Source organism: Panicum virgatum, chromosome 2K (assembly GCF_016808335.1).
Source record: "Panicum virgatum strain AP13 chromosome 2K, P.virgatum_v5, whole genome shotgun sequence".
Lineage (NCBI taxonomy): Eukaryota > Viridiplantae > Streptophyta > Magnoliopsida > Poales > Poaceae > Panicum > Panicum virgatum.
In genome coordinates this window covers 8,248,654-8,308,009 of record NC_053137.1, presented here as the reverse complement: position 1 = coordinate 8,308,009, position 59,356 = coordinate 8,248,654, and the positions used below count along the sequence as shown (strand labels likewise).

Genomic DNA, 59,356 nt, shown 5'->3' with positions numbered 1-59,356 from the left:
CCCACTTGCATCCAACCGGTTTACATCCATAAGGACGTTCAACGACCTCCCAGGTTCTATTAGACATAATAGAATCCACCTCACTCCTCACTGCTTCCTTCCAATAGTCAGCATCAGGAGATGAATATGCCTCTTCAATGGTTCTAAGTGTATCATCTATGAGGTATACAATGAAATCATCACCAAAAGACTTTACAGTCCTTTGTCTCTTGCTCTTTCTCGGAGCATCATTGTTATCCTCCTCAGGATTTTCCACAAGTGTATGTTCATTGTGTTCTATCGGCTCAGCAGAGCTATCATCTTTGATGAACTCTTGCCTAGATGAACTTGTTTCATCTCTCATGGGAAAAATATTTTCAAAAAATGTAGCAGCTATGGACTCCATTATAGTACCAACATGCATGTCAGGTACTCCAGATTTCACTATTAAAAATCTATACCCAACGCTGTGAATAGCATAACCTAGAAAGATACAATCCACAGTTTTAGGTCCAAACTTACTTTTCTTGGTTATTGGCACACTCATTTTTGCCAAACAACCCCATATACGTAAGTATGAAAGTGTTGGCCTTTTCTTCTCCCATTCTTCGAATGGTGTTATCTCTTTATTCTTTGTAGGAACACGGTTTAGGACATGACATGCAGTCAATATAGCCTCACCCCATCATTCCTTGGAAAGTCCCGTAGTATCTAACATGGCGTTAACCAAATCCGTTAGAGTGCGGTTCTTTCTTTCGGCAACCCCATTTGACAGAGGTGAATAGGGAGGCATCCTCTCATGAATAATACCATGTTCCTCATAGAATAAAGTAAATAAATTTGAGAAGTACTCGCCACCACGATCTGATCTAACTCTTTTGATCTTTCTCTCAAGTTGGTTTTCTACTTCAGCTTTATAGATTTTAAAGTAGTGTAAAGCTTCATCTTTTGACTTCAACAAATAGATGTAACAAAATCTAGTATTGTCATCAATCAAAGTCATGAAATATCTTTTACCACCTTTTGTCAACACTCCATTTATTTCGCACAAATCGGAATGAATTAATTCTAAGGGTGCCAGGCTCCTCGCCTCCGCGGCCTTATGAGGTTTGCGAGTTTGTTTTGATTCAACACATACATGACACTTAGAATTTTTGACAAAAGTAAACTTTGGAATTAAACTCAAATTAGCTAAGCGCATCATACAACCAAAATTAACGTGACAAAGCCTCGAATGCCAAACATTTGTTTCATCAACGTTAATAACATTGTATGCAACTTTATTACAAACATCTGACAAAGAAAGACGGAACAAGTCTTCGCTTTCATAACCTTTTCCAACAAAAGTACCAAATTTAGACAAGATACATTTATTGGACTCAAAAACTAATTTAAAACCATCTCTACACAGTAGAGAGCCGCTGACTAGATTCTTCTTGATGGTGGGGACATGCTGCACGTTCTTCAGCTGTGCGGTCTTCCTTGAAGTAAACTTCAGATTTACCGTACCAACACCAAGAACACGCGCATGCGATCCGTTCCCCATCAGCAAGGAGGAAGTCCCGCCATCCTGGTAAGAAGAAAACAAAGAAGCATCAGCACAAACATGAATATTAGCACCAGTGTCAACCCACCATTCGGGTGAACAAAAAACTGAAATAACTGTAGGTAATAAATTACCGTACCCCGATGTTCCTCCAGGCGAGCTAATGACCATGTTGGTGGAGTCGTTGCCTTTGCGGTTCGGACACTTTGCAACAAAGTGCTCCGTACTAGCGCACACATAGCAAGCTCCCTTCTTCTTCTTCTTGAAGGTGGTTGTCTGTTTAGTCTTTGGTTGGTTCTGTGGTGGCTTTTCCTTGTTCTTGTGGGAGTTGTTCTTCTGAACAAGATTGGTGCTAGAAGCACCAACAACTCCTTTCCCACGTATGTTCTTTGCTCTCGCCTTCTCCTCAACATCAAGAGTCCCTAAGAGTTCAGGCTTACCCTCTTTTACATGGATCACTCTCGATATTGTTAACCATAGTATAAACCGCTCTTGCCAACGTTTGTAATTTGAACCATCAAAAGGTGGTGGTTTGATTGATGCAGCAAAGCTAGATACCGAAAGCCTATTAACACAATCAGGTTTTTGGATTGTTAGATAACTAGGCAATTTTCGGCATATTTTAATTCCAAATATTACTAGCAATTTCATGGCATAAATGAGTGATAATGTGTGAATAAGATATGTGCATGTGTTCATGTTATTCTTACTAATAAGCATGAACAAAAAGTTAAATCAGAATAGGTTTAGAGTGTACCCCAAGGCGGGACCAGTGCCGGAGGCACCGGTTGCGCCGTTACCAGCTGGAATAGACATGCTATTCGACTGGCCTTGCCTGAAGTAGCCGAACGATGTCGATGCAGGAAGAGGTTCGCAGTGCAGTCCCACGAACGGTCACCAGGAAGCAGACGAAGTAGTCGTTCGTTCACACCGGGAAGCAGACGAAGTAGTCGTTCGTTCATGCCGGGAAGTAGACGATGTAGTCGATCAGGGAGCGAGCAGTCGCGTCAAGACGCTCCCCAAAAACCTGATTGCCCGCGTCCTGTGCAGGACCTTCAGCGAGCAGAGGTTCCGGAGGCCTGCTCTCGCTAGAGCTGTGCGCGCAGCACTAGCGATGGGAACGGCAGAAAGCAGCAGAGGGAGAAGGGAGAGGTCTCCTAAGCAGGAGTACCTGAATCAAGTGCAGAAGTGTGTGTTGACGAGAGAAGGAAGGGATGGTTTATATAGGCATGGAGGTGCCTCAGGTTCAACGAACCTGGACGTCGTAAAGAGATTTGATGAGCGGCAGTTACTGGTGTGATTCTCCAGTCATTACTGTCAACGTTTATTCTCTGTTTTAATGCTCTTAATAGCAAAATGTTCTTCTCATCTCAGCACGTCGCACCGCACCGCACCTGCACGTCATGTCACGTCCGGCTGCGCTGCGCTCACGCCCTCTGCGTCGGCCCGGCCCGGCGAGGCGAGCGAGCGCGCGCACGCGTGTGGTTCACCGACCTCCTCTTACCGGCTTCACAAGTAGTGTACATGAAGTCCACCCTTTAAGTCGGTTGAGATCCTCCTCAAATCCCGGTACGGAATTAAGCAATTGATTCCCTAGCATTTAATAGTGGGCTTTAAATTCTTTTATTGTATTGATTAGAATAAATGGGCCAAGCCCATAATTCAAACAGACTGATCCCACATATACATCAAACAAGAGCAGACCGGTACCGGTGTCATCAAACAAAAAGTAGACTAATACCAGCAGGGACATCAAACAAGAGCAAAGAATATGTTTATTCTTCTTCCTAACTTGTTTGAGAGAGAGCTAGACAGTCTGCTCCATTAGGCACTGATATCATGTTTTCGACAAAGCATGATACTTCAATATTGACTTCACTTTTCCAGTGTATGAGGGACCTTTGTTGTCAAATCGTACCTCCAAATAGAAGGCTACGAAATTAAACTTGAATCTAGGATGTAGAACAACAGGCACACAGATCTGTAGTTGAAGGATCCTGTAGTCTTGTTTGCATACCTACTTGCTGCTCTCTGTCTTGACTAACCCGCTCTCTTGGCACAGCCTTGTATGGTAGAGTTGATATCTGATTTCCTGCATATATATAACTAGAGATAGACAACATTTGGTGAATACTTATTCATATTCAGTGAATACTTTAGTAATGAAGTGGTGAAAAGAAAAGCTAAACATTGAGATCAATTCATTACTGGGGACTTTCATCTCAACAATAAACATTTTATGCAAGCTCCTATGCTAAGATGATGTATACAATTTTGTCATTATACAATCATCAGGGCAACCAACTCTAGCAAGAACAGACATTATATAATCTGGGGAAACATAATTTGCATAGACAATCTATAACTTATCACTACAAACTAATTCAGGTAAGAAAATAATAATATATATTGTATTGATTAATCAATTCATTATTTAAGGAACTGCTTACACTTCTTGGTGAGGTCGAGTTGGTTGAACTGGAATCTGAGTTGGGTGAACTCGCCCTCCTATTTGCGATCCCCATTGCTGATCCAATCTAGCACCACCCGATCGAACTGCATGCTCCAATTCGTCAAAGAAGGGCTCCCGGTCAGAGTCCAGCTCCCCGTCCGCCACCACCACCACCACCACCACCACCACGAAGGAGGGCCTGTCGAACAAGTCGTCTCTATCTGTCGCCTTCATCTGGCGTAGCCCGTAGGGAGACGCTGGTGCAGCCCGTTGCGAGCGGAGACGGTGGCGGCCCGACGACTGTTGTGCGGTCGGGCGTCTCCACGGCGGCGCTGGAGCAGTGGCAGCGCAAGGCATCGGTCAGGCCCATGAGCAACTTCGAGGTGAGCGCCGTGAGGAGATGATGGGATGGGATTGGGATTGCGGTGAAAGGATGGGATTGCGATGGGTGGTGGCGTCAACGGTGGTGGCAACGGCCGCCGCTAGGTTACGTGAGGCAAGATGAGAAAAGGAACAAGAGCTGCTGCGGGTTCTCTTGCGAGTCTTGCGGGTTTCACTTCTTTTCCAGGGGCTTTGGTAGGCTACCCAACAATGGGCCACCAAAGCTTTGCAGCTGGGCGCATCGACCACAACAACTATTTTAGCAGGGTGGCTAAGCGGGTTCGTTTAAGAACCCGCCCCGCCTGCAACTTGACTTGGATTGGAAGGGATAAGAGGGGATTAGTCCTCTAAGAGACTTATATTTAACACTAATTGTCTTTGCCATTTGTATTTTCTTTTTGGAGAAAATAGAAATGCTAATGCAGTTAGTAGTATGAGTAGCATGCAGCGTTCTGCGCAAAATTAATATATTTTTTGCGCAAACATTAACTCCCTACGTTTCCTGTATTTTTAATTGCAAACAAAGCAAATGTTTTTTTTAAAAAAAAGGGTCTGAGTATAGTTCGTGCATTCAAGCATTTGTTTTAAGAAAATATTAATAGTAGTATATGTTCACTTTTATCGACCGAGGCTCCAAGAGCGCGTGTCCTGTTGCGAGAATTTCAGCAGGTTCCAAATTCAATTGGCATCACGTGTTTTGAATGTGCGTTTGAGTCCACTGCAACGTGATGTTGACTTTTCTAAGTGACGGTACACTCCACAGTCGAAGTCAGAGAAGGACATTTGGTTTAGGTTTTAATAGTGACTAATTCACCCACTCCCCCTCTTAGGCTAGAGCACCCGATCACTTTCAACCATTCTCTTTCTGTAATAATAATGCAAAATCCTATTTCTTGCATTGGCTCTCCATCACATTAGGCATTTTATTTGTGTTTCAGGGGGGAGGCAGGTAGTGCACATCGCATCGCATTCGGGAGAAAGTTTACGTGTGAAATATCCTTTATCGCACTCTACAAATATACACAGAAGGAGTTTCTGTAAAAGAACTTTTTTTTCACGACGATAACGGATTACACCTCGCTTCTGTTACGTCCAACAATGAATTGCATGCAGATGTTTTGCTGAAATTGGAATAACCATTTAAGTCCATTTGTATATATACTTTCATAACATATTGTAAACAGAGGACGAAGGTTATGCCAAAAAGAAAGGAGAAGCTAGATATCATGTTTTATAAAAAAAATGTTTACATTTTTGTCCAAGTCCAACACCCTTGAACTGGCTGCGTTTTGTTACCCCATCGAGTTTGCGACCAAAACTTATAAGAAAACTTTTACGGCCAGGACCAAGCCCAGATCTGGTCCGGCACACATGGGAATCATCGCTCTATTGCTCTCGATCATTCATAACACTGGCTTTACCCTACCTGACATGCATATATACAAAAGATCAGTACTACTTCAGCCCTTTATTTAATTTAGTCATTTATTAGGATGCGCCATCGACATTATTTATTTGGACATATATATATGTACGTCCATATATAGCTTTTTAGCAAATGATACACCAGCTGGCTTGAACCTGCTCATTGCTCACACTGCATAATTGTTTGTACAATAAACTTGGATGTGGAAAATAGATGATCAGCAGTCAATTAGCGCTGTTTTTACACGTGCGCATGTATATTGGATGGAAATAGAAATCGCACCATCGATCAAATGTAATAGGTTCATTACAGGTTGTTCGAAACTATTTTCACCGGGTTCCTGAATTGTCAAGTTTTATGTGTCAAGTCGGTCAAGATATTCAACAAGTAGGTGGCACCTAGTTTTCGAACTCAGAGTTCATGTTCAAAAATCATTTATGATAATCTTCGTCACCGATGGTTTGTAACACGAAAGTTACTTTTTGTGATATTATGACTGATAATTAGTATGAACCGTCTGTTAGACAAATTTTTTCTCAATAACGGAATCTGTTAGACACATGTATAGAACATGCAATTTTCCACTGACGGTTTTACTTATGCATAAAGAATAATCGATCACCTTTCTGAATGCAGCATGCATGAGCATAATGACATACGAGAATCAAGAGGTGAAAGTTTGTACTTTGCCCATAGATTCCAGTTTTTGGACATGATCTGTTAGAAAAAAAAAGTTAGGTGTAGCGTAGATTTTAACAACACTCATGTTCCCATCTCTTGTTCTTAGCGCTGCCATGACATCTCTAGAATGTACTGTCTTGATCTACTTGTATATGCAGCCTCCTGGACTGCATACCCGATTTTAGAGCGTCATAGCAAGAATCCATGGTTTACTTTCAAAACTAAATTAGCAACATGGTTTCAATATAGACGCCAATTATTATGCTGTTCGGATGGGATTAATGTCGAGAATCAAGCATATCCTCAGATCGTATCATCAGCAGCTAGAATCATGTTTGTGATCCACTACTACAGAAAGCATTTTTAGGAGCGCGTAAAAACTTACTTTTAGGGGCAGATTGTGCACCCATTGCTAGTTTTGACAGCTAAAAATACCTTTTTCAGGAGCCGGTAACGTAACCGTCCCTAAAAATCCATTTCCAGGGGCGGGCTACACCCTCACCCGCACCTAGAAATGCATTCGTATGGACGGGTGAAAACAGAACCCGTCCCTATAAATGGGGTTTTCAGGGGTGGGTCGCAATCCGCCCCTACTGATCGAATAAAACAACAACAAAAATCGCCTACAGGTGCAGCAGCGGCTCCGAGCCCTGCTGCTCCCCGCGCCAGCCGCCACGCCGCCGTCGGGCCATCGCCGCACGTCCTGTGCTCACGCTGCCCGCCGGCACCGCGTCGATGTTGCCGCGTGCCCACCCGCCGCGCCGAGCCGCAGGGGCCCGCGTGCCGTGCCGCTTTCGCCCGCGCCGTTGTCGGGCCGTCACCGCACCGCCCTCGGCCGCACCACCGCCATCCTCGCGCAGAGCCGCACCACCGCGTGTCGTGTGTTGGCACCACCTGCCCGCCTGCCGCACCACTATCAGGCTGTCGCGCCCGCGCGTCGAGCTAGGATGGAGGTTGTCGGTACCCTGCAACTGGGGTACCCTTTTCTACTATAACAAACTGTCGGTACCCTGCAACTGGGGTACCCTTTCCTACTATAACAAACCCAAAGAGGCGCGAGGTTATTTGTAACCTTGCCCAGCTGCCTCTAGGCAGCTGGGCATGAGAGCCCGGGCCTGACAGTTGAGGACAACAGCCTCCGGACCCGCTCCCCACATGGTGGCAGGTCCGGTGCCGCCTCATGTCCACAAGGATGAAGCGCTCAGAGATGGCTACCACGGGTCTGGACTCCCACAGACAGGTCCCGAACCCCCGCGGGTTGGTCTTGAACCCCCACGTGTGGAAGCCGGACCTCCAAGAGGCCTGAGGCTTCAAACCAGCCAGGGGTCCCGGATCCCGCTCCCCACTCGGGTAGTTGTCCGGAGCCGCCACATGCCCCTGTGGGCGCGACCGCTGACCCTATGGACCGGCGCCGCCACGTGTTCCACAGGCGCGAGTCTTCTGGCGAAAGCCAGCCCACCTGCCGCATTAAATGCGGGTGGTTGAGGCGTGCGCTGCCAGAGCAGGGCATGGGCCGCCCTCTGACAGGTTGGACAGGCGCGAATGACAGCACGGTAAGCCCGCTAGTTACCGAGGCGGGCAGTTAAGTCTCAGCGCCGCGTGCATGGGTGGCGAGTCATGATGACCGGCTGCTGACTAGAACAACAGTATGCGCTGCTACAATGGACAGAGACAACAGCTCGGCGCTTCATCATACCCTCTACGCACGTCTTCGGAAGCTGACTCTACACAGACAGGACGGCGCAAGATCATGCCTGGTCGGAGGATACGCACGGAGGCCGATGAGGAAGATCTCCGGATCTGAGGCATTTAAAGCTCCTAGGTGTATGTTATTTAATGATATATCGCCAGGTCCACCTGTCGGGACCCCACACTATGTATATGCTCCCCTTGGATATATAAAAGGGAGAGCATGCACGTTAGAAAGATACTTAGACTCAGACTCATACTTAAACTCACACAAGCATACACACAGCACAGTCGAAGCTCAGGCTATACAACTCCCAGTGGACATAGGGTGTTACGCTCCGGCGGCCCAAACCACTCTAAACCCTTTGTGTTCTCGCGTTCATACGTTTCTAGATCAGGCGAACCTAGACAGTCTCCAGATTCATCCTACGCTTAAGATTAGACGGGTGCTTTCCACCACCGGCTAAAGATATTGACATAGGTAGAAGAGCCGCGCTCGTAGAATGGGCACAGGAGGGCCGGTAGAGGGAGGCCGATCCAGAGAAGAGAGAGGAGACGGGAGACGGGTGGGTGGGTTGCTCTTGAAGGAGATAAAGTGGCGCGCCGGAGGGGACACGACAGGGTGGGCTCGGCGATCCGGGCCTGACTTGTCCAGCCAATGAAATCCCAGTGTTGCAACGTGAATCGCCATCCAACTGCTGCAGCGAGTCCTGTTTGTGCTTTTCGCTCCTCTTTCTTTTCCGGCTGTTTGTAGGGGCCGGTGATGCTTCCACCTATCTCTATAAATAATTTTTAGGGGCGGTTGATGCACCTACCTGCTTCTACAAATAATTTTTTATTCTAAAATTTTGTTTAAATGAAAATATATAGCAATTCACATTAAAAGTGAAATTTTTGCCATAAACCTATTGTGACACGTAGAACTTATAAAAAATATCAAAATTATATTTCAACGTATATAATAGTTTAGAGTGTGAAACTATAATGTATAACTTACTCACCCTACTTTCTCATACAATTTAAGGCTTACTTTGTGGTTTCTACACTCATAATCACTATATACACCGAAATATACTTTAAATATTTTCTTGTGCTATAGATCACAATAGTCTTATGGTACAAATTTCACTTTTTTTATGTGTTTTGATTTTTCTAAATTAAATGAATTCCTAGAATAATTTTAAAAATTATTTGTAGGGGCGGGTGAGGGGTGACCTGCCCCTAAAAATATCATTTCCAGGGGTGGGTCACCCCTCACCCGTCCCTAAAATGGACCATTTTTAGTGGCGAGTGAGGGAATGACCTGCCCCTACAAATGCATTTTCAGGGGCTGATCGATTGCTACAGTGAACATGCTCCATTTGTACCAATGTGATATATTTTTATCCGCTCCTAAAAAAATTGGGGCATTCCTACGAATCATTTTTTAGCTGTGATCATGCAACTATTTTTCAACTTTCCGTGTGACAGGTGTGCCATGGTCATCCTGCAACTCGATTGCAAAGAAAATATAAACTAATCAACAATTTTTTTTGTTTTTGTGTGATTGGTATGTACTTCTATACTGTGCATAGCCGGGTTGATTCATACATATGAGCTGATCCTTTTGACCGCGAGACTAGGAAGGTGCAGATGCCTTCCATTGTCACTTACTCCAACAGCTACTCAGCTTTAAAAATATGAACCAGTTGTGACACAATCATATGCTAGGAAATGGACGTGTGTGAAAGAAACAAATTTAGGAAAAAAATGAATGCAATGCTTGTATGTATGTAGGGCCAACTTGAACTTGTTCTTGGGTTTTTGTGTTCATCATCACCTTAATTGTTTGTTCATCGATCCAGTTGAATGCAAGCTCTTGTGTGTGGTTTGACGTGCATGTAGGTGGTCTGTTGCATCTTAGTTGTGTCAGGGCGTACCCAGTGTCTTCTTCGTTAAGGTTGCTGTTTGTATTTTTTTTCTTCCGTACTACTTCCTCTATTTTTATTTACATGTCGTATTAGGTTTGTCATATGTTAAATTTGGCAAATTTTGACCAAACTTATATAAAGAAATAATAATATTTGTAATACCAAATTTGTTCCATTAAATCCACCATGAAGCATATGTTGATAGTGCATGTATTAGATAGTATAGTTGTTGCTATATTTTTCTATAGATTTGGTCAAAGTTAGTCAAGTTTAACTTAGGACTAACCTAATATGATATGTAAATAAAAATAGAGAGAGTACGAGTTTGTATTGTCCTTTTTATTAATGAAAAAAATGAAAACAACAACAGTGCACGACATAATGCTTATATAAGTAATCTATGTGGGAGAGAGAAGGAAGCGGACGACTCGCCATGCGCCAGCAGAAAAACAAGCGGATAGCCTCCCACCACCTACTCCTGGAGTCTGGACTTCCATTAGTTCACATCGCATAGACAGCAATAAAGACAGCAGGACCCACCACCACCTCACCCGGCTAGGCTGACATGCATGGCCTATCTTACCGCCATAAAAGCTGAACCATAAACCTTGCTCTTATATTTCAGGATGGGAAGTAAGTGCCAATAGGGAACCTATTAGCCTATTTGTCTTAGTAGGATAGTTTACTTAATACTGTATTCCTATCTAAATATCCTGATCAGAAATTATAGCTAAAATGCATCAGGCATTAGAAATATGCCCTAGTAGATTCTGAAGCACATGAGAAGACCGTTCATCGTATGTCTCCACTTTACACTCAAGAAGCTTCCACATAACAACCTTTCTTGGCTAACGGTAAGGCAAAGAGATACTTGAAATGCTGCGCGGAAATGTCAAAAGCTTCTGTTGCTTTATTTATTTCCTAATCGAAGCATTTATTTCCCATTCGTTGATTCAACTCAAGATACCTGAAATGCTGCGTTGCCTAATAGCTATGACCATATCTTTCTCCATCAGATACTCTTTTTCAGCGCATATGCACCCTCTTCGACACTAAACATGATTTCCACACACTAATGGTACTTCCTCTAATCACAAATATGGGTCTATCTATATTTTCCCTAAGTCATTGTTTATATCTAAAAGTTTGTATATTATGATTCAGTATGAAATTTGAAAAGTACTTTTGTAAACTGTATATATATACACACACTACAAAAGTAACTCTTTTCGATTAAGATAATGCATTTTCATAGGTACATATAGCTAGTTTAAAATAAGTTTGAATTAGGACAAACCGCTAGATGAAATTATATTGTTTATAGGAGGAAGTTTAATAAACAACTACAATTGACTGTACCTAATAACCTAAACCGTCGTGTTGTTAACTATATAGCAACCTTTCAGTCATTATCTGCAGAAAAAGGGTAAAGATCAGTATCTTCAAATATTTGGGTGATACTGACGTGTAGATAATTATAAGTTATTAATCACGTGTGTGTCAATCCATCTGCCCTGGCCCTTTCAATCAAAATCACATGCTGCACGATGATGCAATATGATCTACATCCAATAGTTCCTACTAACACCTTTGCATTTCAGCTACAATAATTGTAGTATTTGTAAGGTAGTATTAGCCAAAATTATCCAGGGGATGAGATATTCTGATAACGCATGGTTTGCCTTGGAGAATTCGTCTCAGCTGCAGCTGGAAGCAGTGTTTTCCTTACCGATCGGTAACCGCCGGTTACCGCCGATTTTTACCGATACCGCTACTAGGCGGCAACCCATACCGGCGGTAAATTTCAAAAAATTTCGCCCGAATTTAAAATTTTCAAAAATATTTGAAATAAAAAAGGAAAAAATATGGTAAGAAAGTAGAGATGACATACATCATTCTAATATAGAACATGTTCAAATATTTGACTGTTTGGGCACTCAAAAAAATAAAAAAACTTTCGGACCGGTAATCCCGAGCGGCATCCTCTAATCCCGAGCGGTATTCGGCGTTTTCCGAGCGGAAATCGGCGCGTTTGGACCGGAAACCACTGCATTGTGAGTATTTCTTGATTTTACATTGATTTTTAGATGTTTGTTGTGTAGCTATATTCAAAAACATGTGTTCATATTAGCTATATGGATCCATTTGTTCATGGTAGTTGGATGTTAATTTGTTCATTTTAGCTATATGTATATATGTGTGTTCATATTTCAAATATGTACATATATTTTCATTTGTTCATTTGTTCATTTGGACCGGAAACCACTACTATGTATTATATATATTGACGATGATGGTTTGTGAGGACTATGGTTGTGATGATTTGCATGGACTATTGTTGTGATGATCTATATGGACTATGGATATGAATTTCTATTTTTATGGATATGAACTTCTATTCTATGTATGTGTAAATGTTATATAATTGTTTGATATATACCATCAGTAATGATATTTACAAAATTACGGTGAAATGCTGCCAAAATTTTTAATTTTCCAAAGTCATACGGTGTTTACCGGTTAAAAATGACGGTTACCGGTCGGTAAACATCGATTACCGGTTGGTAAACATCGATTACCGGTCGGTAAACAACGGTTACCGGTTTTTTGAATTTGAATTGTCATTTCGAGCGGTTTCTAGCGGTTTCCGGCGATTTATCGCCGGTTTACCGATACCGCTAGTTGGCGAAAATCGCTTTACCGTCGGTAAGGTGAACCCTGGCTGGAAGTGGAAGGACGCCTAAATTAAATGTTCCGTGGGATTGTAGATAGTCGTGCATGCATGCGTGTTGACTGTTGACTTGCTCATTATACGATCGCTTTCCAACACCATATTATCTGCTATAGCTCAATCAAGCAATATTCTTAAAAATTAGTAAATTATTCCAAATTCATGGATGAAACTAAAGTAATCTGCAGCAAGGAATACAAAATCGCTCGATAATCATGATTATCGGTAAAATTTATCGTTACGGATGCTAGCTGAAAACAAAAACCGACTGGAATTTCAACGGATTTCAATGCAAAGTTCAAAAATTTAAAAAAATTCATAAAAAGTAGAGAACTTATTTCTATAAAAAAACTAGACCTTCTCTTGATTCCATAATGTTGTCACATGTTGAAAGCAACAATTGTTTGCTTAGGGAAAAATAATTTTACCAGTATATCTTGGCATGAGCACTAGTAGTCAGATTGGTGAATTACAGGTATGTACCTATATTACAATTTCATCATTATATGTTCCCCTCTTATTTGAATTCATTTTAATATTTATGAATATTATTATGGATATCACACATACCAGCAAGAAGAGACCGAAGAATGATTAAATTGATATGCCGAATGCCTTCATATATGAACTATGAGCTTGCTAGTTTGTATGTGCCTTATACTGACTATGTACTCTTTTATTTCTATGTACTATGAGGTTTGTATGAACTATGCACTCTTTTCTTTGTGTGAACTATGAGGTTTGTATGGACTATGCACTCGTTTATTTATATGGACTATGCACTTCGTGGTTTGTATATATGTGCAAATTCATATGCTTCATGCAATTTCATGGGCAAAATATGTAAACATGTTTATTTCTTAGGCAATTCCATATGTAAAATTGTGCATTTATATGTAATTTATCTAATAGAATATCATACATAACCTAAAAAATTAAATGTTATCAAACTTTTCTATTTTTTTCCACTGCCAAAATATATTTTCAGTAGGCGAAGCGACAAATCGTTCGGTTTGCATCGATTATCGATGATAAACTGTCGATTTTCGTTTTTTGAATTTAATTTTCATTTTTTAAATTTGATTGCTCTTACCGATCGATTTTGGCGATTTTTCACTAATTTTCAACCGATTATCGTTACCGGAGATCATTGATAAATGTTGTATCGACGATAATGTAATCCTTGATCTGCAGCTTGCACTAGCTTCTTCAAAGGCATGGCGCGCGGCTGATGAGAGGCATCATGGCCGTTCCTGCAGTGTGCCACGCATGCACTCCGATGCATGTTCCTTGCAAAAGCCGATTTGGCAAATTTGTCAACAAACATGTGAGTTGAATATGAATCGATCAGAAAATCTGGCAGGATATAATCTAGGGGCTATTTACCCTACACGTGAATATTGGCTTCGAAACTAGCCATTCAACTTTCTTTAAGGAAAAAGGTTTGTGTTTTTATATTATTATTGGCTCCTAGCAGTCACACAAAGACAACTACTATATGTGATAACCACTATATATTCTCCCAGAATAGTATTTGATGAGTTTCGAAAAGGGGAAAACTTCATTAATTTAATTTAATTGTGTGCATATGCAAAAGTAGGGTGTGGTATACATGGCTATAGCTAGAACTAGCTAATTCATGTCACACTCCCTCTCCAAGGACAGATCATTAGTTTCATGCACGTGTGCTTGATTTTCCATGCACAAGGTTTTGACGCTTGACCATGCACACGGACCTACCGTACGACGTTTTCTTGTGCCTGCTTTGAATCAAACCGACAGTGAGAAAGCCGCCATTATTATTATGGCATTTGTTTATCACGCTCTTATAGTACAAAGTCAATACTACATAGAGAATACAATAGTAGATTATTCTGCCATATAAGCCGCCGAGAGCTCATAATAGTCACATGCTTGATGTCCTCAAGCCCACCGCCAAAATTAAATCGTGTAGAAATTATTCCCCCTGACCCTGTGTCGTCCCCGCGGGCGGCCCCTCAGCCGCGCCGCCGACGCTAGGGACTACCCAACCCTGCCACCTCGCTTGCCCTCACGTGGTGACCATGGGGAGGGGCCAGCCGCTGCTCCACCCGGGATTCGTCATCCCTGATCCGGATGAGTATTGTTACGGTGGTGGTGCTATGAGGGGGAGCGATGGTTGTGGCTTGTTCGGGCGGCGGCTATGCTGGCGCGGCCTCACCCCCCTCGTCTTTCCTTCTTTCCACCTGCGCACGGTTCACCTGCTCAAGGCGGCGATGGTTTGTCATGCAGAAGCGTTGGGTGAAAGCTCAACCTGATTATTGTTATGTGGGGTTAACAATGGCGGCGCTGTTGGGGCGTCATTTCCCTCCCTTGAGGTGTTGTCATGGTGCTTTTGCATAGTTCAGCAGTCCTCAATGTGAAAATCTAACTCCGGATCGTGGTGAGACGGATGAATGACCGTCGTGAACGTCGTATCGTTCCTGGAGGCGTCGCTCTCATTACCGTCATTCGTTACCGAGATGGAAGTTATAAGCAATCAAGTTTCTAAGCAAAGGCAAAAAATGTGATGGATTGGTGCTGCGTAAAGACATTACAAGGTTGAACGTGAACCAAGAAGAAGATTGAAGTTTAATCTTCTAGTTTTCTTTCTTTAATTTAGAGCTTTCTTTCTTATTTTTTGAACCTCGCTCTCATTTTGAGATTTATAGTCTAAAAACTCTTGTAAACTTTGGATGTATATATTCACCATGTGGATATATTAGACCTATTTAATCTTTTATCTAAAAACGAAATTATTCCCCTTTTTATGTGAGAGATTTTTATGCAGTTTTACACAGTTATAATGATTGGTCGTGATCTCCACAAACACAACTTTGGCCATTACTTTTTTCCGATACAAGTTTACTCATATCATTTTCAAATATCCAAGCCCAACATAAATCCTAAATTGTAAACAAAATTTTGAGTGGTTGACATTAGACAACCCGAACACGTTCCTTATTTACGAGTTATGACTTGACGGAGTCTACATAGACATTTTGGACTCCACAACACATCAGTGGTTGGACTCTACCTCTTATTGTTGTGACTCGGCAGTAGCTAAGCAACCTGGTAATAATAGATGAATAAACTGAAAAGTCATTAGTCAAGCATCAGTGAAACCAGCATTATCATGTTATTATATTTATACTTGATCGAGGATTCCATCCACACAGCTCCATCAGCGCCGGCGAAGCCAAAGCTTGCATGTGGCGGTCATTCCATGGACGCCGACGATTATGTCGATCCAAGTGAATGCGATGTTGAATTTGACATGGTCTGCTCAAAAAAGACTTGTTCCATTAATCTCGGTTTTCAAAGTGCAGGTGGGGTGGGTTGCAGACAGCTGCATGGCCACCACACTTGCCGCAAATTAATCAAGCAGGGTGCTAGCAACTCGTGGACGTCGCGGCAGATGTACGTAACCCGCATAATCCGCAAGCATGCTTAGCTAGCTTTCTTTTTCCCTCACAACGCTTCACTTGTATGCCCAATAGGAAAACATTGTGTAATGCTTCAAAAAATCATAAAAAATATTTAAAAAATCATCTAATCAGAGCAAGCTAATACCAGTTTCAGGTGTCACATATCATAAGCATGTGCTGAACGGAACTGTTATTTATCCTTGTTGTACAAAACAGGTCAAAAGAGTTCGATGACAAGAAAATCATCAAACTAGAGCAGGCTAATACCAGGGGCATCAAACAAAACAAGACTGATCCCACATATACATCAAACAAGAGCAGACCGGTACCGGTGTCATCAAACAAAAAGTAGACTAATACCAGCAGGGACATCAAACAAGAGCAAAGAATATGTTTATTCTTCTTCCTAACTTGTTTGATAGAGAGCTAGACAGTCTGCTCCATTAGGCACTGATATCATGTTTTCGACAAAGCATGATACTTCAATATTGACTTCACATTTCCAGTGTATGAGGGACCTTTGTTGTCAAATCGTACCTCCAAATAGAAGGCTACGAAATTAAACTTGAATCTAGGATGTAGAACAACTGGCACACAGATCTGTAGTTGAAGGATCCTTTAGTCTTGTTTGCATACCTACTTGCTGCTCTCTGTCTCGACTAACCCGCTCTCTTGGCACAGCCTTGTATGGTAGAGTTGATATCTGATTTCCTGCATATATATAACTAGAGATTGACAACATTTGGTGAATACTTATTCATATTCAGTGAATACTTTAGTAATGAAGTAGTGAAAAGAAAAGCTAAACATTGAGATCAATTCATTACTGGGGACTTTCATCTCAACAATAAACATTTTATGCAAGCTCCTATGCTAAGATGATGTATACAATTTTGTCATTATACAACTTTGGCATTGATCATCAGGGCAACCAACTCTAGCAAGAACAGACATTATATAATTTGGGGAAACATAATTTGCATAGACAATCTATAACTTATCACTACAAACTAATTCAGGTAAGCAAATAATAATATATATTGTATTGATTAATCAATTCATTATTTAAGGAACTGCTTACACTTCTTGGTGAGGTCGAGTTGGTTGAACTGGAATCTGAGTTGGGTGAACTCGCCCTCCTATTTGCGATCCCCATTGCTGATCCAATCCAGCACCACCCGATCGAACTGCAGGCTCCAATTCGTCAAAGAAGGGCTCCCAGTCAGAGTCCAGCTCCCCGTCCTCCACCACCACCACCACGAAGGAGGGCCTGTCGAACAAGTCGCCTCTATCTGTCGCCTTCATCTAGCACAGCCCGTAGGGAGACGCTGGTGCAGCCCGTTGCGAGCGGAGACGGTGGCGGCCCGACGACTGCTGTGCGGTCGGGCGTCTCCACGGCGGCGCTGGAGCAGTGGCAGCGCAAGGCGTCGGTCAGGCCCATGAGCAACTTCGAGGTGAGCGCCGTGAGGAGATGATGGGATGGGATTGGGATTGCGGCGAAAGGATGGGATTGCGATGGGTGGAGGCGTCAACGGTGGTGGCAACGGCCGCCGCTAGGTTACGTGAGGCAAGATGAGAGAAGGAACAAGAGCTGCCGCGGGTTCTCTTGCGAGTCTTGCGGGTTTCACTTCTTTTCCAGGGGCTTTGGTAGGCTGCCCAACAATGGGCCACCAAAGCTTTGCAGCTGGGCGCATCGACCACAACAGCTATTTTAGCAGGGTGGCTAAGCAGGTTCGTTTAAGAACCTGCCCCGCCTGCAACTTGACTTGGATTGGAAGGGATAAGAGGGGACTAGTCCTCTAAGAGACTAATATTTAACACTAATTGTCTTTGCCATTTGTATTTTCTTTTTGGAGAAAATAGAAATGCTAATGCAGTTAGTAGTATGAGTAGCATGCAGCGTTCTGCACAAAATTAATATATTTTTTGCGCAAACATTAACTCCCTACGTTTCCTGTATTTTTAATTGCAAACAAAGCAAATGTTTTTTTGAAAAAAAGGGTTTGAGTATAGTTCGTGCATTCAAGCATTTGTTTTAAGAAAATATTAATAGTAGTATATGTTCACTTTTATCGACCGAGGCTCCAAGAGCGCGTGTCCTGTGGCGAGAATTTCAGCAGTTTCCAAATTCAATTGGCATCACGTGTTTTGAATGTGCGTTTGAGTCCACTGCAACGTGATGTTGACTTTTCTAAGTGACGACACACTCCACAGTCGAAGTCAGAGAAGGACATTTGGTAAAGTACTGTAGGCCAAAGGCGAAATACAAGTTCGATTACCCGAAAAAAAAATACAAGTTCGATTTGCTGAGAACGTAGAAATTTACCCCTCGGTTCTTTTTACCACGTTTAGCCCTACTTAGTGCATTTTGTTTCAGGCATGACTGCTGCCAGCCTCTGTCTACAGATAAGCAAGCTGCTCATTTCAGTCATGAACTCACGACTGATTCATATTTTTGAATGAAATAGAAATTGTTTTTGAACGAATCTGATAAAATTTAAACTCACGACTGATTCATACTACAACTGTACGTCAAATTCGGTCATTCGAAGTCGCAAGTTCAGAACATTGTACAAATTGTACTGTACAATTCTTCCCAATTCTCGGATACAAATTTAGCACTGATCATGGTGGGCTGCATACATGGGCTTGTTGGCCTGCTAAGATAGTGGGCTACGTAAGAAAAGGTAGCCCATTTATCTTTCTTTCTCCCTCTTTTTTCTTTGGTTTACACGCGAAAAACTACTCGCCCAGGCAACGTTCAGCACAAGTTTCCTGCTCATTGGAAAGGTTTATTACTTATTACCCTCCCTTTCTGCACATTGTGCAGTGTGTTTCAGGCATGGCTGTTCTGTCTACAGATTTCAGTCATGGACTCACAATTTAGTCGTGGTACAAGCAACATAGGAGTGTTCAATAATGCAATAGTCAAATTCAGAGCACATAGTGCAATTATTTCCAATCTGTATACAATTTAGTACTGATCATAGATCTTGCATCCCCGAACAAGAGAATAGTGGCCACAACTCATCAAATTCCCATGACGCGGAATGGCTGTTACTACACATAACAACAGGGTTCAAGAAGAACAGTGTGACTAAGGAGCAGAATGGATCAGCATATCGCCGTTGGGAAAGCCTCTCATCAGCCAACCCTAAGAAAATCTCTCACTGGTCAAATGATGCAGCTATAGCTGCAGCTGGAGCCCCCGCGAACCTCATCAGGCTATTCATCACATCAACTCCATCTGCAGCCAAATTCGCTGTGTCGGCATTGAAGCAGTAAGCCGGTGCCTGCCACATGGAGTCCTCCAGCACTCCTCCCACCTCAAAGCTCATCACATGCTGCTGCATCCCTGGGAAACACGAGCATAAAAATGGTCATACTGCTGCATCAACCAAGTACTGCAGAAGTGGAAAAAATGATACTGCAATCAGAAATTCGCGTTTCAGAAAAGCAGAGACTGCAATGAGGCAAGCATAACGACTAGATTAGTAGCAATCCGCCGACCCCAATCAAGAAACTGTGGAATCGGTGGACTCTAGATGCATCTGTGTACTAAAAAATCACAGAACTGTGTACTGCTGAATGAATCAGTTACACTGAAGTCTGAAGAAATGCAGAAATGTTAGACTGCAGAAAAAAAAACAGAGTGACAAGTGTCCAGATCAAGAAACAAAACAATTGGAGGAATTCAGACTGCATCCCGCACGACGAAACTACAGATATGCCATACCACTGCTGCATCAAGGAAAAAACTATTCAAAAAAATTGGAATTTTCAGACTGCATCCCTACGAAGTGCAGAGCAGAACCTGTACACTGTCAGAGTCAAGGTACTGGAAATCTGCGGCGCTGAATTAACAAGCGAAATAATATCTAGATGGAATTTGCATGTGGTAGCTACCATTGAAGAAATTCCAGCGGACGGGGCGGCCGGTGGCGACTTCCTCGTAGTACCAGATGAAATCGACCTTTGTCCACAGGTGGCAGTCGAAGCCGTCGACGTGCTCGCGGCCGAGGTACACGGCGCCGTCGGCGAGCCAGTCCGGCGGCAGGAGCCCCACGGGGAACCGCATGGTGCGGCAGGAGCCCGAGTCGAAGTAGTAGGAGGTGCCGTTGGTCCACTCGACGTCGTAGGTCGGGTCGCCGGAGAGCTGGTTGTGGATGAGGTTGAGGTTGCGGCCGTTGGGCCAGTCGTAGTAGAGGTCGATCAGCTGCAGCCGGCCGCCGCTCTCCGTGAGGTTGGTGAAGACCACCGCGTGGAACTGCTCCGGCCACGGCGTCGGCACCGGGGCGGGGGAGCCGGCGGCGGCGGACGGCGCTGTGGACTTGGCATTGGCCGCAGAGAAGGATCCGGCGGCGAGGAGGAGGAGGAGGAGCGGGAGAAGCATGAGAGGCGACGGCGGCGGCGACAGCGGCGGCTGTTGCGGCTTACTCCGAGCTTATCGCTTGGCGAATGCTTACCGACCAGTGGAAACAGGAGTGGGCCCAGTGGGGAAGGAAGCGGTCTGCAAAGTGGGGCCCACTGGTCCATCACCAGTGGCAAAGTTGTAAAATAGGATTGGATGGGTTTATGCGAATCCAAAGTCGGCAAACCAGACCACAAATCATTTTTAGTGATCATATGCTATAAATAATATAGTATATTTTTAATTATTCGCTCTATTATTATATCTAGATGTGATCAAAATTAAACAATTTGTCAATACGGTAAAGAATTTACTCCCCCTTCCATTTTTATAAGGCGCACACGTATATTGAGATTCAAACTTTGCTATCTTTAACCAATAATGATTGTTGAGTACACTTTTAATTATTCGTTCTACTATTATCTCTAGATGTGATCAAAGTTAAATAATTTGCCAATATGGTAAAGAATTTACTCTCTTCTTTCATTTTTATAAGGTGCACACGCATATCAAGATTCAAACTTGTTATCTTTGACCAATAATGACCGCTAATTTTTTATTTTTATAATATAAACTTTATATTATTGGATTCGAAATCAAATATATTTTACCATGATTATAAGTTTGTAACCAATGATAAGATATATGATACATGAATGTCAGCGTATTTTATGGAAACCAGTTGTCCTGTGCAAACTTTGGAAACTTCAATCAAGACCGTTGGATGGCCATCCAATGGATAGGGGGGTGGAACAATTTTGCAAATAACTGCCCGTAATTAGCCTCGCTAATCTTGTTTTTTTTTGCAAATCACCCCCGCAGCAACCCCGTCCGGCGCCTGGGACACGTCGTCCGTGTCACTTCGTTTTGAATCCGTCTCCCGCGATTCAAGACGACGCTGCCGCCGCCGCCCAGCGAATCGTAGACGCCGTCGTCCTCGCGGGACTCACACGACGTCGTCGTCGCCCGCCGCCCCTTCGTTTCTCGCCGCGCCGCCAGCCCTTCGCGAGTTGCCTGTTGCTCGCCCGCCCGCGAGTCGCCGGCACAGCCCTTCTCCGGCGCGCGCTGGGGGGCGGGGGAGGCTTCACACCATCGCGTGCGCGGTGGCGACGGAGTGTAGCATGGCCGGGGACATTGATTTAATGCCAATGGCAAGTACATTGCGTCGACGGTGATCGGCACAAAGAACAAAGAGCGGCAGCTTCATGGCCGTGATGAGCTTCATCAGCAGACAAGCAGCAGGAGGAAGGCGGAGCACGAACAGCAGCTTGTCCTAGGTGGGCAACACCAGGGGCCCGATGGCCGTGATGTTGGCCTTGAGCGCGCCCCCCTCGATGGCCATCAGGTAGGTCCTTGTTCAGGTTGATGCCGCGGTGGTCCTCGGCGTCCTCCTCCTGGAATACGCACTGCAGGTAGGCGGCGTTAACACGCGCGCCGGAAGCCATGGCGTCGTCGGACGCACGGGCGCATACTTGATCGCAGACTCCATGGCGTTGCCGGGCTCCATCGCGTTCGCGGCCTGCGGCATCTGGCGATTGACTGGGCGGTGGCAGCGTCTTGAATCACGGGAGGCGTAGTCGAAACGAATCGACGCGGACAACGCGTCCCAGGGCGCGCCGGATGGGATTGCTGCAGGGGTTGAGTTGCAAAAAATGAGATTAGACCTTCAAAAAAAAATGAGATTAACAAGGCTAATTGCGGGTGGTTATTTGCAAAATTGTCTCACCTCCACCCCTATCCGTAACGTCCCGCCACTCCGAGGCCAGGCCCGCTTACATCTGGCAGCTTTCTAGGACATAGACTGCTCTCACAGACCAATACACGTCTTTTCTACACACTTTGTCCTCACTCGTGCGCACCTAGAAAGAACTTTCCGGTCGGTCACCCATCCCCAAATTGCTCCGGGCCAAGCACGCTTAACCTCGGAGTTCTTTGGAGATCGACTTTCGAAAAAAAGTTGCAATTTATTGGTTTGAGTATCCTATTAATCCAATTAACCCTAGGGCCGGGGGTGTCACACTATCCATTGGATGCCCATTCAAAGGTTGTGATTGGAGTTTTCAAAGTTTGCACAAGATAACTGGTTTCCATAGGATACGCTGTCTACATAAATAATCAAAGTGTTATTTGGAATACCGTGTCATGTTATACTATACCTTATAAAAGTGGAAGAAGAGAGTAGGTACTAGGCTCGTTCTTTTGCACCAATGAAAAGGTTCTGTATAGAGTAAGTTTTAAGCAAATTATGTACATTAGCATACTTGAAATTATTTTAGTTTAAAAACACTCCATATTTGCAGACAGAAAAGAAATATGTATAGATAATCATAATTTCAAGGAAAGGGGAAGTATAACTTTAGTCCGTTGTAAGAAAAAGGTTGTTCCAAGACTAATGGTTTGCTAATTCAATAGCAACGGAAACATTAATGGTTTCACCAAAGTAGCACCAAAGGTTCACTCATCCATATTTTTATGTTAATTAGGCTCAACTGTCTGGATTGGGACAAATATTTTCTCCATGAACAAAATGCAGATGGTCCTTCTTTTTTAACAAACTGGGAGGATTGCTTCCTGTTGGGAGCACTCTACTCCAAAACACCCAACCTGGGTGGTGAAGGTTGAGGTCGCGGATCCATCACTTGTTTTCAAGTAAGGCCCTGTTGCAGCGATCTATTATTTTTCCTCGAAATAGTAAAGAGATTTGGAGCAAGGTCGCCTTCTCTGTACCCATGCACTATGCTAAAATGAAATCTTTTCACCATTTCTCACGTTAATTTTGACCGAAACTACGGCAGGCCCTTTGGGCCAGCCTGAACCATATATTGCCAAAAAATAGAGGGGGCTGGCAAGGAAGAGAAAAAACACTAGGAACAAAAATTAAAACTAATTACATTAATTACATAAGAAAGAGCTCCAAGCATCCAGACAGAGCTTAGCGCGCCGGTCTTGCACCCTGTGTCGCCAGAGCTGGAGATCGGCTGAGCAGCGGCGCAAGGTGAAGGCGCAAGATTCCTCTTCAAGTCTGAAAACCAGAGCATTGCGGCGCTTCCAGATATTCCAAAGTAAGGCAGTAAGATTTCTCACGTTAATGGAGGTCGCAGCCGCAAAAAGCCGCTTGTCCGTGGCATTGCAAAGGAATATCCGGGCCGGCTTGCATCTTCTGGTTATCATCCATTCACACCACAACCATCACAATCTCAAAAGCTCTTGCGAATTTCCCAAGATGCAGGATGCCAAGACCACCCGAGGTGATCGGTCTAGCTAATCGCAGCCAATTCACTTTGCATTTCCCACTTGTGATGGTTTCTGAGCCGACCCTAGGAATTGCTTCCTTTTATCATCGGGCCGTTTGGTTTGTTGTGCTAAATGAATAGTGATTTGTGCTAATCCCCATGCATGGAGTACTAAACGGAGTTTATTTATAATTTTTTTTTGCAGATGAGTGTAACTTTTCGCGACGAATCTAATGACGGTAATTAATCGATGATTGGCTGCAGTGATGCTACAGTAACCATCCTCTAATTGTGCGGTCAAAGGCTTTATTGGATTCGTCTCGCGAAGTAGTGCAGGGGTTATGGAGGTAATTTTATAATTACACTTTATTTAATATTTATAATTAGTGGTCAAAATTGTGCTAAACTTTAGCACAACCAAACCAAACAGGCCCGGGCCCCTCCTATAGCTGTAGCACCCGCACCCCCTAGTCGTCCCACTGCGGGTGTCGTGCAGGAGCGACGCCGGCAGGCTAGAGAGAGATGTGTCGGGGGGAGAGGTGAGACCGTGAGAGAGATGTGTCAGGTGGGGAAAGGAGAAAAAAAGTAAGAAAATATGGATTAAACCCTGATGGGTGGGTTCTGCGTATCATAGGAGAGTAGGGGTTAAAATGTAGAGATTGTTCCTCGAGTTGAAGCAAAAATCATAGTTCCAGAAAATAGTAAGAGCCCATATTAAAAAAAGTAGGAGATATAAATAGTAATTATTGTTGGAGATGTTTTTATTGCTTCAGCATGAACATTGCAACTACATAATAGAAAAATTCCCCGGATAACTAGCACAAAACAAGTAGAAGAACATAAATGAGCCCCCACCCCACATCCAGATTGGTTGACTAGTTCAGAAATAAATTGACAATCATGTGCGATTCATCATCACTTTACAATTTATCTAGATAGGCTTACTCCAAGCTTGCGAAAGGGCCTATAGCCTAGTGGTTATAAGAGTCTCGGTAGCACTTGAGGTTCTGGGTTCGACTCTCCATGGGAGCGAATATTCTGAAATTTAACGGCGTTGTGCATTCAGTGGTAAGTGACATTCCTGTCGACAGCGAGGCGCCTGTGGTGACTTCGTCAATCTCGAGGATTTGCCGGCTCAGTCTTCGAAGATGCTCATAGGGGTAGGGTTTATATACTTGTATTCATAGGGTGTGAGTGTGCGTGCGTTGTGAGTGTCTGCGTTGTACATTGTAATCTAAAAAAAAGGCTTACTCCGAGCTTATCACTTGGCGAGTGCTTCCGACTAGTGGAAACCGGAGTGGACCCAGTGGGGAAGGAAGCGGTCTACAAAGTGGGGCCCATTGGTCCATCACTGGTGGCAAAGTTGTAAAATAGGATTGGATGGGTTTATGCCTTCACGGAGTCCAAAGTCTTCTACCACTTCTTACTTCTTAGCAAGCACATACTATAAATAGAGGAGTACACTTTTAATTATTCGCTCTATTATTATCTCTGGATGTCATCAGAATTAAGCAACTTGTCAATACGGTAAAGAATTTAATAGGCTCGTTCTTTTACACCAATGAAAGAGTTCCGTGTAAATTCTAAACAAATTATGTATATTAGCATACTAAAGAAATTATTTTAGTTTAAATGCACTCCATACTTACAGACACGAAAGAAAGAGTTAGATCTATAGATAATCATAATTCCAATGAAACGGAAATATAACTTTAGTCCGTTGGGTCAAAAAGGTTGTTCCAAATCTAATGGTTTGCTAATTCAATAGCAATGGAAACACTAATGATTTTGCCAAAATAGCACTTAAAAGGTTCACTCTTCCATATTTTTGTGTTAGGCTCAATTGTTTGGGTTGAGACAAATATTTCCTCCAAGAACAAATGCGGATGGTTTGACACCCAAGTAACTCATAGCACATTAATTATATTTCAGCAAGAACATTGCAACCACACAAAAAAAATAGAAAATTCCTCCAAATAACTAGCACAAAACAAAGTAGAAGAACATAATTAAGGAAAAATGTGTTTCCCCTCATCCAGATAGGTTGCGTAGTTCAGAAATAAATTGACAATCATCTGAGTCCCCCTTCATTGGACATCCCAAATCCGACATCATTGGAGTACGTTGGAACTAGCAAGGTGGCCCGCGCAAATAGAGTGGGTAGCTAGCATCTTTTAATCTAAAAATTAAGTTTTTTATTTCATAATATTTTATATTGTTAACATAAATATACATTTAAAATTTTTGGCTAATGATGTATATTTTTGAGTTTTTGTTATGACCGGTGATAAATTATAATTGAATTTTAAAAGAAGATCTAGGTGGGTGCTCATCATTATGAGAATTGGATGCATCCTCTTTAAAAATTTGTTTTTCAATTTCAATTGATACCGTTATGAGAATTGGATGCATCCTCTTTAGTGCTCATCGTGTGCAAATACCTCCTTTTCTTTTCTTTGTTCTCCGATTTCCAATTGCTACATCTCCATAATTTCCTACTCTTTGTCCCATAGTTGATGCACCTTTAAATTTTGCACCAATAATTACGTGACAACATCAACAAATTAACAGTTGTGCTTGCAAAAAAAGACCCTCTTTTGTAGCCACTCCACATTTTCAGGGACCATGTTGTGCACTACCTACCAAATACTCCAACTCTACCAAGCTTTGGAGATGCAGACTTCTCTTGGTACATTTTATTATAGAGATTGAGACTTCTCTTGGTACATTTTCTTGGATTTGGCAGGTAAGAGTGCTTCAATGTAGATACTTCACCATCGAGTTTTTTAACTGGAGTTGAAAGTATATATGGAGTGGAGAGGTCTCAAACACGCTTGTGCTTTTGTCCCTCTCTTCTGTCTCTATTGCTCCTAGGAATTTTGGCCACTATCACTACCAGAAAATGCCTCATTCGTCCCTGGCTGTGTGTACCGGTTGTAATTTGGTCCGGTACTAAACTTGTCCCGATGCCATTTTAGTATCGGGTCCAAATTTGAAAGCCCTCAGAGCCAATTTAGTACCGGGCCAAGCCACCGGCCAGTACTAAATGTCGTATTTTAGTACCGGTCGGTGTTACCGGCCGGTACTAAAACGACGCGTCCATTTAGTACCGGCCGGTAACACCGACCGGTACTAAAATGCGTCATTTAGTACCAGCCGGTGACTTGGCCCGGTACTAAATGGTCCTCGATGGGTTGGTTCAAAAGGAAAGTATCTCTCACACAGTCACATGTGATGCATAGGTAAGATGGTAGAAGCAACGCGCGAGGCCGGAGGTCATGGGTTCGAATCCTCGCGACCGCGCACGGACACTTATGCGTGTGCGGGGCCTCCTAGCTGCTCATCCCTTTTTTCTTTAATTTTTGCCTGCAAAACCATTTAGTACCGGTCCGTGTTACCGACCGGTACTAAACGATCACTTTAGTACCGGGCGTTTTGGCCGGTACTAAATGGCATGCCATTTAGTACCGACCAAGTGATACCAGTCAGCCGCCCGATACTAAACGGGGGTTGCTGACCGGTACAAATGTTAGATTTTCTAGCAGTGTATGCTGCAATCATTGAGGATGTATTTCATCCTCCCCTCTCATGGAACATGATATGTATCTTGCTATAGATAGGCATACATGCTAAATATTGGAATGAATTGATTGTTTAGATCACAACCGCGCTATGACTACATTGTCGTTCTTCTCTCCAAAAAATTTCCAGCCTTCGTCACGTCAGGCATCCACCGATAACAATGCTTACTAACATGGAGACATCACCATCTTGGTGCTTCGTAAACATCGCTGGTGGTGATTGCCATGCCTCGGCAGCAATAACAGTGCTAGGCTGTGTTAGGGTGATACTCAACCTTCCAACTAAGTTAATCACGTCTCGGTTTCGAAATGAGGGCATAAAGCTTGTCCTTGTCGTGCCCTCATTCCCTTAAATTCATTATCATTGAGCTCACCAAGTTGAGCACTCTCTAATTACTTTCTAAATCTCTTTGCCCTTGTCTCTCATGTTTTCTATCTTTTGACCGTGGAGGTCTTCTCCGAATGTTACTGTATTCTTCTTCAAGGTCAATGCACTGGTTTTCTCCATAATCATCAACTGATTTTATTTTGACCCTCTTGACATCAAACACTCTTTTATCATCTACTAGATTGAATTCACATCACATATCTACCATAGCCACGCCATGCTGTCGTTTTTCTCTATTTTCTTTTTGATCCTAGTTGATTTGCAGCCTCTATGTTTTAGTTCAGTTGTGCGTGTACATGGAAGATGCAATATTTTTTCCCCTTGGTCACTCTCAAAATTGTGCTCTGCCTTAACTTGCAGCTTGATCTCTTATGCCAATCAATCAATTGTCTCCACTTGAATTGTGTATGTGGCAAGCTCGCTTGGTAGATCATCAACTTGATTTGTTGCGCAAACAATTCATGTTGTTTATGACTCATCATCCATGGTTAGCTCCTTCGATCCGCAATTTTCTAGCTGTTTTGTATGTCTTTGCTTGCAATCTTGATGGCATTATTGAAGCCTACCAAGGTAATCGCAAGTGGTAAGGATAAAAAATAGCCGATTATATATATCTAGGCCTCTCTCTCATCAAGATGCAAAGCAATCTGATTAGAAAATAATATTTATATAATTGTAGCTTCTTCTCTCTTCATCAACGTGATATAATAATTACATAATTGCTAGTCTCTTGGTTGATGTTGTATTGGATATGGACTTGTTCTTTTAGAATTTTGAAATTTTAAATTGTAGCTTGTTGTAGTGTGATGCCCATGCGGCTGCCAATATCTCATGATGGTTAGCGTCTTTCTGATATCTGTTACGTAGATTTTCAAGAAGTGGCGTATTCGGCAAAGCTCGCGGACACGTATCATATATGGTAAGCTGTCGTGCTCTTAGGCAGATTCCGCCTGGCTGACTATGATGACCTCTTGACTTGACTCAGTGCATCTGGAGAGGTTTAAAATATAAATCATATGGGAGGAAGAGCTCATCGCCGTTTGCCTAGGCAGATTTAGACTGGGTGAACTATGGTTTTGCCTCTTGGCTTGGCGCAGCGCACCTGGAGAGGTTCAACATTGAAATCATCTGGGACATTGCCAATCGCCGCTGTTTGGCCATGATAGTGTTTCGTTCTAAGTGACACGTATTATCATCGCGGACATAGCTTTTTTTTTCTACTCAATTTCCACCGCTAATCCAACCCCGTGTGGCAGTCAGCCGTTGAACGTGAGTTACTCCACCAGTTTATTCCGACATCATCAATGGTATTCTTGAAGCCAATGTCACCAGAATATGCTCCTAGCATTCTTCCTTAATTTATGTCAAGTAGCCATCCTAGAATTTTTGGTTTGTGCAGTACGTATGTTTACAATCTTGATCAACTAATAGTTATATCCCCTTTAAATTCTTAGTGGTATCTGTTTGACTTGCCAAATATATGTGAATCTCTATCTCTACTATTTCTAAAGTAAGTAATGATTCCATGTCCGTCAATCCGAATTCTAATCGGAATCCGAACAAATCATTTCGAATCCTAATTGAAAACCAAACAATTAATACTATGCTCGTGTGGTCACGACACGGGTTGTACATGGAGTTCCTAATTTTTTTTATTTTGTATGAGAAAATTGATAAGGATGGGATAGATCGATCACCTTTAATTTGTCCTACCTCTCCATCTGCACCCAACCAAGCCTAATCCCATGGCTGAGCTCTCCCAGCCGAGGAGCTGGAGCTCAGTAACGGAGTGAAGGAAGAGCTCTTGAGGCCTCGAGGTTGTGCATGCCATGCCAGGCTGTGTTCAGGAAGGAAGGTGATGGAAATGAGGCCGAGGTGGGCCTGGTCAGCAAGCGGAAGTAGATGGCGAGAGACATGCCCATGCCAATCTCGTCAAGGAGTAGTAGCTTTCCAATTGAACCCATCACCCAAACATACATGTTTATTATGTTTATTGATCGTATTCGATATGGACTCTTTATGTTAATTCGGACCGTTAGATCTTCACAATATCCAACGGTGTACATTTTTCTTTTTTTTTTGAATTAATGTGGTAATTTTAGACCCTCTTTTATTTGATATGGACTCTTTGTGTTAGTTCAGACAGTTAGATCTTTATAAAATCCGACGGTGTATATTCTTCTCTTTTTTGGATTAACGTGATATTTCTAGATCTTCTCGGCGAATGTGGTGGCTTTTTTAACACTGTTGTATTAAGATAATAGATAGATTTGGACAAGAAGACTTCTTGGCATTCTCCTTCAGATAGGTGTGTCACCACAGAAAGTCTCTCTTCAGTCAATCACCAAGGCTCAAGACCTCGAGGTCTCACTGTGATCAAACGATGCAGATGCTGCAGCTGCGGCCGGAGGCCTGGCGAACCTGATCATGCTGTTCACTAGATCGGCCCTGCTGCCCTGGCCGCCTCAACTCCACCAGCGGCGTCGCCGTCGTCGCCATTACTGCTGCCATCGAAGCAGTAAGCCGGCGCCTGCCACATGGACGAGTCCTCCAGCACACCCCCCGGCTCGAAGCTCAGCACATGCCGCAAATCCATCCCTGCGAAACGTAGCTACTATCACTCTGATCCATGGAGGAGATCGATCGAGACGCCAAGATCGCGAGACGGGATTGAATTCGCAGGTAGCAGGAGTACCAAAATTCCAGGCGACGGGGCGGCCGGTGGCGACGTCCTCGTAGTAGCGGGCGAAGACGAAGTTGGACCAGACGTGGCAGTCGAAGCCGTCGACGCGCGCGCGGCCCAGGTAGGCGGCGCCGCCGCCGGCCTTCTTCCAGTCGGGCGGCAGGAGGCCGACGGCGAAGGTGTAGGTCTGGCAGGACGCGGCGTCGAAGAGGTAGGAGGTGCCGTTGGCCCACTCGACGTTCCATAGCGGCGGCTCGCCGGCACCGGGGAGCTGGAGGCGGACGAGGTTGAGGTCGCGCCCGCGGGGCCAGTCGTAGTAGATATCGATCACCTGCAGCCGCCCGCCGCGCGCGGTCAGGTTGGTGAGGACCACCGCGTGGTACTGCTCCGGCCACGGGGCCATCGCCGACGCCGGGGGAGGCTCGGCGGCGGCGGCGGACGCATTGGCCGGCACCGCGGCGGCGAGGAGGAGCAGGAGCAGCAGGAGACGACACATCGGCCGGCCGTTGGGGTTGGGGCTTATCGCCGACGCTTGGTCGATCTGTGCGCGCCGATCAGCCGAAGCTACATGTACAGCTTATGCCTTATAGTAGGTCAGTTGTGAGCGAGGGAGGACGAAGACGTTTGACCATTTTGTGATTGTGTGGTGTGTGTGGCAACCTCGGGCAGGCGGACAGGTACGCCATTGATGGACCTCGGAGTGTCTTCGATTTGTGGCCACACAGAGGTGTCCATCTATCGCTCTCGAGAATCCAGTACAGCGATCGCGCGCTAGCGCGCTTGCTGGCGCGCGACGTGCCGAGTGCCGACGTTACAGCCAAAGATGCAGCTGTCTGCCAGTCCGCGCCCACGACCCACCCGCACAACGTCCCAGGTATTTTGGTTTCTCCTTTTTTTTCTCTTTCCTTTACATTCCGTAGAGGCAACTGTTATCATTTTTGTTACTTTTCACGTTTTTCCTTTACCTTCTATTATGTTTTTCTCTAGAGAAGTTCTCTTGACAATTATTTTATGAAAATTGAACTAAAAAAATATATCAGAGGATGTGCTTAGAAGTTGTATACTAAACTTGTATGTAAAAGATTTCGCGATAAGTCTTCTTGATAATACCTCCATAGAATTGTATTAAAAATTTATCACTATAAGTTTTTTTAAAAATATATGCATCCAAATCTTATGTATCGTAAAAGTTGTACCAAAAAGTTATTCGTTAAAAAGTTGTTAGGAAAGAGTTATAAATGAAAGTTATATGTAGCGTAAAAATTATGATGAGAATTTATCCTCTCAAAAGTTATATGCAAAAAGTTATGTATAAAATTATATTTACAAGTTATCACTGTCTAAATATAGAAAGTTGCGGTGGAAAAAAAACTTTCCAAAAAAAAGAAGGTAGCGGCCTAGCGGGCTGCCGGAGATCGCGCGTCGGGAGGCCTGCTGGCGTGCGCGCGGATTAGCTACGCGAATCCAATTCAGCGGTCGACCGCTAGCAGCCATTCCAGCAATCGATCTTGATTCGGATTTTCTTTTCAAACGTCTCTCCCCTCCCCTTTTTATTTCTAATTTCCATTTTCCTGTCTTATCTTTCATCATTTTTCTTTTTCTTTTTTTCCTGAATTCATCGAAGATGTTATATATATAGGTTATATGTATAACTTATCTTTTCGTTTATAACTCTTAATTTTTTCATAAGTTATACATATATTTATATATGTAACTTATATATAGGAAAAGTTATATATACAAGTTTTTCTTTCTTTGATAAGTTTTGCTTTATTCTGCATGAGTTATATATCCAATATTTTAATAGAAAAAAGTTTTATATATAATTTTGTATTTCAATAAATTTTTACTTCTTTTTATGTATTGAAGTTTCCAGATTTTTTCCTTTGTACGTTCTATTATGTATTGAAGTTCTCTTGACAACTTTTATATGAAAATTATACTAAAAAATATACTAAAAATTTGTACTTAAAAGTTGTGTGATAAATTTGTGCGTAGAAAGATTGTATGAGAAATCTTCCAATAAAAATAACATCATACAAGTTGTGCTAAAAAGTTATCCTCCAAAATTATTTTGAAAAAAACTATGGAGTAAAATTATATAAATCGTAAAAGTTGTGCTAAAAAATATTTTTAAAAGGTTGTTAAGAAAGAATTATACATAAAAGTTATACACATCGTAAAAATTGTGATGCAAATTTATCTCTCAGAAGGCCTGTGTAAAAAGTTATGCATAAAAATTATACTTAGAAATTATAAGTTTCCAAAAAAATAAAATTAAGAAGAAAAAAACATTTTCCAAGAGAGGAAACATACCTGCAGACCCGCTGTCGGAAATCACTCGCCAGGAGGCTCGCTTGTTCGGCCCGCTGTTGGACGCATGTGATCACAAAACCCGAAAGAGAATGGATACGGATTCCCAAAATGGAAAGCATTTGAGCTGTCGGAAAGCGTTTGTTACTTCTCTTCCTAGGGCGCGCGCTAACTAGCCTGCCCCTATCGCTCTCGAGGAGGTGGCCTGTGGCCTGCCCAAACCAGCTAGTAGGCTCCACGGCCTAGACTTTTTTTTTCTTTTGACGATTTATCATTACATATTTATTTTCATATATATTGCTACTGGAGAGTAAATATTAGTGAGCAAAGTTGCATCACTATATTTCATTGTCATCACAAACACATTCTTTTCTGTGACCACAAATCATTTTTTTTAGAGTTTAGAGGGAAGGGCCCCCAGTCTTACTTAACGAAGACAAAGACACAAATCATAACTTGCCTTCATAGTGATGTAATGTGTTTGGCACAGGATTCATCTGACATAATGCGCTTGCCTTCATAGCTTAGCTTGGAAGCTGAAGTAATTCACATTTATTTTTGTTTTCTTTTCGTTGCTGGAGTTTAATCCGGAGTAGCAAAATCATCGGTCTGTTGGCATGCTTGAGCACCGAGGCCTTGTTAAGTTCGCAAAAAATTTTGGGAACTGTAGTACTTTCGTTATTATTTGGCAATAAATATCTAATTATATATTAATTAGTCTTAAAAGATTCATCTCGTCATTTATCGTTGAACTGTGTAATGAGTTATTTTTTTCAACAGCATTTAATGCTCCATGCATATATATGTCCGAAGATTCGATGTGATGGTATTGTAGGAAAATTTTTGGAAACTAAACATGACATGAATCATTGAGGAAATTCTGATGAACTCTTTTGCATTTGAGCTCTGAATTCCTTCCTTGGCATCTGCCCGTGCTTTATTTTGTGGCGTCGTCAGACTCCGGAGCTCGCCGTCACCCGACGGCGGCGAAGCAGAGCGGCACGATGACGGCAGCTAGCACTTAATCTAGTGCGGGATCAGTGCTCGCCGGAGGCGGTGGAGAGGCCGGCGAAGTAGCGGGGCAGGACCACGAGAGGGCAATCTGAGTGCTTAGTGCAGTCAACGTCCTGTTTGTATTGGGTCTCCCTCGCTTAATCTCGACCATCGGTTGAGAATCAAATGGCCCACAGCCACCCAGGGTGGACAGTAAATGAAATACCGTCCACCCCCGGTCGGTGGATTAAACACCGTCCACCCTTGGTCACGGCGAGGCGAGGCCAGTGCCGCTCGCTGGTCAGCTGCGAGGCGGCGAGGGAAGCCATGGCGGGGAGCCGAGAGAGCCTCCCCACCCCTGCCAGTAGCGGCGCCGGCGACAGGCACCTGGCAGCTCGTAAGCAGAGTCGCCGCCGTTTCTACTGCCGCGGCGGTGCAGCGTACGGCGTCGGCGTGGCGCCGGCGCACGGCCGAGATTCAGAGGTGAGCCGCATGGACTAGGGCTCGTGTGCATGTCGGCCAGCGACCAGTGCATGCATGGGATGCCATTGGGCCATGGAGATAGCAGTTTCAGGAATTAAACGTTGGGCATCAACGTGATAGAAAAGCAGAGTTTAGGATAACATAGTTGCTGCTGGCCTGACCTCAGAGATTTAGATTGCTGCAACTGACTGAGAGACCTCTGAAAAATGAGCACACCAACTGACTTGCTGAACAATTCCTGAAAATTGCCTGCTCCTACAGATTCAGACAACGCTGCGGAGTTCACCAATAAGCAAAAGCAAAGTTATTTCCATAAGCTCTTTTTTAGTTCGTTCATAAAAATAAGCTCTTTTTTTAAAAAAAAAACAGAATCGGCAACTGTTTGTGGGAAATTAACTCATGTCTGGAATGGATCACTGCAAACCAGAGTGAAAAGGAAACTAACTCATGTCTATATTTATTAGAAAAAAGAAATTCAACAGACTAGTACAAAAGGAAACATAGAAAGCTAAAAGAGTAGAAAAAGAAGAAGAGCGAAGAAACAAGAGTGAGTCCATCTAAACAAATTACAACACTGAGAAGCTAGCCACACTTCCATAGCTGCAATATTGCTTTGCTTTGCCTTTAACAGAATAAGCTTAACCTTCATGCAGAACTTGGCTTCCGTAGCGGCAAAACTGAACTAGTTTGACACTGAACTTTGCAGCAACAGGCACAATTATACTGAAGAAGAGTCAGAGTACATGGGATTCGTAGAAGAAATAATTATTCCAAGAGCGTCATCAGGATCCATTAGAACCAAGCAACGTTGAACAACATGCACATGGAGCTCCCTACCAGTGCAAAAGCAACCAGCAAAGTCGGAGTGACTGTTCAACTCAGAGTGAGTTATATGCCTGTATATGTTCAGAACTTTGACGGTTACTCTTCGCATGCTTGAGCACTGAATCATTGAGAAAATTCTGATAAACTCTTTTGCACTTGAGCTCTGAATTCCTGCCTCTGCATCTGCCCGTGCTTTTGTGGTACAGCAACAGTGTGGGTGCTCATGAGTTACGAGTTTACGACACGTAACTGTAACCGGATTAGCATCTGATTCAAGTGTCCAAGTTATTACTAGGAAAAAAAACACTCTTCTTTCAGTGGTAAGTGACTTTCCCGTCGACAGCGAGGCGCCTGTGGTGACTTTGTCAATCTTGAGGATTTGCCGGCTCAGTCTTCGAAGATGCTCATAGGGGTAGGGTTTATATACTTGTATTCATAAGATGTGAGTGTGCGTGCGTTGTGAGTGTCGGCGTTATACATTGTAATCTAAAAAAAAAGGCTTACTCCGAGCTTATCACTTGGCGAGTGCTTACCGACTAGTGGAAACCGGAGTGGACAGAGTGGGGAAGGAAACGGTCTACAAAGTGGGGCCATTGGTCCATCACCAGTGGCAAAGTTGTAAAATAGGATTGGATGGGTTTATGCCTTCACGGAGTCCAAAGTCTTCTACCACTTCTTACTTCTTAGCAAGCACATACTATAAATAGAGGAGTACACTTTTAATTATTCGCTCTATTATTATCTCTGGATGTCATCAGAATTAAGCAACTTGTCAATACGGTAAAGAATTTAATAGGCTCGTTCTTTTACACCAATGAAAGAGTTCCGTGTAAATTCTAAAAAAATTATGTATATTAGCATACTAAAGAAATTATTTTAGTTTAAATGCACTCCATACTTACAGACACGATAGAAAGAGTTAGATCTATAGATAATCATAATTCCAATGAAACGGAAATATAACTTTAGTCCGTTGGGTCAAAAAGGTTGTTCCAAATCTAATGGTTTGCTAATTCAATAGCAATGGAAACACTACTGATTTCGCCAAAATAGCACTTAAAAGGTTCACTCTTCCATATTTTTGTGTTAGGCTCAATTGTTTGGGTTGAGACAAATATTTCCTCCATGAACAAATGCGGATGGTTTGACACCCAAGTAACTCATAGCACATTAATTATATTTCAGCATGAACATTGCAACCACACAAAAAAATAGAAAATTTCTCCAAATAACTAGCACAAAACAAAGTAGAAGAACATAATTAAGGAAAAATGTGTTTCCCCTCATCCAGATAGGTTGCATAGTTCAGAAATAAATTGACAATCATCTGAGTCCCCCTTCATTGGACATCCCAAAAGGCGACATCATTGGAGTACGTTGGAACTAGCAAGGTGGCCCGCGCAAATAGCACGGGTAGCTAGCATCTTTTATTCTAAAAATTAAGTTTTTTATTTCATAATATTTTATATTGTTAACATAAATATACATTTAAAATTTTTGGCTAATGATGTATATTTTTGAGTTTTTGTTATGACCGGTGATAAATTATAATTTAATTTTAAAAGAAGATCTAGGTGGGTGCTCATGATTATGAGAATTGGATGCATCCTCTTTAAAAATTTGTTTTTGAATTTCAATTGATACCGTTATGAGAATTGGATGCATCCTCTTTAGTGCTCATCTTGTGCAAATACCTCCTTTTCTTTTCTTTGTTCTCCGATTTCCAATTGCTACATCTCCATAATTTCCTACTCTTTGTCCCATAGTTGATGCACCTTTAAATTTTGCACCAATAATTACGTGACAACATCAACAAATTAACAGTTGTGCTTGCAAAAAAAGACCCTCTTTTGTAGCCACTCCACATTTTCAGGGACCATGTTGTGCACTACCTCCCAAATACTCCAACTCTACCAAGCTTTGGAGATGGAGACTTCTCTTGGTACATTTTATTATAGAGATTGAGACTTCTCTTGGTACATTTTCTTGAATTTGGCAGGTAAGAGTGCTTCAATGTAGATACTTTACCATAGAGTTTTTTGACTGGAGTTGAAAGTATATATGGAATGGAGAGGTCTCAAACACACATGTGCTTTTGTCCCTCTCTTTTGTCTCTATTGGTCCAAGGAATTTTGGCCACTATCACTACCAGAAAATGCCTCATTCGTCCCTGGCTGTTTATACCGGTTGTAATTTGGTCCGGTACTTGTGACATCCCGAAAAATTTACTAAATAAATCACTCGCTAAGTTTTTTTTTAAAAAAATATTTCATCGTTGAGCTCAATTAACCCTAAACCCTAATCTGAATTTTCCGCCATCCCAACACCCGAGTTCATTCAACGTTCTGTCTTTCCTTTTTTTTCCTTTTTCTCCTCCGACCGTACCCCTCCCCTTTTTCCTCGTCGCCGTCCCGTCCCGCGCCGCTCGGCGGCTTGTCGCTCACGCGCGACCGCCTGCCACGATCGGCGCCGGCGCACTCGCTCTCTCTTTCTCTCCCTCTCTTTTTCTTTTTTTTTCCTTCTTTTCCCTTTTTCCGTTTTTTTTTCTTTTCCTTTTTCTTTTCCCCTCCCTCCTCCCTTCTTCTTCTCCCTCCTCTGCCCCGCTCCCGCACGCTCCGAGCGCCGCCCGGCCCGGCTCCCCAGCCTTGCCCCGGTGCGCACGCCCCGCTCCGGCCTGCCCGCGCACACGCGTGCGCGCTATCGGGCCGCAGCGCTGCCCTCGGCCTGCCCGTGCGCACACACACGCGCGCGCGCACGCGGTGCACAGTGCGCCAAGACGCGACGCCCGCGCCACGCCACGGCCATCCACGCGCCGTCCCTGCTCCTCTGCCCACACGCGCGCGCACCACCCCGGCCGACCCCACGCGCGGCCCGAGCTGCTACTTCCGCCCGCTGCCCACGCAGCGCGAGCCGCATCAGCGCGCGCATGAGCTTACCGCGCTCGGCACGCCGCGCCGCCCGCGCCGCGACACGCCGCACGCCCTGCCTCGCTGAGCCGCCATGCCGCTCGCCGCCTGGACGCACGGGTGTGCATGCGCACGCGCGCCGCTCGCCGGGCGCCCCGGTCCCGCTCGTCCTGCTCCCGGGCCCGCCCACGCACTGCTCCCACGTGCGCTCGCCGTGCCGCCATCATCTAGCAACAGCGCCGCCTGCACGCCGAGCCCCACGCCGCTGCTGCCCCTCCACGTGCTCGCCTTCCACCTCCACATCGTGCCGCTGCCGAGACGTCGCGTCGACGCCGCGATTCGCACGTCACGCCGCTCCGCGATGCCCCGGGCGCCATTAATGGCCCCCGGCCGGCCACCACCGGTGCCTCCCCCGTCCACCGCCTTCCCGCGGCTATAAAGGGACCCCTGCCCCGCCTCCTCTCCTCCACGCACCTACCCAGCACCGCGCGCCCCCTCCTCGGCCTTGCAGCACTGCCGTCACAGCCACCTCCCCCCACCGCCGCCGGCCCTCATCGCCCCACCTCGCGCCGTCCCAGCCCGAGGTAGGACCGGGAATCGGATCCCAGTAGCCCCCTCCCTCTTTTCCCCCTCACCCCAGCCGCCGCCGTGGCTCGGGGCGCCGGGATTGACGCCGCCGGCGCCCCTGTCCTCCCCTCCCCTCTTTCAGTCAGGAGGAAGGGGCAGGTAGGGCAGTTTTGCCCAAAGGCCCCTGGCCTTTCTTTCTTTTATCTAAGAAGCCCTTCCACCCTTTTAATCTTTTGCAAAAGAAACCCCCATGTTCTCCCTATTTAGAGAAAGACCCTTCCATTATATAAAACTAATTATAAATAAACCCCTACACCTTTTCAGTATGTCCCGGATATTTCTAGAAATTACGATCAAGCCTTTCCACTCTTAGAAATAATTACAAACAGGTCCCTGACTCCTTATTTAACCCCTAAACCTTTATATAACCTATCATTTCATGTGCCAAACGATCTCAGATCGACCTGAACGAAGGAGAGCCCGTCGACGAACAGTACTGCGAGCCAGCGAATGAGGACCAGTTTCGCGACCCCGAACCTGAAGGACAGTACTTCGATCAGGACCTCCCGGAAGGCTTTGAAGATGGCAAGTTCAATCCCATCCTTTGATGCATGCTTTTGTACTAATTTTTATAAACACAACCTATTGGCCTGTTTTATAAAATTGCATATGTTTTGACTGCTGAAAACACAGTTGGATAGCCACTCCTTGATTTGTTATAACCATTCCTTAACCACCCAGGTTAGTGTCTGAATGTGTTTGGACGTTAATCGCTATTAGAATGCTTAGGACCTTGAACTCAATACAATTTGTTTTATAAAGAAAAATGTGTGAGTGTGTGGGAAGGGAAAAATGCGGAATTTTGAAAGATTAGTTTAGGCGGGATGGATGGCATTTCTGTGTGAACTGCCGATTGGTGTGCTCGTGCCTGTGTGGCAGAGCAAGGAAGGGAGATATCCATCTTGTCGCAACTAAGGACCGAGTTGGTGTGTCATCTCACCTACCTCCACTATCGTGCAAACCACTCGACCGTTGAATGGGCAACGACTTAGCATAAACCCCACTAGTTAGTCTGATAGCCATCAGGAGAGCTGGGGGCAACGGGTGATCAAGGAGAAGGGATTAGCTCTGTGTGACTTATGCCCCAGTTAGAACCTCTGTGATAGGTCAATGACCCCTTGGTGCATCCCGTGATGGCTAGTCAGGTCTAGCTAAGGTGGGTAATGGTTTTGTTGGGATCTGCACCGACACTAAGGTGATCGAGATGCGGTATCCCGCTTGTGGGTAAAGTTGCACACCTCTGCAGAGTTAAGAATCTATTCGAATAGTCGTGCCCACGGTACTGGGCGAGTTACGGTGTGGTCACATAACTAGTGTTTATTCTGGGATGGGTTGGCGTGAGTTGTTTTGGAAAAGTGTCCGGCAGTTGTGCCGTGTGCTATGGCGGATGAGGAGTCCGGTAGCAGTCTAAAACTTGTATCCTGTGTGGATCAACCCTTCGTGTTACTCGATACAAGAAAACTGGTTTCAGAGATGTTTTCTTTCAAATGAACCCATGCATAAAATCTAGCTTTCCGCAAAAGTAAACCTTAACCTTATCCTTGAATTACCCTGTGCATTATATTATGTTATTCCCCCTCCGTGGGTGTGGTTGGACTTGCTGAGTACGTTTGTACTCACCCCATTCTTTATTTTTACAGAAGAAGATCCAGACTTCGTTTCGGACGACGCTGAGTAGGGGTACCGTCCTGCACCCAGCCTTGCCTGTGGATTTGGGTCACCCGCAGGAGATACCGTATGGCGCAAGACTCTGATGACCCCCTTTTTATAATTAATATCGTTGTGTGGGTATGGGTTGTTATCCTCGCGATAGTGGCGTTTCTTTGCCCATTACCGCGTAGAGTTGTATGGTAATGAACCATCTGATGAAATAAATGTGTCATCAGCCTCCTGGGACTGATGTTGGTATCGCATTTAAGTCTTCTCTTATGAGGGGACGCTTCAGTACTAAACTTGCCCTGATGCCATTTTAGTATTGGGTCCAAATTTGAAAGCCCTCAGAGCCAATTTAGTACCGGGCCAAGCCACCAGCCAGTACTAAATGTCGTATTTTAATACCGGTCGGTGTTACTGGCCGGTACTAAAATGACGCGTCCATTTAGTACCGGCCGGTAACACCGACCGGTACTAAAATGCGTCATTTAGTACCGGCCAGTGGCTTGGCCCGGTACTAAATGGTCCTCCACGGGTTGGTTCAAAAGAAAAGTATCTCTCACACAGTCACATGTGATGCATAGGTGAGATGGTAGAAGCAACGCGCGAGGCCGGAGGTCATGTGTTCGAATCCTCGCGACCGCGCACGCGCACTTACGCGTGTGCGGGGCCTCCTAGCTGCTCATCCCTTTTTTTCTTTAATTTTTGCCTGCAAAACCATTTAGTACCAGACGGTGTTACCGACCGGTACTAAACGATCACTTTAGTACCGGGCATTTTGGTACCAACCAAGCGATACCGGTCAGCCGCCCGATACTAAACGGGGGTTGCTGATCGGTACAAATGTTAGATTTTCTAGCAGTGTATGCTGTAATCATTGAGGATTTATTTCATCCTCCCCTCTCATGGAACATGATATGTATCTTGCAATAGATAGCCATACATGCTAAATATTGGAATGAATTGATTGTTTAGATCACAGCCTCACTATGACTACATTGTCGTTCTTCTCTCCAGAAAATTTCCAGCCTTCGTCACGTCAGGCATCCACTGATAACAATGCTTACTAACATGGAGACATCACCATCTTGGTGCTTCGTAAAAATCGCTGGTGGTGATTGCCATGCCTCGGCAGCAATAACGGTGCTAGGCTGTGTTAGGGTGATACTCAACCTTCCGACTAAGTTAATCACGTCTCGGTTTCGAAAATGAAGGCATAAAGCTTGTCCTTGTCGTGCCCTCATTCCCTTAAATTCATTATCATTGAGCTCACCAAGTTGAGCACTCTCTAATTGCTTTCTAAATCTCTTTGCCCTTGTCTCTCATGTTTTCTATCTTTTGACCGTGGAGGTCTTCTCCGAATGTTACTGTATTCTTCTTCAAGGTCAATGCACTGGTTTTCTCCATAATCATCAACTGATTTTATTTTGACCCTCTTGACATCAAACACTCTTTTATCATTTGCTAGATTGAAATCACATCACATATCTACCATAGCCACGCCATGCTGTCGTTTTTCTCTATTTTCTTTTTGATCCTAGTTGTTTTGCAGCCTCTATGTTTTAGTTCAGTTGTGCGTGTACATGGAAGTTGCAATATTTTTTCCCCTTGGTCAATCTCAAAATTGTGCTCTGCCTTAACTTGCAGCTTGATCTCTTATGCCAATCAATCAATTGTCTCCACTTGAATTGTGAATGTGGCAAGCTCGCTTGGTAGATCATCAACTTGATTTGTTGCGCAAACAATTCATGTTGTTAATGACTCATCATCCATGGTTAGCTCCTTCGATCCTCAATTTTCTAGCTGTTTTGTATGTCTTTGCTTGCAATCTTGATGGCATTATTGAAGCCTACCAAGGTAATCGCAAGTGGTAAGGATAAAAAATAGCCGATTATATATATCTAGGCCTCTCTCTCATCAAGATGCAAAGCAATCTGATTAGAAAATAATATTTATATAATTGTAGCTTCTTCTCTCTTCATCAACGTGATATAAAAATTACATAATTGCTAGTCTCTTGGTTGATGTTGTATTGGATATGGACTTGTTCTTTTAGAATTTTGAAATTTTAAATTGTAGTTTGTTGTAGTGTGATGCCCATGCGGCTGCCAATATCTCATGATGGTTAGCGTCTTTCTGATATCTGTTACGTAGATTTTCAAGAAGTGGCGTATTCGGCAAAGCTCGCGGACACGTATCATATATGGTAAGCTGTCGTGCTCTTAGGCAGATTCCGCCTGGCTGACTATGATGACCTCTTGACTTGACTCAGTGCACCTGGAGAGGTTTAAAATATAAATCATAAGGGAGGAAGAGCTCATCGTCGTTCGCCTAGGCAGATTTAGCCTGGGCGAACTATGGTTTTGCCTCTTGGCTTGGCGCAGCGCACCTAGAGAGGTTCACCATTGAAATCATCTGGGACATTGCCAATCGCCGCTGTTTGGCCATGATAGTGTTTCGTTCTAAGTGACACGTATTATCATCGCGGACATAGCTTTTTTTTTCCTACTCAATTTCCACCGCTAATCCAACCCGGTGTGGCAGTCAGCTGTTGAACGTGAGTTACTCCACCAGTTTATGCCGACATCATCAATGGTATTCTTGAAGCCAATGTCACCGGAATATGCTCCTAGCATTCTTCCTTAATTTATGTCAAGTAGCCATCCTAGAATTTTTGGTTTGTGCAGTACGTATGTTTACAATCTTGATCAACTAATAGTTATATCTCCTTTAAATTCTTGGTGGTATCTGTTTGACTTGCCAAATATATGTGAATCTCTATCTCTACTATTTCTAAAGTAAGTAATGATTCCATGTCCATCAATCCGAATCCTAATCAAAATCCGAACAAATCATTTCGAATCCTAATTGAAAACCAAACAATTAATACTATGCTTGCGTGGTCACGACACGGGTTGTACATGGAGTTCCTAATTTTTTTTATTTTGTATGAGAAAATTGATAAGGATAGGATAGATCGATCACCTTTAATTTGTCCTACCTCTCCATCTGCACCCAACCAAGCCTAATCCCATGGCTGAGCTCTCCCAGCCGAGGAGCTGGAGCTCAGTAACGGAGTGAAGGAAGAGCTCTCGAGGCCTCGAGGTTGTGCATGCCATGCCAGGCTGTGTTCAGGAAGGAAGGTGATGGAGATGAGGCCGAGGTGGGCCTGGTCGGCGAGCAGAAGTAGATTGCGAGAGACATGCCCATGCCAATCTCGTCAAGGAGTAGTAGCTTTCCAATTGAACCCATCAGCCAAACATACATGTTTATTATGTTTATTGGTCGTATTCGATATGGACTCTTTATGTTAATTCGGACCGTTAGATCTTCACAATATCCAACGGTTTACATTTTTCTTTTTTTTGAATTAATGTGGTAATTTTAGACCCTATTTTATTTGATATGGACTCTTTGTGTTAGTTCAGACCGTTAGATCTTCATAAAATCCGACGGTGTATATTCTTCTCTTTTTTAGATTAACGTGATATTTCTAGACTCTCTCGGCGAACGTGGTGGCTTCTTTTAACCCTGTTATATTAAGATAATAGATAGATAGATTTGGACAAAAGACTTCTTAACATTCTCCTTCAGATAGGTGTGTCACCGCAGAAAGTCTCTCTTCAGTCAATCACCAAGGCTCAAGACCTCACGTCTCACTGATCAAACGATGCAGATGCTGCAGCTGCGGCCGGAGGCCTGGCGAACCTGATCATGCTGTTCACTAGATCGGCCCTGCTGCCCTGGCCGCCTCAACTCCACCTGCGGCGTCGCCGTCGCCGCCATTACTGCTGCCATCGAAGCAGTAAGCCGGCGCCTGCCACATGGACGAGTCCTCCAGCACACCCCCCGGCTCGAAGCTCAGCACGTGCCGCTCATCCATCCCTGCCAAACGAAGCTATCACTCTGATCCATGGAGGAGATCGATCGAGACGACAAGATCGCGAGACGGGATTGAATTCGCAGGTAGCAGGAGGAGTACCAAAATTCCAGGCGACGGGGCGGCCGGTGGCGACGTCCTCGTAGTAGCGGGCGAAGACGAAGTTGGACCAGACGTGGCAGTCGAAGCCGTCGACGCGCGCGCGGCCCAGGTAGGCGGCGCCGCCGCCGGCCTTCTTCCAGTCGGGCGGCAGGAGGCCGACGGCGAAGGTGTAGGTCTGGCAGGACGCGGCGTCGAAGAGGTAGGAGGTGCCGTTGGCCCACTCGACGTTCCATAGCGGCGGCTCGCCGGCACCGGGGAGCTGGAGGCGGACGAGGTTGAGGTCGCGCCCGCGGGGCCAGTCGTAGTAGATATCGATCACCTGCAGCCGCCCGCCGCGCGCGGTCAGGTTGGTGAGGACCACCGCGTGGTACTGCTCCGGCCACGGGGCCATCGCCGACGCCGGGGGAGGCTCGGCGGCGGCGGCGGACGCATTGGCCGGCACCGCGGCGGCGAGGAGGAGCAGGAGCAGCAGGAGACGACACATCGGCCGGCCGTTGGGGTTGGGGCTTATCGCCGACGCTTGGTCGATCTGTGCGCGCCGATCAGCCGAAGCTACATGTACAGCTTATGCCTTATAGTAGGTCAGTTGTGAGCGAGGGAGGACGAAGACGTTTGACCATTTTGTGATTGTGTGGTGTGTGTGGCAACCTCGGGCAGGCGGACAGGTACGCCATTGATGGACCTCGGAGTGTCTTCGATTTGTGGCCACCACACACAGAGGTGTCCATCTATCGCTCTCGAGGAGGTGGCCTGTGGCCTGCCCAAACCAGCTAGTAGGCTCCACGGCCTAGACTTTTTTTTTCTTTTGACGATTTATCATTACATATTTATTTTCATATATATGGCTACTGGAGAGTAAATATTAGTGAGCAAATAAATTTGCATCACTATATTTCATTGTCATCACAAACACATTCTTTTCTGTGACCACAAATCATTTTTTTAGAGTTTAGAGGGAAGGGCCCCCAGTCTTACTTAACGAAGACAAAGACACAAATCATAGCTTGCCTTCATAGTGATGTAATGTGTTTGGCACAGGATTCATCTGACATGATGCGCTTGCCTTCATAGCTTAGCTTGGAAGCTGGAGTAATTCACATTTATTTTTGTTTTCTTTTCGTTGCTGGAGTTTAATCCGGAGTAGCAAAATCATCGGTCTGTTGGCATGCTTGAGCACCGAGGCCTTGTTAAGTTCGCAAATTTTTTTGGGAACTGTAGTACTTTTGTTATTATTTGGCAATAAATATCTAATTATATATTAATTAGTCTTAAAAGATTCATCTCGTTGTTTATCGTTAAACTGTGTAATGAGTTATTTTTTTTCAACAGCATTTAATGCTCCATGCATATATATGTCTGAAGATTCGATGTGATGGTATTGTAGGAAATTTTTTGGAAACTAAACATGACATGAATCATTGAGCAAATTCTGATGAACTCTTTTGCATTTGAGCTCTGAATTCCTTCCTTGGCATCTGCCCGTGCTTTATTTTGTGGCGTCGTCGGACTCCGGAGCTCGCCGTCGCCCGACGGCGGCGAAGCAGAGCGGCATGATGACGGCAGCTAGCACTTAATCTAGTGCGGGATCGGTGCTCATCAGAGGCGGTGGAGAGGCCGGCGAAGTAGCGGGGCAGGACAACGAGAGGGCAATCTAGTGCTTAGTGCAGTCAACGTCCTGTTTGTATTGGGTCTCCCTCGCTTAATCTCGACCATCGGTTGAGAATCGAATGGCCCACAGCCACCCAGGGTGGACGGTAAATGAAATACCGTCCACCCCGGTCGGTGGATTAAACACCGTCCACCCTTGGTCACAGCGAGGCGAGGTGAGGCTAGTGCCGCCCGTTGGTCAGCTGCGATGCGGCGAGGGAAGCCATGGCGGGGAGCCGAGAGAGCCTCCCCACCCCTGCCAGTAGCGGCGCCGGCGACAGGCACCTCGCAGCTCGTAAGCAGCGTCGCCGCCGTTTCTACTGCCGCGGCGGTGCAGCGTACGGCGTCGGCGTGGCGCCGGCGCACGGCCGAGATTCAGAGGTGAGCCGCATGGACTAGGGCTCGTGTGCATGCCGGCCAGCGACCAGTGCATGCATGGGATGCCATTGGGCCATGGAGATAGCAGTTTCAGGAATTAAACGTTGGGCATCAACGTGATAGAAAAGCAGAGTTTAGGATAACATAGTTGCTGCTGGCCTGACCTCAGAGATTTAGATTGCTGCAACTGACTGAGAGACCTCTGAAAAATGAGCACACCAACTGACTTGCTGAACAATTCCTGAAAATTGCCTGTTCCTACAGATTCAGACAACGCTGCGGAGTTCACCAATAAGCAAAAGCAAAGTTATTTCCATAAGCTCTTTTTTAGTTCGTTCATAAAAATAAGCTCTTTTTTAAAAAAAAAAAACAGAATCGGCAACTGTTTGTGGGAAATTAACTCATGTCTGGAATGGATCACTGCAAACCAGAGTGAAAAGGAAACTAACTCATGTCTATATTTATTAGAAAAAAGAAATTCAACAGACTAGTACAAAAGGAAACATAGAAAGCTAAAAGAGTAGAAAAAGAAGAAGAGCGAAGAAACAAGAGTGAGTCCATCTAAACAAATTACAACACTGAGAAGCTAGCCACACTTCCATAGCTGCAATATTGCTTTGCTTTGCCTTTAACAGAATAAGCTTAACCTTCATGCAGAACTTGGCTTCCGTAGCGGCAAAACTGAACTAGTTTGACACTGAACTTTGCAGCAACAGGCACAATTATACTGAAGAAGAGTCAGAGTACATGGGATTCGTAGAAGAAATAATTATTCCAAGAGCGTCATCAGGATCCATTAGAACCAAGCAACGTTGAACAACATGCACATGGAGCTCCCTACCAGTGCAAAAGCAACCAGCAAAGTCGGAGTGACTGTTCAACTCAGAGTGAGTTATATGCCTGTATATGTTCAGAACTTTGACGGTTACTCTTCGCATGCTTGAGCACTGAATCATTGAGAACATTCTGATGAACTCTTTTGCACTTGAGCTCTGAATTCCTGCCTCTGCATCTGCCCGTGCTTTTGTGGTACAGCAACAGTGTGGGTGCTCATGAGTTACGACACGTAACTGTAACCGGATTAGCATCTGATTCAAGTGTCCAAGTTATTACTAGGAAAAAAAACACCCATCTACTTCATTAAGAAGTGAGCATTGCTGCCGCTGCCTCTGCAGTTGCCAGTTGCATGTATTTCAAGCTTTTGCCACGCATGGTGGCGATTGTCACCGCCACACTAGCTGTTATCATGACCAAGACTGGGTACATGAGATGTGATGGAAGCATCCATATGTAAGCCTGGAACCTCGAGTCTGCAGAGATAGAAAGACATGCTTGCTCACTATAGGACAAAGATTGTGATGGTCACCATTTGGACTAGACAATACTACAGAAGTACTAGTTTGACACTGGACTTTTGCAGCGACAGGCACAAGTAGAGCGAAGAAGAGTCGGTGCACATGAGCACATCAAATTCATAGAAGAGAAGAATTTGCAGGAGCACAATCAAGACCTGATGGAACCAAAAAAAAAAAGGTTGAATAACGTGCATTTGGAAATGGGAGCTGTGCAGACAGCAATCAAGCACAATCAATGCCTGTGTATGTTCAGACTCTGATAGATGCTTTCCGTTCCATGACTTGTTCAGAGCAAGTGGCCATCGGCACCGTAGTAGAGATGCATCACACGGACACGCGACGCCATGGTTTGGATTCCCAAGTTCAGTTCCCTTGAGATGCTGTCCATAAACCCGCCGACGTTAAGCCGGGCGGCGGCGGCGAATCCGCTTGAGAGTCGAGAGCTATTTAATTAGTAACCAGGCGTGCGCGCCGTGCAAGCCTCGCTCGGCCCTCAGGAGCTCGCCGTCGCCGGACGGCGGCAGCAAGGGCCGCGAAGCAGAGCAGCAGGATGACGGCAGCTAGCACTGAACTCAATCTAGGGCGGGATCGGAGCTCGCCGGAGGTGGCGTAGAGGCCGGAGGAGCAGCGGGCCAGGACGACGAGAGGGCATGTGAGCGCTCGGTGCAGTCAACGTCCCGTTTGTACTGGGTCTACCTTCTTAATCTCCGCCATCGATTGAGAATCGAAAGGCTCACAACCACCCAGGGTGGACGGTAAATGAAATATCGTCCACCCGGTCGGTGGATGAAACACCGTCCAGCCTTGGTAGCGGCGACAAGAGACCAGCGGCGAGGGAAGCCATGGGCCGAGAGAGCCTCCCCACCCCTGCCAGTAGCGGCGACTGTGACAGGCACCTCGCAGCTCGAAAGCAGCGTCGCCGCGGTAACGGTATAGGCCAGGCTCGCCGCGGGCCGGGCGTGCATGATCGTTGCTGCTGCCACATCCACGCCGCCATCGGCCGGCCAGACCCGCCGTGGAGAGGTAGGTTGCTGTGAGGTCAGATGAACGGAGTGAACAGTGGGTGTCCGTTGTGCTGCGTGGGAGGATGGTCTATTGGTCTTCTGTCTTGATCGTGGTGGTGCGACGCTGCCGGGTGCGCGCCGCGGCGAGCGAGGTAGCTAGGTAGGAGGCGGTGCGGCCAACGGTGTTGTCGGCGTGGCGCCGGCGCATGGCCGGGATCTGTTCCAAGTAACGGCGACTAAACGATGAAACAAGTAAGATCAATTACAGCGGAGACACACAATTTTACATGGAAAACCCTTTCAATGTGAAGGGGAAAAACCACAGGCGTTAGCCAGCAACACTTCTCACTATTATCAAGAGTTTTTTTGGGTTACAATGCCGTATGACGGCTTATAAGAGAATAATAGAGTAAACACTAATCGAGGATATATGTACTGAACTCTAATCGCTTCGGTCCTGCCGTTGGTTTTGCTCGGGCCTTCGCTTCGCTATGGCAGAAGTCGGCCAGCCCAATATGAATTTGGAACATATCCAACAGGATCCTTGTGCGCGACATACAAACCACGCTCGGCCCTCTGGAGCTCGCCGGCGGTGGACGGCGGCAGTAATGGCGGAGTGGCAGGACGACGAGAGGGAGGGTGTCTGCGCGCTCGGTCCAGTCAACGTCCCGTGGGTCTTAATCTCAGCCGTTGGTGAAAGATTGAACGGGTTACGAGTACCCGGCCCCGGTGGGTAGGCGAGCGAGACACCGTCCACCCCTGCCCGTGCCGCCGTGCGGCCGTGGTGCTGGGAGGCCGGCGCCGCCTGCCGGCCAGCTGCGAGGCACCTCCCAGCTTGGAAGTCAAGCGCGCCGCGGTGATCGATCAGGGCTGCTCCGAGTGCCCCCTGGTTCGGATCGGATCGGCTCGTCCGGCTCAGGCAGTGCCCGTCGCCGCCGCCGACATCCTCGCTGCTGGATCGGCTCGTCCGTTCCGGCGGCGGCGAGCTTGACTTCACACCGGGAGCCCGGCAATGGCGGCTCGGCCCGTAGCATGTTTGGCACAGGATTCATCTGACATGATGCGCTTGCCTTCATACCTCAGTGCTTAGCAATGATTTAAATAGCCGGCTATAGCCTTCGCTATAGCCGGCTATAGCCTCTGGCGAAGAAGAAGGCTAAGAAATGCCCCTTTTAGCGCTAAACGAATTTAACCGCTATTAGCTGCTAATAGCCTGCTAAATCAGCTAAATGGGGCTTTGTTTAGCGCCTATAAACATGTTGGGCTGAAACCTGAAATGAACTGGCCGTGAGCCCATGAAGCCGTTAGCCCATGACAACTCTCCCAGCATAAAAAGACCAAAACCCAGTCTCTCGCCAGTCTCCTTGCAGCCGCCTCTTTCTCTCTGCCTCTCTCCAGAAAAACGGCGACGACCTGCGACGAGCAAGGGGACGGAGCTTGCGACGACGACCTACAGTGACGACCTGCCCCGAGCCGCCGACTTAGCCTGCAACGATCTGCAAGATCCTCACCATGTCACAGCCAGAGATCTGTAACGATCTACAGTTGGAGCTAAAGCACAGCCACATGAAGAATTCATACCACAGCCACCAGCTAAAAGAAAGAGACCCATGGGCCCCAAGAAGAAGCTCAGGAGCATAAGGTCTCTGATGCGTGATGAGCAACCTGAAGCTTCTGCTTCATCTACTGAATCAGAAGGTAATCAAGATGATGACGTTTCGATGCACTTTGGTGATTCTACTGATTCTGGATATGACTAGATATTAGAAATGCATCATTGAGAAATGGAAATGCTCAAGTGCTTGTTATCATTTATGGACTTGTGGTTCTGTAATCTGTTTTATGTCTCTTGTTTGTCACTATGAGTGGTCATTGTGTACTGATCAGTGATCATTGAACTATGTTTAGCAATTTGTATTATTTACTGGACAAGGGTGTGTTTGAAACTTTGAACTTTGAACTTTGAAGATTCCATAGTTTTCAGCTTAGATTGCTTATTTGAAGAAGAGACTTTTGTAAATCCGCTAAATGGTCTTAGCCTCCGCTATATCCATTTTAGCCTTTGAAAGAGGTAGCCGCTAAGAGGAAAAATCCGCTATTTAAAACATTGGTGCTTAGGCTCATACCACTGCTTAGCCTGGAAGCTGGAGTAATTCACATTTATTTTTGTTTTCTTTTGGTTGCTGGAGTTTCATCCGGAGTAGCAAAATTAACGCTGATTGGTAGTGCTGGAACTGAAGAAGCACTCTTGGCATGCTTGAGCACTGAATCATTGAGGAAATTCAGAAGAGCTCTTTTGCACTCGAGCTCTGAATTTCTGCCTCGGCATCTGCCCGTGCTTTATTTTGTGGCGTCCTCGGCCTCCGGGGCTCGCCGTCGCCGGACAGCGGCGAATCAGAGCGGCAGGATGACTGCACCTAGCACTGAACATAATCTAGTCCGGGATCGGAGCTCGCCGAAGGGCGGCGGAGAGGCCGGCGGAGCAGATGGCATCTGATGAGCGCTCCAAGTCCTGTTTGTGCTGGGGTCTCCTTGCTTAATCTCGGCTATCGGTTTCGAATCGAACGGCTCACAGCCACCATGAGTGATACCGTCCAGCCCCGGTCGGTGGATGAAACACCGTCCAGCTTTGGTCGCGGCGAGGCGAGGCCAGCTCCGCCCGCCGGTATGCTGCGAGACGCCGAGGCGGCGAGGAAAGCCATGGCGGGGAGCCGAGAGCCTCCCCACCCCCTGCCAGTAGCGGCGTCGGCGACAGGCACCTCGTAGCTCGGAAGCAGCGTCGCCGCGGTATAGGTCTTCAGTCTTGGCCGAGGTGGTGTGACGCTGCCGGGGTGCGCGCCGCGGCGATCGAGGTAGGAGGCGGTGAGGCGAACGGCGTCGTTGGCGTGGCGTCGCCGCGCTGGCGCATGGCCGGGATCCTTGTGCAAGCTGTGGCGGCCGCGGGTGAGCAGCATGGATTGAAGCTGGTGTGTCGCCGGCGGCCAGCGAAGGGGAGCCCATTGCCACTGCGAAGTCCTTGTGCAAGCTGTGGTGGACTGGTAGCTTTTTCAGGGATTAGAAGTTGGGCATCAACGTGACAGTAAAGCGTAGTTTCAGATAACATAGTTGATGTTGGCCTGGGATTCGTGAAAAAATGAGTCCCCGTACAAGCATGCCAACTGAACAATTCCTGAAAACTGCGTGCTCTAATTGATTCAGACAACGCAAAACTGCAGAGTTTATGAAGAAGCAAAGTTGTTTGCAAGAGCTCTTTTCTAAAACCATAATGTGCAAATGTTTGTGGAAAACTAAATCCTGTCTTGATCAATAGAAACATGCCAACTGCGATCCATGGTCTTATTAAGCAGTGAACATGTGCTTGCGACGACTGCCGACTAGAAATAAGCCTGGAACCTTTAGTCAGTAGAGATTGAAAGACATGTTCACTATATAGAGCAACTCCAACAGCCTTTGTATATCCTTTAAATTAGGTAAAAATGAAAATTCCCTGTGAAAACTGCATCCAAGAGACTCTATTTCCGACTCGCTACTGTTTCCGCCTCGCCAACCCGACCCCTTCGCTCGGCTTCTTTGCAGGGGGAGTCCCGCTCGCCATCCCGTGCGCGGGCCTCCTTCCCGCGCTTTGTGCGCATCCATCCTGCCCTCCCGTCATTGCTACTCCGGCTTGGGACGCCGACGCCGTGCTGCTCGCCGCCTACCCTGCCCTGTCCGGCCTGACGTCGCTCCACCTCACCGCTGTCCGCCCCCTATCGTTCCGCTAGCTCGAGTTCTTGCCGCGCCTCAAGTCGGATGATGCCCGGCGGCGAAGTCGAGGCCGAGGCCGCACGGGCGCTACTGCTAGAGTTCACGGGTCAAGCGGGAGTAGCACCGCCGGCCCCCACGCATTGGCGTTTGTTTGCTCTTCTTGTTGCCTCTCCTGGGCCTTTGTCTCTTCGACGACCTTTTCTTCCACCGTGTTGGTCACCGGCTCGTCTTCTTCCTCTGGTGTTGCAGTTGCGGCCACCCTCACGGCGGCGCGTTGTCCAGCGGGCCCCGCGCAGCGACAAGCTCACGGTGGGGCAGAGGAACGACGACACCGGCTTGTTGGACTCCTTCGCCACAGCCGCCGCGGAGGAGCGGACGGGTCGGAGCTGCTTGGGCTCGACGGCGGCCTGCCGGTCCCGCTCTTGCTTGGGGCTCGTGCTGTCGCTCGACTGCAGCGATGGCTGTGTGGCCATGTGTGCCTTCCTCTGCATAGCAAATCGAATCGGGACCTCACGGCGGCGCGGCGCGGCAGCCGGCCGAGGCCCCTCGCGGCGGGTTCCCTCGCAACGGCGCGGTGCGGCGGCCGGCCGAGCGACGCGGCCATGGCCGGGCGGCCAAGCCGGCGCGGCCAACGGCGGGTCCCCCTCGCGGCGTGGCGGCCGGCCGAGCGACGTGGCCATGGCCGGGCGGGCCTATCCGGCGCGGCCTCTGGCGGCCGCGCCTGCGCCCCTCCCTCACGGCTGTCTTCTTGGTTGGGGCCGCAGGCGGCGTGGCGCCGCCTGGAGCCTCCGTTCCCTCGCCGCCGCGCGGTGTCGCCGAACGCCGACAAGGAGTCCGAGGGAGAGAGGTTGAAGTTGATTTAGAGAGTTCAATTGGAGAGGCTGTTGGTTCCCCCGTCCCTAGAGAAGCTTTTTATTTTTTTAGCTTGTTCTTTACCTCTTCATTTAGCTAGGATTTTTAGCCAACCTGTTGGAGATGCTCACCTTGTGGACTGGATAAAACTGAACTAGTTTGACACTGAACTTTTGCAGCAACATGCGCAAAGTAGAAGTAGAAGAGCCAGTGCCCATCTAATTCAAAGAAGATAAGAATTTGCAGGAGCACAATCAGGGCCTGACGGAACCAGAAAACGCTGAATGACGTGCGTTTGCAGACAGCAAACAAGCACAGTTGAGTTCGAGTCAGGGTGTGAGAGATGCCTGTATATGTTCAGACTTCGATGCCTCCGTTCCATGGCTTTGTTCAGACTTCAGAGCAAGTGGCCATCGGCATCGCGGTAGAGATGCATGCGTGACGACGAAACACCCGAAGATTAAATTCGTGCCCATCAAGGAGACAAGGACACGGACACGCGCCGCCATGGTTTGGTTTCCCGAGTTACAGCTTCATTGATGAGCTCCTGTCCGTAGACCTGCCGACGTTAAGCCGGAGGGCGGCCGGAGCGAAGCTGCTTGAGAGCTAATTAATTGGTAATCGAGCGTGCGCGTTCATGCAAACCTCGCTCGGCCCTCCGGAGCTCGCCGGCGGCGGACGGCGGCGGATGGAGACGCTGGCGAAGCAGCGCGTGCGCGCGGCGGGACGACGAGAGGGCGCCTAAGCACTCGGTCCAGTCAACGTCCCGCCTTTACTCGGCCTCCCTTGCTTAATCTCAGCCGTTGATTGGAGATTGAACGGCTTACAGACCCGGGGTGGACGGTAAATGAATACCGTCCACCCCTGGTCGGTGGGCGAGACACCGTCCGCCCCTGGCCGTGCCGCCGTGGCGAGGGGAGGCCAGCGCCGCCTGCCGGCCAGCTTCGAGGCGGCGAGGGCAGCCATGGAGACGGCTCGAGAGCCTCCCCACCCGTACCAGCAGCTGCGGCTCCAGGTGCAGCGCCGACACACGCGCCTCCCAGCTCGAAAGCATCGCCGCCGTGGCATGCCAGGCGCTCCGCGACGCGAGCCCGGCAAGGCGGCGCTGCGGTTGCTACTGCCTCGCCGCCGTGGGCGTGGACATCGCATGGATTAGTGCCGGTGAGGACGCTGATGCCGGCGAGCGAAGTGGAAGCCATTAGCCCCACGGCCACTGCGATGTCCTGGTGCAAGCCGTGTGGCTAGTTTTTTCCCCTGAATTACATGTTATCAAACTCACCTGGGTCCTCTTTCTACAAAAATTTAACATAACATTGTAGTATCAGCTAACATATATGAAGTATATATGATCTGAACATTGCCAATATATATTTTGTAAAATTAGGAATTATTTTAGAGGTACAGAAACATATTTATAAATGAGGTAAATGCAGAATATATGTTTGTTTCAATACCTCCTCATGGTTAGCTTGCTCTTTTTCTTCGTCTGAATCTTCTACTGTACATATTCTTTTCCTTGCAGTAAGGCTCTTGGCTTTCATGCATTCTTCATCTGAGTCTAGTATGGCAATTACATTTCTTCTTCTATATTCCCTCTTTTGGAGGTTCTCTTTGAATATTCAATAGTATGTCATGTAATTCATCTGAGCCTTATTCATCTGAGCCTTATTTAGTATTTTTCAAAATTTTACATGACACAGAGCAGAGTTTCAGTCTTTCAAATAACATAGCTGCTGTCAGTCTAGTCTGGGATTCAGATTGCTGCAACTGATGGAGAGACATCTGCAAAATGAGTCTGAAGAATTCTTGGAAACTACCTGCTCTAAAGATTCAGACAACACAAGAACAGAGTTTATGAAGAACCAAAGTTGTTCCAAGGGCCTTTTTTTCTTTTCAACCAGGATCTGTAACTTCTTGTGGGAAATCAGCTCTTGTCTGGAATTCTGGATGACTGCAAATCAGAAACATCTATTGCTGTGATGAGATGCATTTGTTATCTTTTCTTCGTCAGTTGCACTTTGGGTAATTTGACACAAACAAACCTGAAGACTAAGGCATGGTACTCTCTCTGTTTTTATTTACATGTCATATTAGTTTTGTCCTAAATCAAACTTGGCAAACTTTGACCAAACTTATTTACAAATCATGTATCAATAATTTCATTGCAAAAAGTAAAACTACAGAAATCTCATGTATCAATAATTTCATCGCAAAAAGCAAGGTATTGCAGGCTTGGAATGTCTCAAGATTCGACAGGGGATCAAAACTAATCACGAAGCAAAAAAATATGAACTATGAATACTAGAAAAGTAGTAAGAGCATCAAAGCAATGAGAAGAAAACAATTACATACGAATTTTTTTTGAGGGACAATTACATATGAATTAGGCTACTAGAATATAGCGAGGGACTCAGGGACAGAAACTTATGTAGTTTTATTTTCCTTGCATTACATCCTGTGTACTTTTCCGGCATGCTCTTGACTGAAAATATTAGGATTTTTTTGAATTCCTGCCATTACAAACTCTTCAACTTTGGAGCGGGAGATGAGTCGACATCAGCGCGGCTGCTGCTGCTGCTTACTAATTATCACCGGCGCTTGGTCTGCGCGTGCCGGCCAGCCATGTTAAGCGACTAAGCAAGGGAGGGGGAACTGAAGAAGACGAGAGTTCAAGTTCCGGGCACACGACGAGGGTTGCTCACTTGCCGCTGAGTACTTCTCTCGTGCAGGTGACTCGGCACGCCACGGCCGCCCGCCACATCTTCTACTGAGTACTGACCAAGCCTCCATACATGCCTCCAATTTGGACAGAGGAACTGAGGAAGGACAAGATAAACCCGGACCAAGCCTCCAATTTGACCGTGTGCAATGCTACGATCATTGTGGGCGAGTTTTTGACAGCGGAAGGACAAGTTGGGTGACTCTCTTTTTTTTTTGCCACACAAGAGAAAAATAAATCACTCAATTTGTTGCTCTCGGGGAGTAAAGAGTCATAACGTTCCAAAGAACCTGGGGCAGGGGCGGGCCCACCCGATATTCAATGGTATTCATTGAATATCAATTATTTAAAAAAATCAAGTATATATAATCATATACATATATATATGTATTGAAAAAATTGAGAAAATAACATTCAGACCACATTTTTTCTTAAAATGGGACAAACAGCCCCCCAAAACAGCCCACTAATAATGGGTCTAAACCTGCTCCCCACAGCCCACTAATGGCCCTAACCCCCCCCCCCCCCCCCACACAGCCCACTGGAGCCTCTTCTCCCTGACTTTATATGATGAATAATGTCAAATTATAAGCAATTTGTACAATCAGTACTCAATTATGCACTACTAATATGTACTTTGAGCTGTCAATTTTTTTACGCTACTTGAAATTTCGAATACCAACCTCCTAAATCCTGAGCCCGCCACTGCCTGGGGCTAACCCAGCCATAGGCGGAGCTTCATTAGGGCCAAAGGGGGCCATGGCCCCCCTGTATTTGCAAATTTTACACTAGATGAACAGTGATTTTGATACTATTCATTACTATAGCAGAAGAGTGGCCTCCCTCATTGTTCGATCAAGCTCCGCCACTGAACCCAGCCTCTACCCTCGGAAAGGGTCATTTGACTCTTTCCTTAATGCTGCGAAAATGGCGAGTACGTTCAAGTTCAAGACATGATAGTCCCTTGTTACAAGATATATTTCTTTCGCGCTGAAGAAAAAAGAAGATTTATTTCTTCTTCAGAGGAAGCGAAGATAGTTCCGTTAGAGACCTTAGAGTGACTCACCATTTTCTCAGCACACCATTATTCACTTCAATTTGAATGACGCCTTATGGTGTCCTATTTATTTATTATTTTTTATATTCATTATCAAATAGATATGTCATCCCTTTTACTACTACTATGGAAATCATAGGCATCAGAGGTGAATATTTCGTGCAAAAAGAAAACCGAGATTTGATAAAAGTCCAGCCACACACAGGAAATACCCCTTTATTTTTGCGCTGAACTTTAGGGTGAGTTCACGTTTCCTCTCTGAAGTCGAAAACCGGATTCGTTTCCACCCTGAACTTCCTGTTCGGATGCACTAAATCCGCTGGGTTGGCTGGTAGGAACGGAGGTTGGTGCGCAGGGTCTGGGCACCGTTCGGCTGGCTGCCGCGTGCCCGCGTAGCATGGAAGACCTGGCAGCGCCTCGAGACTCTACGCGCACACGGACCGCCCCACCCCGCGCACACGTGGCGTCCTGGGAGTGGCGCGCGGCCGGCAGACCCCTGATGTCAGTGAGACATGACAGCGATCTGTGTACGCAGCGCGAGTGGGCGTAATATGGGAGGAAGGCCGAAACAAACCACACCCCGCATTTATTAATCAGTCCATCTAACGCCGCCGACTAACTGCCGAACGGCCAGCCGTTCCGTTCCCAGCCCAGCCAGCTCTTATTAGAGCAACTGAACAGGCCTAAAACCAGGCGCGAGACCTCCCGGAGACCATTTTTGGGCCCGCAAAGGCGTTTGTGGGCTGTAGATTGGGTGGGCTGCGACTTTGGTCCATTGCACTATGGGCTTACTTAGCAGGCCTAAAAGTGTAGGAGCGTGCGCCTAGGCTAAAATTGCCCCCACTTTACCATCCCCTTCCGGCCCAAACAAACATACTAGGCCGTCTTCCTCCACCAATTTTATACATCTTCCAAAATTTTTTCTCCCCACTTCCAATGTTTAAAATTCGTGCAAACAATCTCAGCCCTTGGATATATCCAAATTCTAGCTTCCTCCTTTCCCTTCCTCTCTCCCCCTACCTTGCCGCCGCCGCTGGCCACCCGCCCCGCCCGCCTCGCCTACTTCGCCGCGCGTGTGGCAGAACCGCCTGAATTAATCCGGCTCAAGTGCGCTAACCATCACTCTAAAGGTAATTCCGGCTAACACGCACTTCAAACGGAGTAATCCGACAGTCCAGTCGGGTAAAGTCCCGATGAAACCACATGAGCTGCGATTGAAACCCAAAGCTTTACATGCAACTCACACGAAGGTGAGTCCAGAGAGTACAACATTTCACAAATTCTTACATCACAGAGTCTTAACTTAAATATTACAAACCAAGTTTGAAATCTCAAAAAGGTACTTGAAATTCAAATTGAAAGTAATTCAGAGTTCAACTGCAGCGGAAATAAAGCAAGTTCTAAACGACGATACTAGATGTCATGATGAAGCCCGTACATAACATCACTCGGCATTGTCATCGTTGGCTGGAGTCGGATCCCACTCCACCGACCAAGTACATGGCCAAATCAAGCTAGCTATCTGATCTTCAAACGTATCACCTGAAAATAAAGTTGAGCCACAAGCAAGGCTGAGTACACTAATACTCAGCAAGGCTTACCCGACTATGGGTATACTTAGCCCACTACCTAGACATGCAAGGCTTTTGCTGGAGGGATTTGTTTCGCCGAGAAGCAACTAAGAGTAAATCCTTAATTTCAGATTTTAGCTTAAAAATTCTAGTTCATCTAACCATTCTAAATGAGTATCTATCCAATAGCATACATGGTAAAAAACAATTATTTTTCATCATTCAACCATATTCATCATCATCATTGTTCCACTTCTTACTCTATATGGCAAAAGGGTTAAGCAATCTCAATAACCGCGAGAAACGGATGATTCAAATCGAATTTGTTAACCTGGCCAGGCAGACCTAAACACACACATGGGGGAATGAAGTTACCCACGTGACTTTTCCCCTTTTTCCCCGGGCATGGAACAGGCCCACCGCCCTGGGGTGCCCTGCACCCGTGCGTGAATAAAGACCAATCAGTGGGGAGTATGTTCCACGGCAGGTTCCATCAGGTACTTAACCTTACCGATTACCATATTTCTCGGCATGTGGTTAGTATGTTCAAACGCTTAACCGCTACTACCACACACTACGGCCTTAACATTTTTCACTAAATAGACGGGGCATCAACAATTACCATAGCCCCGCCATGGACCTTATGATTGCAGTATGCAGTAGATATTCAACTCCTATAAGCTCGCGAGTGACATGAAATCACTCGACTT

At 45.8% G+C, this 59,356-nt stretch overlaps 2 protein-coding genes and 1 pseudogene across 2 annotated transcripts; all 3 read right to left on the bottom strand.

Annotated features, from left to right (window-relative positions):
* Positions 1-19,145: 19,145 nt before the first annotated feature.
* On the bottom strand, positions 19,146-20,755 carry LOC120664846 (uncharacterized protein At4g14100-like). The gene is made up of 2 exons (XM_039944202.1): positions 20,148-20,755; positions 19,146-19,596 (listed from the first exon to the last, which is right to left on the bottom strand). The coding sequence occupies exons 1-2, from the start codon at positions 20,632-20,634 to the stop codon at positions 19,409-19,411; spliced, it is 675 nt and encodes a 224-aa protein (XP_039800136.1). The 5' UTR covers positions 20,635-20,755; the 3' UTR covers positions 19,146-19,408.
* A 9,329-nt stretch (positions 20,756-30,084) lies between these two features.
* Positions 30,085-31,199, bottom strand: LOC120664836 (uncharacterized protein At4g14100-like). The gene is made up of 2 exons (XM_039944191.1): positions 30,550-31,199; positions 30,085-30,452 (listed from the first exon to the last, which is right to left on the bottom strand). Exons 1-2 carry the CDS (start codon positions 31,031-31,033, stop codon positions 30,292-30,294), a joined length of 645 nt encoding a protein of 214 aa, XP_039800125.1. The 5' UTR covers positions 31,034-31,199; the 3' UTR covers positions 30,085-30,291.
* Positions 31,200-43,893: 12,694 nt separating this feature from the next.
* Positions 43,894-44,976, bottom strand: LOC120664827 (annotated as a pseudogene).
* Between the last annotated feature and the right edge of the window lie 14,380 nt (positions 44,977-59,356).

Bases quoted from the DNA above. Each gene is read 5' to 3' on its own strand.
- LOC120664836 (XM_039944191.1), bottom strand. From the start codon at position 31,033: ATGTGTCGTCTCCTGCTGCTCCTGCTCCTCCTCGCCGCCGCGGTGCCG. The intron at 30,453-30,549 runs GTACTCCTGCTA...TACGTTTCGCAG, and splicing joins CCCCGTCGCCTGGAATTTTG to GGATGGATTTGCGGCATGTG.
- LOC120664846 (XM_039944202.1), bottom strand. From the start codon at position 20,634: ATGCTTCTCCCGCTCCTCCTCCTCCTCCTCGCCGCCGGATCCTTCTCT. The intron at 19,597-20,147 runs GTAGCTACCACA...CGTGTTTCCCAG, and splicing joins CCGCTGGAATTTCTTCAATG to GGATGCAGCAGCATGTGATG.